This window comes from Euprymna scolopes, chromosome 19 (assembly GCF_053919585.1).
Source record: "Euprymna scolopes isolate OS-2025 chromosome 19, ASM5391958v1, whole genome shotgun sequence".
Lineage (NCBI taxonomy): Eukaryota > Metazoa > Mollusca > Cephalopoda > Sepiida > Sepiolidae > Euprymna > Euprymna scolopes.
In genome coordinates, this window is record NC_136500.1 from 19,810,568 (window position 1) to 19,882,656 (window position 72,089).

The 72,089-nt window shown below is 34.4% G+C and overlaps 2 protein-coding genes across 5 annotated transcripts in view; one reads left to right on the top strand and one right to left on the bottom strand.

Annotated features, from left to right (window-relative positions):
• Positions 1-3,206: 3,206 nt before the first annotated feature.
• Positions 3,207-32,339, bottom strand: LOC145303473 (peroxiredoxin-5, mitochondrial-like). Of its 2 annotated transcripts, none has more exons than XM_080144824.1 (6): positions 31,681-32,339; positions 19,019-19,153; positions 17,020-17,154; positions 14,621-14,659; positions 12,473-12,528; positions 3,207-3,505 (listed from the first exon to the last, which is right to left on the bottom strand). In XM_080144824.1, the coding sequence occupies exons 1-6, from the start codon at positions 31,696-31,698 to the stop codon at positions 3,400-3,402; spliced, it is 489 nt and encodes a 162-aa protein (XP_080000950.1). In that variant the 5' UTR covers positions 31,699-32,339; the 3' UTR covers positions 3,207-3,399. The 2 variants fall into 2 exon arrangements, with proteins under 2 accessions (XP_080000950.1, XP_080000949.1); XM_080144823.1 differs by lacking the exon at positions 31,681-32,339 and adding an exon at positions 22,383-22,499.
• A 33,016-nt stretch (positions 32,340-65,355) lies between these two features.
• Positions 65,356-72,089, top strand: part of LOC145303474 (uncharacterized) — a 266,228-nt gene continuing 259,494 nt past the window's right edge. For 2 of the 3 annotated variants that reach the window (XM_080144826.1, XM_080144827.1), the window contains exon 1: positions 65,368-65,507. In XM_080144826.1, the coding sequence (XP_080000952.1) occupies positions 65,456-65,507 (52 nt within the window). In that variant the 5' untranslated portion in view covers positions 65,368-65,455. Of the gene's footprint in view, positions 65,508-72,089 lie in introns of all 3 variants that reach the window. The other variant, XM_080144825.1, reaches the window with a different exon arrangement.

Sequence of the window (72,089 nt, forward strand, 5' to 3'; positions counted from 1 at the left end):
ACATATGTAGATTTATTCAATAAATACAGATTCAAAAATTTTGGTTTCTGGTTAACATCTTTGTCTACTTGGCATCAGACAGGTCACATACTTTATTTTATAGTCTCCCTCTCTTCTGGTGGTTGGCACTTGAAATGAAGGCATCTTCTTCCGAATGGAAACACTAAATTATAGTTTACAGATCTGTATTTCCATGATGTTCCATGTTTCGGAGTTTGCATGCTTTGCCTTTGGTTCCTAGGTTCTTCTACTAGTTGGTCCACTGGATGCTTCCGTAGACAGCAGAGACAGATCACCTTCCACTCGCTAGGTCACTCTGCTGACTGGCAAACTCAGAGCCTCTTGCAAAAACTGTTTATATGACTATATTGTCGCTCATTTCTTTGTTTTCTTACTACATAAGCCTTTTATCACATAAACAGGTCAATCATATGTTTTCTGGTGAACTGTAATCTTATTGTTTTGCTAACTAAAATTCAAATCTTCATTGTATAAATATTTAACATAAATATGTTATTGTTCTAAATACCTATTCCATTTCAATAACATTTTTCTCTTAGTGAAATATTTCATACTAGCAATGAGTGCCCGGCGTTGCCCGGGGGTTTGGAGGTGTATGCTGAGCAAAAAAAAAACACAAAAAAAAAAAGGGGTAATTTTTTTAAACTTTGACCCCTATTATGACCCTTTAACATTTATTGTTTTGGGCTAAAATGAAGTTATTAAGTTAGATCTATGTCCAAGGAACCAATATCTAAAATGTCAAGTGTTTAGATCAATAATTGTCGGAGGGGTTTGGTAGAGTTCTCAAAGGTCAATTCGTTGAACTTTGACCTCTTAACAGCAAAATTTCTGGCTGAAACCCAATCACATCGATTTTTCCAAATCTCAGTACCCTGTATATCAAATTTCGAGTCTGTAGATTAAAAATGGACAGAGTTATTGCGTAGGGAAATGTACACAGACACGTTCACTTTTATAGATATATAGATTTCATAACACTGAACAATCACAGTGCCATACCTCCTTCCCCAGCAATCCGTTGTCGCCCAGGAGTCATATTATTCAACAACATTACACTAGGAATGTTAGTATTTCACACGAGTTGAACAAGACCCAAACCAGAGAGTAGTATTATTTTGTTTAAGGGCTGAAGGTTGAACTAAGGTGGTCAATCAAAATGACTTAAGATTATGATGAAAAAATTCATCCAGGCAACATCAAGTGATCTTACCTAATTATATTAAGCAGTGTGCAGAATACGATTCTTATTGGCCCAACGTTTTGGTTAATGTGACCTTTGGCGTTCTTCAGGTGCATCTTGTCAAAGATACACCTGAAGAAGTTCAGTGATTACATCGACTGAAATGTACAAAGAACACTGAAGTTGAGAACAGTAGTCTGAATAATTCAAATAATACAAATTATCAATCCTCATCTCAAAAACTCAGAAACACAGAGAGAATGATTTTGAGAGAGTTTTAGTAAGTTGGTTTGAAGAAAGAAGACGAGTTGATTCTCACTCGTCCTTTTCATCATGTAGATACTTTTTCTAAGCCTGGATTGAAAGTTCTTTCATGTTCAACTGAAACTTTCGGGTCATGAATACATGAGTTCAGTCATCATAACAATGCAATCTGCAATCCTCTCTGATCCATTCGGGCGGAATAAAAATCAAGAGGCATTATTTTTTAAATGCCGCTAGTAGTTTATATCCATTTTTTGAGATATTTCTGAATTTTTGAGATGAGGATTGATTATTTGGACTCATTGGACTATTGTTCTCATCCTGAGTGTCATTTTCACAACGTTTCAGTCGATGTAACCTCCAATCTTCTTTAGGTATTTCTTGTCGAACTCGGGATTGTTTCTGTGAAATTCTGGAATCTGGACAGAATTTTAAACGGAGCCCTTTATTTACATCGCGGGAGTAGCATGCTCTCGTTCTGTTACCCATGACTGGATAGAGGTCCTAAGTAATTTGCAATTGTATTTTCCTGTCAGAGAATTAAACCTTCGACAGGAAAATATCACCTTTATGGTCATGACAGAACGAGAGCATGCTATCCTCATGGTGTAAATAATGGGTTCTGTTCAAAATTCTGTCCATATTCCTGAGTGCGACATGATACACCTGAAAAGGGTACGAGGTTACATCGACTGAAGCGTTGTGAAAATGGCACTCAAGATGAGAACAGTAGTCCAAAGTATCCAATTAATAATATGTATGATATAATACAAATATTTTGTTATGCTATTTCCTGGGCTGGTTCAAAATATTTCACTCAAAATAAAATTTAATTTTTAAAATATAAGAATGAGTCGGAAATTTTGACAAAGGTTAAAACATTGATTTAGACTTACTTTGAAGAAATTTTTCCTTAAAGGTATAGCTGATACGTTTGCCATGTACATCATTTAATTAATCTGACTGACTTTACTTGTTCTACTTGTCGGCTGCTTAGTGCCCTACTAGTGCTTTCTCATTGTTCCTTTGAATGAACTGAAAGTGGTGGGTTTGTAGACACATCTGTCTTCAATGCTTGGTAAAAGATGATTGGAGAGGCCTGACTTTGTAAATTATCGACATGCCGGCACATCTGAGCTTCAATCTAATTTTAGTCAATATTCAAGATAAATGGCAAGACGGGATAAGAAAAATAAAAACAATAAAATAAGGTGCAAGCCCAGAATTTAACCTAATTAAAAACTAAAAACACAGAAAAATCTTTATGATGTGCATACCCATCACAAAATGAAGATGTCATATTCCAAAAATTAAGTAATTTTTTTGAAGTAAGTAAATCAAATTTTATAAATAAACAAAAAAGACTGTCTCGTGTCGCCAACTTTAAAAAGAAAAATAAGGGTAGATAACTCCAAAATATTTCAAACTTGTGACATCACTCTTGTAATGATAACAATCACAATTTCACATTAATCGTTTAAAAATGATTTTCTTTATGACCCCCCCCCCCCGAAAAACTACTTAATCAATTTAAATGATTTTTGGAATATGACATTTTGTCCCATGACAGGTATGTACATCATAATGATTTTTCTTTATTTTTGTTTATTAATTAGGTTGAATTTTGGATAAGAACCCAAAAATAAATATGAACACTTTCACACTAATTAAAATATATAGAGCACAAACGAGATATATTATTTAAAAAAACAAAAACAAACACATACACAAGAGAAAGTAAACTTGTTTCAAAAGGTTTATTTCCCAAAAACAACCAAATAAAAATTTTTTATTGCATATCTGAAAATAATATCAAAAAGATATTTTAACAATCTATATTTTCACAAAATAAACAAAATTAGGTTTCAAAGAAAGATTTCCATTAAAACGTAAAGTCAAAACTGAAAGAAATTTGAGATCTTGACTTTTTCTCACAAATCTTCAAGAATGTTCGAAGCTAAACTGCAAGTGAGACCTGTGCCATCAGGTTCAACATGTAAGGATTTGACAACGCCATCCTCTACAACCATGGCATAACTGGAAAATAGAAATACAATATTCAATTAGATTAACAAATTGCTCAATTTTTGAGATGAGGATCAATAATTTGTACTCAAACTGTTGTTCTCATCTTGAGTATTATTTGCACGTTTCGGACGATGTAATCCTTCAACATTCTTCGGGTGTATCTTGTTGAACTCAGGAATTTTTCTGTCAAATCGAGAATCTTTCTGTCGAACTTGGGAAGCTGTATTGAATTTCGAATGGAACCTGTATTAAATTCATGAGGGTAGTATGCTCTCGTTCCATCAGGCATAACTGGGTAGGAGTCTTCAGTAATTCAAAATTATAAATTTAGTATTGCCTGCACTGAAGATTGAACCTTCAACCACCAGAATTAATGTCACAACTGAATATTACATAGCACATTATCCGTTATGCGACAGATTCAGAGATTGAAGGTTCAATCTTTAGTGCATAGGGTACTAAGAATATAATTGTGAATTACTTAATTACTAGTTAAAGCCAAAGGAATGAGAGCATGCTACCTTCATGGATTAAACAGATTCTATTCGAAATTCTGTGCACATTCCAGACATCGACAAGATACTCCTGAAGAAGGTGTACATCGATTACATCAGCCGAAACATTGTGCAAATAAAACTGAAGATGAGAACAGTAGTCTGAATACACATAATATAGATTTATTATTATTATTATTATAATAATACTACTACTACTACTACTACTAATAACACTACTACTACTAATAACACTACTACTACTAATAATAATACTACTACTAATAATACTACTAATAATAATAACACTACTACTACTAATAATAATACTAATACTACTACTAATAATACTACTACTAATAATACTACTACTACTACTACAACTAATAATAATAATACTACTACTACTAATACTACTACTACTAATACTACTACTAATAATAATAATACTAATAATAATACTTCTATATAAGGATAATATAGAAATAAGAAGACTTCAGTTGTTGAAAGAATGGTTGATATTTCTTGGGTAGTTAAAAGAGTTGAGGTAGCAGGGACAGTCAGCAGGGGTAGACAAAGGAAAACATGGCAGAAAGTAATGAAAATGGACTTAAGAAAAAGAGGGATAAATAAAGACCTGGTCAGAGTTAGGTTAGAAGTTGATTTCTAATAGGTTTTATTTAGTGTGAGTGTGTTCAGATCCAAAAAAAATTAGTCACCACTTCTTCTCACCAATGCCGCAATTTGTACTAACTCTTCTAAACTTTAACCGTAATTCCCTACCCCAACTCTCAGCATCTATGCTCTCTCGACTGTTAAAAACCTGTCCTCTCCAATTTGTCCTTCTTATAGCCGCTATTCCCCTCATATGCAAATTAATGCTACATCTATATAAAGAATCCATCAACAAAATTAAGTTTTTCTTTTCTTCTTTTTTTATTCTTCCAAGCCTGTCATTCGACAGACTTAACAGATATGTTGCTGTCTGTGTGAGTAGTACCTTCTATTACACTCCTGAGACTAAACAGAACCATACTATGCTCTCTCTCAGCTGTGAAAAACTCGACTCCCTGTCTCCTTCAATTCGTCCTTCTTATAGTTGCTATTCCTCTCATATGCAAATTAATGCTACATCTATATAAAGAATCCATAAACAAAATTAAGTTTTTCTTTTCTTCTTTTCCCTCCCCAATCCTCTCACCTGACAGGCTAAACAGAGGTGCTGCAGCTTGTGTGAGTAGTATCTTCTATTACAGTATGTTGATACATGAATTCTTTTGGCAATTGGCAAGCAAGATGTCCACCCAGTACTTCGCCACAATGTTTTATTTCTGCTTCTAAACCAAAGAATATGTTGAACTAAAGTATTAAAATGGCAAGTTTCATAATCACAAATTTTATCAAATTATTTCCTTTGGTCAGAGGTCTGACATTTTCTGACGGTCTGCAATTCTGGCAGTCAAGGGGATTGCCTTCTTCCAAATTCCACTATCTAAAATCTTTGTTGATGGCTTGTATCAAAGTATTAATAAAAATAACTGTTTTTTTTGTAAATCACCACTTTGAGCCTTTGAACTCAATGACAACTACCATCTTGTTTAAATCATTCAGCATAATTGCATTTCAATTCACAAAAAAAAAAAAAAAAAATTTTTTATTATTTATACAGACATAGGTAACAGTTAAACCTCTATCTTATGAAGAGAAGTCTAAAATTATTAGCCATATAAATTAAATCGAATTGTGAAAAACAAAATACACTATCTCTTCGAAGTCAATACGTGAATGATGACTGCTCCAGGGTACAATGTTGCATTGATAACCACTCTTATTTATCTATACTCCTATAATTTTTTTTTTGTGTATTAATATTCATATTAAAATCCCCTTTTTTTAAAATTTATTTAAAAAGAAAATACAACTTTCTTATATATGGGTCGTGGAATTGCATTCACTAGCAAAAGAGCTGCATATTCTTTTAAACATTCATTTTAATTAATTCCCTATTAATTTTTTCGGTTTCCTTATGAGATGATCATCTTTAGTTAACATTGCCCGGGTGTTTGGATGTGTCTGTTGAGCAAAGGAGGAAAAGAACAGGAAAAAAAACATGACGTCTTTGCTGTTACGATTACCGCCAAACCAGAAGTGACGTAGGTTTAAATTAAGGCTAGACAATCGAAAGGAGAGGATGACTTTCAAAAATATCGGCAAAAAAAGCGACCCCACCCCCTTGTAGAAAAATGCCCAGTTGAAGGTGAAGATATTAATGCTTTTAGCCAATTTTCCTTTATTTGTCGTCTGAAAGGTCGAACTTCAAAACGATACTGATCTTGGTAAAATCCGTCATCTCTGTCGAAAGTTTTAGGCAGACATACAAACATACATACATACATATATTGGTAACTAAAAATTTTCGACCCAAACCGATTAAAAAGCTTGCCCTATCTCTGAATATCCTTTATGTAAAATTTCAAATGTTTATACCAGAAATTGTCTGAGTAATTTGGTAGAAACCGCAGAGGTCAATTTTAAAAAAAACTTTGACCCCTATTATGACCCCTTAACATTTATTGTTTTGGGCTCAAATCAAGTTATTGAGTTAGATCCATGTCCAAGGAACCTATATCTAAAATTTCAAGTGTTTAGACCCAAAATTGGCGAGGAGTTTGGTAGAGTTCTCAAAGGTCAAATCGTTGAACTTTGACCCCTTAACAGCCAAATTTCTGGCCAAAATCCAATCACAAAGATTTTCCCAAATCTCTATACTCTGTATACCAAATTTCGAGTCTGTAGACTTAAAATTGACAGAGTTATTGCGTAAGGAAATGTACACAGACATGTTCACTTTTATAGATTACGTGTAATTATATTCATGCAGATATTCTACAGGATTTATACTTGTGTAATATTTGTGTAAAACGGTTAGAGTAAACACAAACCTCTTTCTATATATATTTACGTATGTGTATATATATTTGTTTAAAAAAATTTTGCCTTCCAAACTCCTCTGTCAGTTTTAAATCTAGAGACATGAAACTTAATATATAAAGTATTCAAACCCATGCAAAGCTTTATATTTTTAGTCAAGGAAAATCGGTGCAAAATGTGAAAATTAAAAAAATTGAATTTGCCAGGTAAAGGTCTGCTAATACATATATAAATAGACATAGCCATGAACCATTCGGCCACAACCATTGTCAATACTTGTTCTACTTGACTTCATTTGAAAGTTCATAAATTATGACATAAACCTTTAGGAAATTGATTTCCAAAGTAATCTCTGTTCAACCAGGTTTTTACTTACCCCTCAGATACATTTTTTCACCCCCACCCACCCATGTTTTTATTGGCCTACCCTTGCTGACTGACCCTGCTACCTCAACCGTTCTATATCTACCTACCCAAGAACTCTTGGCCATACCATTGAAGTCTTCTGTTCTTCACGTTTCTTTCTATACTTTCCAAATTTAATCTACCTATGAGGTCATCAGATCTGTCTGAAAATAATACTACACATCCATCATATCATTTTCATATCATTTCTTTTCATGCAAGACATGTCCTCAACCCTCGCTGATAGATAATGGCTTTTAGAAATTGACTTCCAAACTAACCTATTTATGACCAGGTCTTTATTTATCCATCTTTTTCTTAAGTCAATTTTCATTACTTCCTCCCATGTTTTCGTTGGTCTGCCCCTGCTGACTGCTCCTGCTACCTCAATTGTTCTATATCTAACTACCCAAGAACTTTCAACCATTCTTTCAACAACTGAAGTCTTGTATTATTATTATTATTATTATTATTATTATTATTATATAGAAGTTTTATTATTATTACTATTACTAGCAAATATTTTTTCCCCTCCAATTACATACTTTTGTTAAAATATGTCTTATATAAACTTAAGCTGTGTGAATAATAATGTCAACTAATTCTTAAAGAAAAAGAAATTTTGAAATTCTCTCTAATAAATAGAAGAAAGTTTTACACTGGAAGTTATTTTATTGGCATTCTTGTTACAGAAGTGGGTATTGCTTGGGAGTATGATCTCATAATAACAGAATAGATACTGCACTAAAAACCACTTTAACATATCTGGTTATCTCCCACTTTGCTGTAAGGGCTTAGACACATGTACAGGCTTGGAGTTTATATTCGTAACTTCCCCACTTGGCTAGAGAATTCAAACTAGAATCAGGCGAACAGACCTTCATGGGCTTTAGATTAAACTTGCAACATAGCATTAGTTACTCATATTTTCTCTACCATTCTCTTTCAACCCAGGACTTTATCCTAATCAACATGTGTCTGACAGCATAGATGCAGCACCCTTCCTAGATACTAGTCCCAAAGTACATGTATTTGGTGACTTTAATTGGCTTGATAACTCTAGTTACACAGACACAGCTGGTATCATTACTCATAGCTTTTCTATATCCAATTCCCTGACACAGACTGTCACGTTCCCGACCGGTCTCCCAGATCATCAGAATCAGCAAGCCTTACTTCTAGACCCATTTCTGATCACACCACCCAAGAATTGTGTAAAAAATGCCCATCATATTGTGTATGTTGGTAGGTATCAGTCTAAACTCTATACCCCAAGTTGCAGAGCCATTGCCCAAAAGGACAAGGTACTTCAAGAAGGCTAACCGAGAAGCCATCGGAGATCACATCACTCTCTCTCTCTGTGCAAATGAGGCTAATGGTTCAAAGTAGCAATTTAAGCACATGTTCCCACACTAAGAAAGAAGCTCTGTTCATGGAATCCACGTCTTGATTTTGGCACAGATAAGGAGTGGGGAAAAATTTTGACAGTGGTTTCATCTAGGCGGGTGTTCATCGTGAAAGATTGGCGAGGAGGGACCAGAGATTGGAGTTAAGACGAGATACTAGAAATAACTGTAAGAGTGAAATAGCTGCAGTCAAGAGAAAGCATACCGAAATCACCAGAAAATGCAGTCACTAAAGTTAGGAACATGCAATTCCTCGAAAATTAATAAGTGTAGTAAATAATGAACAATCAACAATTCCCATTCTAACAACAATCATGAGGGTGTTTGCACAGCAACCGAGAAAGCTAATCTGCTTGCCTAGCGGTTTGCCTGCAACTCCATTTTAGGCATATCAAACCACTTTTTCAAAAATTTCCCTTTGCAGACACAATAATCTGTAAATGACCTCTTCTCATGTTTGTGATGTCAGAAAAAACCTAGACACTTTAAAGGCATGTGGGCCTAATATCTCATCACTGCTATACTATTAAAAAAAAAAAAACCCCAAAAAACAAACTCTCCAACAAATACCTTTCCAAATCTTGCTTTCCTGGAAAATTGATTCTGTGATACCAATTTACAAGAATTCTGGCAAAAGAACTGAACCACTCAATTATTACTCCTTCCTATCTTTGCCAAAATCTTTGAGTCCTTAATCAATCAAGCACTAGTCTACCACATAGACAGGATTCAAAGAAGAGTCTCAAACCTAACAAGTCCTGCACTGTCAAACAAACTCTAACCTCTATCCCATCGTTGGAATTTTGCATCCTTATGCCTGTTTTACGAGTATTTTAATGGAATGTCCAACAAACTCAAAAAACTACAACATAAACACACCCAGCTAACCTGATAAGTAGCAAAATCCCACCCCTTCACTGTTGATAGTTCTAGATGCTGGAAAGTCTTCTACTCTAATAGTTTCTTCTCTTAAACTGGTAGACTTTGGAATTGCCTTTCAGGTCTTTGCTTCCCCAACTGTACTAACAAGCAGAAGTTCAAGTGTAATGTGACGAGACATCTTGCTACTCAACTCCCTAAAATATTATCCCTGTAGATTTAGTCCCACAAAGTAGTCCCTTACGTCCAAGTGGCACTGTGTCTTGTTTAAAATGAATAAACAGTAAAAAAGAAAATTAATGTCGTATAAAAAAAGTTGATATGCCAGACAATTGTGTTTCTGTTAACAAGATTCAAATTAAACATTAAAATATAGTGCAACTGTCTGAAGCCAGATTTTTTTTGTCAATACTTTACAGCAGTACATTTAGTTTTTCAATTCTTTCTTTCTAATAAATTTCTAGTTTGAGGTGAGATTAAGAAGCAGTTTCATTATATGGAAATCACAGAAATTATTTTATCATTTTTTGTCCTCTAGAAACGAATAAATGAAAGTTGAACTCACTACTAGTTAAGTCAATAATATAGACTTTTGAAATACTCTATATGTAGTAGTTGGTTGGTTGGTTGGTTGTGTTTAGCGGCCTATCGATTTCTAAAGGGTCATAAAGGCCAGAAACGTTTTAAAACTTCATCTTAAAACATAGTTTATAGGGAATCCTATTTTAGAATAATATTTTCTCTTCATCCTTTTATTCTTGTTTTCCAAAGTAAAATGTTGTCACTTTCTTGAAAATTTTGTCTTCAAAAGGAAAATGTCAATTTTTTGAAAAGTTCAATTTCAAAAGCAAAATGTTGTCAATTTCTCAGAAATGTTGTTTTCTAAAGTAAAATGTTTTAAGTTAGGAAACCAGTATCTCCAGACAGAGAAGTAGTGAAGAAAGAAAAAAGGAGAGGGACACGATTGTTGTTTTTGACTTTGCAGAACATGATTAAGTTTTGCAAAGAGTTAAAAAAAACAAGAAGAAAACTTTAATATACAATGTATTCGAGTCAGATATATATATAGTAGATAGCAAAATCCCAAACAGTCTAATTTACATAACTACTTTTTAAGCAGTTAGTGATAAATTAATATTTAGTATTATTTAAAAAAAATTTTTTTTAATTACAATTTGACCCCAATCAAGGCACATTGCTACTTTGACGTAGGGGGCTATTATCAGGGACATAAGATACAGGGGTACTATGTGGGGAGTTGGGCAGCAAGATGTTGGTTCACGTTACATTTGAACTTCTGCATGTCAATAAAGTTGGGGAAGCAGGAACTCGGAAGGGAATTCCAAAGTCCAGCGGTTCTAGGGAAGAAACGACTGGAGTAGAAGGCTTTCTTACATCTAGGGATCTCAACTGTGAAGGGGTGGGATTTTGCTGCTTGTCAGGGGTATTTACGTTGAGGGGGTACAAGTGCTTGTAGTTCGTCAGAGCATTCACCATTAAAATACTTTTAGAACAGGCAGAGGGGTGCCACATTTCGTCAATGGGACAGAGGCTGAAGCTTAGATAACAGTTCAGGCCCTATTAGGTTGGCGACTCTCTTTTGAACCATGTCTAGGAGCAGATGCACCAGCACAAATATGACAACAATAGTCCATACATGGGTGAATGGTGGCTTTTTAAAGGTACAGGATACTTTCGGGCGTTAGTCGCTTTCTAGCACGGTAGAGAGAACCTACCTTTTTCACAGCGGTCCCGGCAATGCTCTCAATGTAATTTTTCCAACTCCTGTTTCCTGTGAACGTTGGGCCGAGGAGTTTAAAAGCTGTACTTTCAGATAAAGATTCTTTGGCCATTGCTATTGGTGGTAGAAAAGGTTTCTTGTAGTTATTGAAGGAAACAAGTTTAGTCTTAGCAGCATTGAATGTGACCATCCATTTTTGTCTCCATTCCACTACAGATTGGAGGTTGTCCTCTAGTGTTTCTGCCATTTCTCTAGATATGTGTTCATTTGTTTTCCTGTCGTGTCGGTTACAGAGCGTGGTGTCATCAGCAGATATACCCATATCACAGACAATTTTGTCAGGGAGGTCATTTATGAATATCAGGAATAATAGAGATCCAAAGATAGACCCCTGAGGCACTCCCGCATTTATATCATATTGTTTAGATGTACGACCATAGATGACAACCTTGATTTTTCCTTATCTAAGAAGGATTTAATTATGTTAAGTATTCTTCCAGTGATACCGTATGATCTGATTTTCCTGAGAAGACCTTCATGCCATACCCTGTCAAAAGCATTAGATATATCTAGAGCTACTGCTCTACCCTCTCCTGCTTTGTCGAGTGAATGGTATATACATTCAGAGATTACAGTTAGGATGTCTGCCGTTGAACGGGCTTGCCTAAATCCGTATTGTTGGTCGGTCAGAAGTTTAGCATCTGTAAGGTGATGGACAAGAGCTTGGTTAATTATGGACTTAAATATTTTGGCGAAAAGTGGGAGGAGGTTAATGGGGCGGTAATTTACTGGGTCAGTTCTTTTGTCAGAATTCTTGAAAACTGGTATCACAGAAGCAGTTTATTAATTTTATTGCTTTATTTTCCTATATATTTTTTATAAAAATTAAAGCGATTTCATAAATAAAAAATAGGTAAATTAGCAAAATCTTTCTTATTACTTTTTAATTTTCAAGGGAGGTAATTTACAGGGAAACTATTGGAATAGATTTATATGGAAGAAGATATGTAATATAAGATATGCATTTAAAAAAAATATATATTGAGAGCTAAATTAATAGCTGCCAGATGGTGTGTAGTTTTTTGCTCATAGTTTATAACTGATAATTCAAAATACTAACCGTTTAGATCGGTGATTCCCAAGAACGGCTGTCAAGTCAATGATGAGACCAATTGCCTGAAAAGTGAAGATATTTTTAAATTATCCAGAAATATAATTTTTGAGTGAAAGAAAAAAGAATGGATAATCTTAAAGATTTGTCCGTTCAATCTGAGCATTTATCATTGAAAATTCTTTATGGAGATCATATATGAATGCCTGTGAAGTTCCTCAATGGATTACGAATGCGGTTGCAAAGCTAACCTTTTTATCACAGATGACATATTACCCAAGACTGAAAAAAAAAAAACAACAAAAAAAAACCCCTCTTAATTGAAGAGAATTTTCCTAGGATTTCCTAAATCTTTTTCTTATACTCACTCCCATTTCCGTTATTTCTACATATTTCTACTACTGTTTTTTTTTCCTTTTTCTTTATTTCTTAATTATAATATTTTGTTTACTAAATTGCCTTACAGACCACTTTCATTCCAGCATAAACAACAAGGCATGTTACCACGAATTTGCAGGTTTCACCTACCAGGAAGCAAATATATGCAGAGATACATACATATGCATAGTGAGGGATATATACATTATATATATATATGTATGTATATATACATATATATATATATATATATATATATATATATATATATATAGAGAGAGAGAGAGAGAGAGAGAGAGAGAGAGACAGAGATAGATTAAATCATCATAATGGCAGAGAGAGAGAGATTAAAACATTGTAACGGATTGACCTCATTTCATATCGCGTCCTGTTATTTGGTTTGAATAAAAAAAAGAGAAGACCTTATTTCAATGCCGTCATCATGGACCACTGGATATCAGAGCCATGTTATAAACTATGAGTTGCACGATGGCGCCCATGCAAAGAATTATTTTTTTTTTAAAGTTTTAACATTTAAACAGGGTTACGACTTGCGATAAACACACATAACATTTCATGTTTTTTTTTCTCCATTTTTCTCAGTTATTTTTATTATCAAATTAAAACAGTTTCATAGTTTTTTTTTCTTTTTATTTATTTTCGAAATAAAAAAAACGTCATTTGTTTTTTAGGTGTTTTCTTTTTTGTTTTTTTTGGGTTTATTTTTATTTTAGTTTTATTTATTTTTTGTTACCTGATATGCGAAATAATTAAAACAAAGTCTTCCAGTAATTTATAAAAAAAATAATAAATGATAAATACATAAAAGAAGTTTCATTTCATTTCCTTAGGATAGGATTCCATGTTTTCATTCTTAAATAAATTTCTGCTTCTTAATAAAACTTTGAGACAAACTATTTTTAGTTAGAGAGGCTGGTAAGTAACCAGTTAACATTACGACAGCTTCGATGGCTAAATGGATGTTTTTTTTTTTCACCTTTCATCACCTAGGCTGCTTACTGCCTCTAATTCCCCCTGCCCCTGCTCACTGCTACTTTTTTTTATTTTTTACGGCTGGTGGTTGCTCAATACTCTTATTACACCACCTCTCTCCACTCGACCTGGACATTCTGATAGCCGTTCTTACCATGAGGAATTGGGGATGTCTATTCCAAAAGCCGTTTGTAACATGAGGAGGTTAGGGGTTGGGTGGCACCAGCAACAACAACCATACTTTATTTTTTTCAAGGGGGGGTGGGGCACGCTTTCACTGGGCAACGTCGGTTAGCGGATACTGCTAGTAAAAATATATTTATGAAACAAGATGTTATATTTTCTTTTTTAATCAAACATCTAATACAGAATATTTCCAAAATAGCTTTCTTTGATTCGCCACTGCAATAGGAAGCGATATTTTACGGTTATCAATGTCCAGCCAACAAAGCCTTTGTCAACACAGGGATGCTGAAGTTAAAGATAACCTATTCTTCATCATTCAACTGACAATCTATCCATCCCATTAATCCTTGCCATTAAGAGATTTTTGGCCTTCATAAGTGGTGACTTGGTGAAAAAAATGTCATACCAAAATGAATTTTCAGTATGCACAATTTTGACATTTTTTCTTACTACTGAGTTATCACATATCAAGGCCAAAAACTACTCAAGGATAAGGGTTAACATGATATATAGACTGTAAGTTGACTCATGAAGAAAATTATAAGACAATGGTAAATTTAGACTTTAGACAAAACAATTTTGGAGAAAAGGAATATTTACCTTTGTAAACTCGCCTTCAATATCTGCCAACATTCGGATCTAAAAAAAAAAAAAAAATGGTTAATAATTAGTGAGAGTTGAGGACATGCGTTGCATGGAGAGAAATGATATGAGAATGATATAATGTATGTGTAATGCGGGTCTTAAAGATAGGCTTAGTTTTTATGATATTAAGAGAAGAAGAAATCTGAACAGTATGGGAAGATATGTACAAAAGAGTAGATATATGTGGTATGGCCACATCAAAAGAATGGATAGAGAGTGCTTAGGTTGTTAGATGTAGAACAGTTGAGGTAGAAAGTTCAGTTAACATACAAAGGTCAAAGAAAATATTGTATGAGTTATGTAAGGATTTTTTCTCATGAAGTGTATAAAAATAATTCAAAGTTATAAAATATTCCAGTAAGTCACAGTTACTAAAATAAAGTCTCATTTAAGAAATAACAATAGAACAAAATCAAGAATAGAGGAATCTAGAACATTTCAGAAAGATTGAGAAATATGCAAATTAGATAGTACTGGAACCCATATAAGCTGCTTAAAAGCAGCTACCAGTTGCTAAGATGCTGTTAAAATACGGACTAAACGAAATTTCCTTTAGTCAACTCTGGCCCGTTCTAGGATAAATATCCAACTGTAAGGAACTACCTAAAAATCTACCAACTGTAACATAGAAGAAACTGGAACACTCAGTAAATAAGATTTTTTTGAATATTATTCACTGACCAAAAACAATTTTAATAATCATATTTTGATGATTTTTTTTTCCCTTGCAGAAAATATTTGACTTTGTATACATTTTTAGAACTAGTAGTAGTATTCATAATTTTAAAGTGTATCTTCTTGGATATTATTTGAACGTTTTCCATGTAAAAATAAATATTTTTGTGTTTTAGTTCATGTTTTTTTTTTTTTCTTTCTGATTTGTTGTGCGCTTCTAATCTCTAGATTAGCCCATAACAATAGGAAGTGATAAAAAATGGACCGATAGGAAATAGAGATGAATAAAGACTTTGTTAAAGACAGGTCACCTTGGAAAAAGTTTTCCGACACATACCAACATGTGAATCGGATGTTAAACCCAATATATTGATAATGTTGATGATAATTTGACTATAAAATCAAAAGATTGTCTATCTTAAACAAAAAAAAAAACAAAAAATGTTTTTTTACAATGGCCCACAAAACAAAAAAAAAAGATTAAAAAAAAAAAAAAAACAAATATATAACAAATAAAAGTTACCAAAAGCAAAATAAGTTACTCTTCTACTTATCTGGATAAGTTTTTTTGTGCTTTAACTTATATTTACTCTGAAACAAAAGTAGCGTCAAGTCTGTAGAACAAAACAAAAAAAAAAGATGGTGGTTTTGTTAGTCTTTGAACCCTTGATGCTCGCTTAAAAAAATAAAAAATTAAACAAAATAATGGTAGACACCTTTCCAATAAATGTCACCAATTGTACAAAAATATTATTTTCTTTAACCACAATACACGAACATGTGAGTCAGTTATTGCTATGATGGATAGAAATCTGAAGTATTTTAAAAGTCTTTTCTAAGTGATGCATATATGCCTTTGGATTTAAACATCTGAAGAGAACGATATAATCCACCCACCATCCCAGAAAATATACTTTATAAGTTGACAATAATGATGTCAAAGAGTATTTTCTGCCAATCCCTTGTGTTTGATTTTTTTAAGAAACAGTTTTTAATAGTAAATAGAGATAGTCTTTCTTTCTCATCAGATATTTCTTGGGGTTCATATATTAAATCCATTGTTCTTTCTGCTTCTCATTAAATCGGTTCTGTCTATCGCTTTACACATTTTCTCACACCTGAGGCTATTTTCTACCTCTACAAATCTACTATCAAACCATGTATGGAGTATTGTTGTTATATTTGGCCTCGTGAATTTCTGTCTCATTTGAAGGTTTTTGATAAACTGCAGAAATACCTGTAATTTGATTGGCCTCACCCTTTCTTCTACTCTGCAACCCCTCTCTGACGTGATGCTGCTAGTCTCAGTCTTTTTTTTAGAAATACTATTATAGCATGTTCTTCAAAATAGTCTGATCTATTCCCCCGCTTCCTTTACTTCTGCTTGTTTGACTTGTTGGTCTAGTGGTCTCCATCAATTCACTGCTTTAAGATCTCATTGTAATACAACTTCTTATTCCAGTAGCTTCTTTCCAAGGACTCTCTCCCTGCTTACTGTTTTCCTTTTACTTAGTCTTGATTGTTACAAGATTAAGGTCAATACACATCTACTACTTTTACAATACTCATCTTTTGTTCTTGTTAGCTCCTTAAATCAAGTGGCTTCATGTCTTGTCTTGATTGATTTCCAGAAAAAAAAAGAAAAAAGATTTAAGGAATTTCTTAGAAATTGAATTTACCTTTCCGTCAGCATCATGAGCCTTTCCCCACGCGTCCATCACAAATGGGTCATTGACAGAGATGCAGGCGATGGACTGAATACCTTTGCTTTTGGTAAGTGAACCATGTTCTTGAACGTAACCAGGCAAATGGGTCTGAGAAAAAAAAGAAAAACAAAAGAAAAATTCCAAATTAACAAAATCTCCAACCTTTTTTTATAATGAAGTAAGATGGCCCATGGAATGTGTTAGTTGATCTAGAATTTAAATTTCCATTTTGAAATTAGATTATATAAGGTGGAAATTTCCACTTAGAAATTAAGATTAGAAATTTAACAATGCAGTTGTGTAGAAAAACAGGTAGGAGAAAAAGACGTTAACAATTTTAATGTACACTACAAAGAAACAAAGAATGTAATGTTACCTTTATAAAAAGTTATACCAGAATGAAACATTATTATCTCTGAATTTTTAAGATGACTGATTATTGACATTAAATGGGCTGGTAAACAACAAAACAACAAAATAAACCAAATACAATACGCAAAAGTCCAGCTAGAATTCGTCACTGACAACTTTCTCAACTTCCAGCATGTCTCTCCCCACTGCCTCTGCCAACAGACATTTTATCAGAAAACTGACCCCATTCCATTTGTATACGTGTGCAGTGGAAGATGAGATTTCGTGAGATTCCACAAGACTACACCTTATAAATCCATGGCTGCCATCTTTAATTTCTTTCTCTCAAATCCCATCCGAAGGTAAGTTGTATGATCGCACAAAACACACACACGAGGGCGCTTTCCTCTTTGATTATTACATTCAACTCTACACTACCCCCCTGATCTCCAGACCACACATTTGGCATGGTGGACGCGGTCGTTTGTTGCGTGCACTCCTACGAAGGGGGATTGGCTGGACTACTTCAGCTTCGTTGGAGCTCTCAGAAGATGTGTCAGAACCATTAGCATCTGCATTAGGTCATACAGTCATACCATCAGGCTGGACTTCTTCATCTTCATCAGAGCTCTCAGAAGGGGTGCTGGAACTATCAGCGTCAGTGTTGGGGTTCACAGTTGTACCATCGTGGGGAATAGGACGGAGCCACAGGTCATCGTTGGACGATTCACCATCACTGCTACTCACAAACTGGTTCGTATTCAGTGCAGGCCGGATATCCTTCACATGGCGTGGAGTACCATAGATTAGCATGGCTTGCTCATTGATAATGCCTGTGATTTACCCTCTTTGAAAGCTGCTGGTGTATCGATTATTGGAAGGCTTCACCCAAACAGTGTCCCCTAACTAATACGGTCCTCGGGTTTCCTGCCGATCAGACAGACGGGCATCAATGTCCTTGATGCGCACTCGATAGAAATGGATCGCATTGGTGAGTGCGCTTGCAGCAGTCACGCCATCCTTTGGAGTTGCATTATATCTATAGATTGCCTCTGTGATCGTGCATTGTTTTCTTGCTGCGATCCTCTTCACGCTTCGATGGCACTGCTCTGCTATCCCGTTGCCACTTGGTACATATGCACATCTGTGTCTGAGCTGGATCCCCCACTCGTCTACGAAACGTCTGAGCTCCTCACAATCTACAATTATTCCCATTATTTGGATTATTCAGACTACAGTTTTCATCTTGAGTGTTATTTTCACAATGCTTTGGCTCATGTAACCGCTTCCGAACTTCTCCAGGTGTACCTTGTTAAACTCAATGAGGGCGATTCTCAGAATACAATTTTCGTTTTAAAATAAGTCCATTCTCTATACTTATTTGATTTATAATTAAATTATTATAAATATAAATATTTTTTTTTCTTTTAAAAGAGGAATAATTATTTTACATTTGTTTTGATTATTTTGACCCAAATTTTCTCTTCTCTCAAATCCTGATTAAGAATTTAGTCTCAGTTTGGGGTATGATCATGTGTATGTAGTTAAAAAAGGATAGTCATTGAAAAGTGGTTGACAATCATTGCATGCTGCGATGTTTTAGGTGAGAAAATATATTTACCTTTGAGCAGCCAGGTGTAAAAGCCCCTGGCACTCCAAAAATAACGTGTTTCCCTTTGCCAAACAATTCTGTTGTGACTACTTTTTCACCAGGATTGTGTTCAAACAACACTGTGCTTGGAAGTTTATCACCAACCTAAAACAAAAGAGGTTTTGCAGGATATTTGTTTTTATTCATATGAAAAAATAAATAAATAACAGTTTCAATTATTTTAAAAGCACTTCTGCAGAATACCAACTTTCACCTAACAATTTAATAAAAACATATCGTAAACAATAAATTTATTCCAAGGTGCTCACTCCAGTGTATAACCATCACATTTTTGTACCAACAGAGAGTGCTACCCCACAAAGAAAACAAAAAATTTTATTCAAAAGAATTTTATTTTTATTTATATTAAAAAACATTAGTAGTTTCAATTATTTTAAAGGGTACTTATGCAGAACACGGATTGGACTTTTCTGAACTATTCTGTAATATACATATATTTACAATTTAATATTGTTATAAACGCTTCAGACTGTATTTTGCATATGTATTTTTAAGATAAACAAAACTGCTAATGTTTTTGTTTTTTTTAAATATGTATGAACAAAAAAATTTTCAGCTTATTGAGTAGTGTGCTGGTTTCATATTTCATTTTATTTTCAGTCATTTCCGTTTTTACATAAAACTCCATTTTGTCCATATTATTTATGTAGCCGGAAAATGTCAGCATTACCATCTATAATATAAATCTCACCTGTCTGTTTAAATGAATATATGTATGTCTGTCTGCCTAAAACTTTCAACAGAGGCGACAGATTTTCATGAGATTGGTATCATTTTGAAGCTCGACCCTTCGGACAACAAATATCGAAAAATTGACCAAAACATTAATTCCTTTGCCCTCAAATGGGCACTTTTCTACAAGGAGGGGGTCGCTTTTTTCGCAGATATTTTCAAAAAGCATCCCCTCTTTTCGATTGTCTAGCCTTAATTTAAACCTATGTCACTTCCGGTTTGGTGATAGGCACAACAGCAAATTGTCACGTTTTTTTTTTGTTTTTTTTTCACATTCTTTTCCTCCTTCGCGGTACAGGTTCGAACCCACCTGCCTACTACCACTTTTTTGTTTTTTTGCTCCACACACACCTCAAAACACCTGGGCAATGCCAGGCACCCAGGCTAGTATAAATATAAGAACAACATTATAAATAATATGATTATTTCATCACAGACAATTAACAGAAAATTATTTACTGAGCCATTCTTAACAATTGTCAAACCATAAGGTAGTTTGAAGTTATTCCGTTATACATTGTTATCATCATCATCGTTATTATTTTTGTTGTTGTTATTGGTGAATTTAGTACTGTTATTATTTTTGTTGTTGTTATTGGTGAATTTAGTACTGTTATTATTTTTGTTGTTGTTATTGGTGAATTTAGTACTGTTATTATTTTTGTTGTTGTTATTGGTGAATTTAGTACTGTTATTATTTTTGTTGTTGTTATTGGTGAATTTAGTACTGTTATTATTTTTGTTGTTGTTATTGGTGAATTTAGTACTGTTATTATTTTTGTTGTTGTTATTGGTGAATTTAGTACTGTTATTATTTTTGTTGTTGTTATTGGTGAATTTAGTACTGTTATTATTGCTAATATTGTTACTAATAGTACTATTTTGATTTTCTACATTCTTCATATATTTATTATTTTGATTTATTATTAGTTGTAGTAGCATTCTTATTATTGATAATTTTTTTTTCTATTATTACTATTCTTATTATTGTCAATATTACTATTATAATTATTCCAATGATTAATATTTGTATCATTGTTATTAATATTATTATTGTTGTTGTTTCATTTATTAGCATTCTAATTAGTATGTTATTGTTTAATAAAGGTTATTATTTTACCGCTATAGTTAGTTATATTAGTATCATTATGAATATTGTTATCAATAGTATCATCATTATATTTTTCTCAGTATTAATATTATCATTAACATTACTCTTTTATTCTTACTATTATCAATAATATCAGTACTATTAATAATAATAATAATAATAATATTATCATTAAAAGTTTGTCGCTTAATTTCTCGGGCAACAGCAGGACATGGGTAGTCTAGTCTAGTGTGTGTGTATGTGTGTATATATATATATATATATATATATATATAACTACTTAATTTACTCACAGAAAATTAATATACGAAAGTATAAATTTATGCGTAAACTTTAAGTATTTACTTCAAAAGTGCTCAATACGTAGGTAGAGCTAGTTAGTAAGTTATAAAATATATATGGCGATTAAGCTACACTGAATATTCCGCGTTCCATCCACTCTAGGACGCTTCAGGCTTATGCGCAAAAGCCTGAAGAGTCCTAGAGTGGATGAAACGCGGAATATTCAGTGTAGCTTAATCGCCATATATATTTTATAACTTTATATATATATATATATATATATATATATATATATATATATATATATATATTAATTTATGTGGATAAATGAAAAAACCACCGAATATATATCAAGTTATGTCACGGTAACATATATTGAGCGAATTTCTAACAGTATTTTGTCTAGTTTATTATTTATAACACCTTTTCCCGAACTTGGCGCCATTTTGAATTTTCCAACACATCGGTAAACACTGTATGCTTTTCGAGCTGAATAAACATGTTAAATTGAATAAAAACACGAAAATTATATCCAGTTTGGTAGAAAAGTAACTTATCTTGCCTTTGATAACATTTATTTGTTATATATTTGTTTTTTTGACAACTTTTTCGAATCTATGTGTACAGTAATACAAACCCAATATTTCTGTTTAGTTTACATTAACTTGGTTAGTCATACATTTTGTCCAAAATATTTTTTTTTTCAATTTTTTTTTTTTTTTTGAATCTGCAAGTTACGTTTGTAATCGATGAGATTAATGTGAAAAAAAAAATGTGTAAATTGTATAATTTAGAGTTAGAGTTTAAATTCCGAAAAGTCCGCCAAATGCAGTTTTATCCAATTTTCCATAAAAGTTAACTTTAACTATGTTCAATGAAGTTTCATAATTTTGGGATATATTTTCGACATAACAATTAAGTACCTAATATTGATTTTGATTAAAACGACATATTTGTTTTCAAAAAATCGACCTGTTAACTTTATCTTGCACCTGTTATTTTAAATAATAATTTTTATGTGAAATAAATATTTCCATTTTTTTAATGTCGTCACTAAACTGTATAAGTACCAAATATTTTTTATTATTCGATGTGACATTGGGCAGATTAGTTGTGTTGTCGGAGATGTTCTTCAAAACACCAAAAGTTGTAAATAATTGCAACGCTAAAATAGAACATGAAACAAACCTGAACTGATGCACGAAAAGCCGAAGATGCTGAAAATAATCTTGTTATTTGAGGCCGCATTAAAATTTTCGTGCAGAGGGAAAAAGATGAGCTAAGAACAGAATTCGCCATGTTGGGCTAGAATAATAATAATAATAATAATAATAATAAAAAAAAAAAAAAAAAAAAAAAAACGACCTTTTCTTTATTTCAACGTCCTCCCCGCCCCTCTTCCCAGATCCTTTAAAAAAATAAAATATAAAGTAAATTATTATTTGATAAAAAAAAAAGGCAACAAAATATTAAATAAATAAATTATAAAATATTTTTTGAGATGATAAAACGGGTTTTCTAATCAGAGAACGTATAATGGAAATTTTTAATCAGCCATGAAGGACAAAAACAAATAAAATACGGTTTGAAAAAAAAAAAACAAAAAAAAACACAAACAAACAATACACGCTTTTTTATTTTATTTGTGTGTGGAGGGAGTACAAAAGTACATACCAAGAAAATAATATTTCGTTTCAAACACCTAAAAGAGGTTTGTAGTTAAGCAGTACAAGGTCGTCGGTTGCCTTTCGCCGGTGACGTGATAAAAAAATCGCCGCACAAAAATAAATAAAATACAAATATCGTAATTTTCGTTTTCTTTCACGAAGGCCACAACAAATATGAACAAATATCTTTATTGTTTTCCTCACGAAGGCAAATTCGGTTTTAATGTGGAAGATATCCACCAGTCCACCACAATCATCCCTTCCAGTTGGAAATAAAACAGAAATTGCTCCAGTCGAGAAAGATTAATATTTCTCAACTGGGACAATTAGATTATTAATTACTATTTCATTTTAATCACTTAGAGTGAGACATTACTCTGAAACAACTTATTGTTCTCAAATCAGTAAAAATAGAATTTAACACAAAACACTAAATTATAACAAGTACACGTGAAATTTGAACTAGACCGGGAAAATATAGTCGCCATCTTTATACTGTAGGGGTGCAGAAGTTTAAGTAAAATTAAATTTCCTTGCCCAAACAAAATAATAAAAAAGGGAATGAGGCAAAACGACACCTCCTTCTGATTAAAACGCACTGCATTTATTTTTTAACAAAAACAATAAGGTGAATAAGCAAAGGTCCAATTGGTGACAGTTCTTTCGAAGTCATTATGAATAAAATGTTAGATGAAAGTCCTTTGTGGAATCAAGGAGTTTAGAAGGTTAAAGTACTGTGGGAAAATAATGAGATTATTTTAAAGTTTGTTTATCTGACGAAGTTCGCCTTACTTAAAAATTTGTATGAGGAAAGTAATTCATGAGGAAAGTGATTTGTTGCTATTAATTTAGAAAATGTGCGGAATGAATGCGTGTGTGCATAAGTGATTTTTGAGTGTCCATGTGGCGTCTGTATCATGGTGTTGGTGGTGACGATATTGTGAACACGAGAACTTCCTATTGTGTCATCGAAGCAAGAAGAAAGGAAAAAAACTGAACTCTCTGCGTAGAAGACCGTTTGATGCGTTTTATAGATTTTGGCATTTTGGATTACTCCTGCTGATATTTTGGCTTTTGGAAAAGCGTTAAAAAGACAATCTTCTTAATTTTCTCATTGGTTACTTGTGTCACATGATGATGTCTTGAACTATGTCCGCCAAAAATATGTTCATTTTACTTTTGTTGTTTTGAGAAAAGTGTGGGCGTATTTGAAATTGTGCCGTTGCTGACAAAACCTATTTTTTGTGCAAAATGTGCGGGGAAAATTGAAATGTATAAAGGTTTGTTTATTTGCACGCGAGTGTGTGTGTGTGTGTATGTGTGTGTGTGCGTGTGTGTGTGTGCGCGCGTGTGTGTGACTGACTGCACAATACACATGTTGAGAAATAGCCAAGGAAAGTCAACATCTTATGCTACGCTCATAATTTAAAAGATATTGTTATGAATATGTTATCTTTCTTCTTTAGCTAGTCTCTTCTAGAAAATTCGCAGTTTAAGGACATGTCTATGAAATATTGAACTAAAGGAATCTGTGCTTAGTGTTGGCCAGGAAAACTGAAAAACCAAGAAACTCACATAGTCTATTGTAGCGATACGCTAGACATTAAAATGGACGGATAAAGATCATGTTATACATTTGCCATATCCACCCACGCGCTTTCTGTAGAAGTAAGAAGTAAATCTATGCCTCTTCGCGTGGACGTAGTTCAAAACTATATACCACATGACAGGGTGTCCATTTTTTATCCAATCAGCGCTCCAAGAAAACAACTTTTATAAAATCTTTTCCTGACTGCCTTTGATGGAGCTGGTCAAAAGCGTACATAAAGACATTGCGTGCTAAATCAAAACCTATTTGGCTCAGCCCAGTTCACGATGCATTTTCTTCCATAAGCAACTCGCAGCTCGACTCCATTGAGGTTCAACGTAAAACCACTAACATAACTACGCGCACATCATACATCTAAATTCTCCACATTGATGTGCCATATCAACGAGAATTAATATTTTCCATTTTGCCTCTTTTGTATTAACGTTCAAATCTCACTGGATGAATTTCCTCACAAAATGACCTTGTGTCACATCAGACATGTACGGAGTAAAATCATCACATTACTGGAACTCACTAATATAACAAATTTTATTTCCTTTTGATTACAAAAGAGAAACGTTTTTCTCTAAAGAAAAACATTATTGCCTCAATCGAAGAAGGATTTCTTTTTTTTCCTTTTGCTACAGTTCTTTTAACCCAGTTCTATCAGACTCTAATAAGAGAAAAATATATAAAATCCTTACAACTATACATAGTTAAAAAAGTACTAACATTTATTTCCAGGACACTCTTTACAAGAACATTCAACATCTCGTTAAACATTGAACGATATAATGTTTTTCTCACATTTTGAATCGGCACACGCATATCAAAATACAACAGCACAAAAATGATTTGATTTATTTTTATTGTTAAATAAAACCCCTACCTATATCAACAACATACACTGCTGATCAAAAATTTTCTTTATAAATTAGCATTTTTATTAAATTAGACTTTTTACCCTTCGGACGACAAATATCAAAAAATTTGCCAAAAACATTAATTCTTTCACTCTCAACTGGACACTTTTCTACAGGGAGGGGTCACTTTTTTCGCTGATATTTTCGAAAGTCATCGCCTCTTTTCGATTTGTCTAGCCTTAATTTAAACTCACGTCGTTAATGCATCGTTTTACTTTTTTTTCCTTCTCCACAAGTACGGGTTCGAGCCTGCTTGCCCATTATCACTTTTCCTTTTTTTTTTTTTTTTTTTTGCGTTCGCAATTTTCTTTTTCTTTTGCTCAACCAACACCCTTATACACACCTCCACTTTGCGTCATAGGTTCGAGTCTGCTTGCCTACTACAAGTTTTTTTTTTTGCTCAACACACACCTACAAACACCTGGGCAACGCCAGGCTATGAAAAAGATGTGTGCATATTTAGCATAACAGCTTTTAGAGTTACATATAAATATATTTATATTGAACTAGTATGGCTAATCAGCATTCTTTTGAATTTTTGAGACAAGAGGACACCTCACAGTTGGTAGTCAGCTAGGAGTGGCTGAGACGGAGAGTTATTTTCTGTTTATCAGTCACTTTGTTGTGTTTAGGACTTCTGGTCAACAGAATTCTTTGCGGCAGTTTTGCGTTTTGGGGAGGAGAAAATTGGGCCGAGCAAATGATGAAATCAGCTGATCAACCTAATGACGTGATACCTCAACAATTATTTCAGTTGTATCTTAGCTGATATACTGCAACTTAACTGAGATATGAACGTTAGCGTTTGAGGGGTCCTTTTTTGTGATGGTATCATACGATTAGAAATAAACATAGAGAAAACAATGTATGTCTACAGCTAAATCACAGTTTAACCTAAATATGACTATTCATAGTAAACCCATCAAACAGGTCACCCAAGTTTAGGGCATAAACTGACTTTCTTCAGTGAGCTCGAGACGACATTGAAACACAGAATTGGTCTGGGTTGGGTGGCTTTCCAAAAACACAGCACCACTCTAAAATCCAAAAAGGTGCCAATAACTGTTAAAATAAAAGTTCATTTAAATTATGTCCTTCTATTAGTTTTATATGGCCTTGATTGTATCACATGGATTAAACAACTAGCTAATCACATTGAGGTGTTTCAAAATCACATAATGCGTTTCATTACAAGACATCACCTGATGGAAAAAAAAAAAACATATCCACCCTCCATCAAACTACTTCCCTATCCCCTCTATTTGATAAAATCAAAAGTAAAACCCTTAAAATTTCTGGCCATGTCAAACATTCAACCACTGGCCTGTCAAATTTATGCTTTGAAGGTATGAAGTAAAAGAGACAGAGGGACGCCAAGGAGAAGGTGGAGCAAAAATGTTTTTGATTGGACATCTCTCAACAGTCCATCAACAAACTTGCTCTGGATCAGAGGGAATGGCAAAAAATAAGTCACATGGGTTTGCAATCCGCACCAAGCAGAAGATACGACTCATGATGATCACGATCGATCGATCACACACACACACACACACACACACACACACACACACACACACACACACACACACACACACACAGAGTATGAAAAGATTTATAAATAATGTATCAGAGTGTGTGTTTTCTGAGTTTTCATAGTTTCGTTTTACTATACTTGTAAACTCATGTTTGCATCATTGGCAATCACCAATATAAGAGCGAAAGATGACATGGCCAGAATGAATAACAAAAGCAAATTTACGTATGCATGAGGAGGAAAAGAAAAGATAGAGTCTGCTTATTTTGAGTCAATGTTCATATTTATGGCAGCCCTTCTGGGGAGTTTATAAAATAAAAGCAGAACGTACCTTTTTATATCTTCTTCACATCTGCCTGGAACAAAAGCTCATAACAATGCAAGTCTCATTCTCTGGACAATTAGACTTTATTTGTTTCACAATTGAATGTCGCATCCCTGTTCTTTGCCTATTCTTAGAAGGAGGGTGAGAATTTCTCTATCGATTAATTTTCCACACATAGCTACCTGTCATTGCTCCACGAGAATCTTCATCTTCTGATGACTGTGTTTGCCAACTTGTAAACTCAAACTTAAATCTCGAACTACAAACTGTAGACTAATTCTCTCCTTTTTATAATAAGGTGTGTGTGTGGAGCTGTAATTTCCGTTAGCTGGATTGCACCCAAAATACACTCACGGACCTGTCTCGTGACCCTTTGCTGCATGGGTGTACGTGTTGTCAAGGGAAGTCAATGGGTTTGATCTATGTCACCAGTAACCTTTGTTGACTCCTTTGCACTAAACTTAGCACAAACAAGTTGCATTCAACTCAGTACTACATTAAACACATTATTGACGCACAGCACAAACAGAAAACTATGGCACACAAGTGTTAGGGTCTTTTTTTTTTAATTCCATTTTCACCTCAAACAAGGCACAGTGCCACTTTGATGTAGGGGCTACTATTGGGGATATAAGTTGCAGGGATACTATGTAGGGAGATGAGTAACAAGATGTCTGTTGAATTCAGGAAACCTTTGATGATAATCTCCCCTCCCATATTAATGGGTGGAAGTTTGTCGTTATCTATCTCGAGTTTGAATCATTGGAGCTTCACCTTATAATTAAAATCCAATAATTAACTTTCATCAATTTGTAAAGTTGGCTTAATATTAATTTATATTCGAGTTTAGATAATTATTCAAGGTTCTAATTTAGGAGGTTCGTTTTCATAGATGACTTTTTCTTTGCTAATGTCACTGTTTTATATTTCGAATATAATTGAAAATAAGACTAACTATATTAGATGGTTTGATTGACTAGCCAGGAAGCAAGCATTTTCAATATAGGCAAGCTTACAGTAATAGTATATATTAAGTATATTACTTAAATAAAGTCCTAACTTTATCTACTCTAATAGAGAAAAATAATTCCCGGCATTTTGTTTTTGTTTTTTGTTTTTTTATCGCTAGTTTACTTTGTAGCATGGCTAAACTGTTTTGTCTGTTTCAATAGTCACAAAGGGAGGGGGGGGGTGACGAATAAGACAGGAAAGTAGAGACAAATAAATACATATACATAAATAAAACAAGAAAAACAAGTTTAAACAAGGTAACATGAAAAACATTTAGGATGAATTTTAAAAATACTTAACGTCTGTTTGCCATAATGGTCCGGCGTCTTTTTGCCAACTGGCATATTGTCGTGTCTTTCTAGAGCGTAAGAAGATTTCTATTAAAATTACACTTGATCTTTTGCATGTCAGTACAGTTGGGAAAGCAGAATCTTGGAAGGGAGTTCCAAAGTCTAGCAGTTCTGGGGGAAGAAACTATTGGAGTAGAAGGCTTTCTTTCATCTAGGGATCTCTACTGTGTGGAGATGGGATTTAGCTGCTTGTCGGGTCTGTCGGGGGGGGGGTATTTATGTCGAAGGGGATACAATGACTTGTAGTTCATTGGAGCATTCACCATTAAAATACTTGTAAAATAGGCAGAGGGATGCAACATTTTGTCGATGGGACAGAGGTTGAAGCTTAGATAACAGTTCAGGACCTATCAGGTTGGCGACTCTTTTGAACCCTGTTCAGGAGTGAGAGACTAGTAGCAGATGGACCCGCACAAATGTGAAAACAATACTCCATACATAGGCGAATAGTAACCTTATAAAGGTACAGGATACTTTCAGGCATAAGTAGCTTTCTAGCATGGTAGAGAGAGCCTACCTTTCTTGCAGCAGCTCTGGTAATGTTCTCAATGTATCTATTCCAACTCATGTTCCCTGTGAATGTTAGGCCAAGGAGTTTAAAAGAAGTACTTTCAGGTAATATATCTTTAGCCATTGCTATTAATGGTTGAGAAGGTTTCTTGGAATTAATGAGGAAAACAATTTTATTTGTCACAACGTTTCGGCCGTTTTGCCCTCCGGCCTTCGTCAGGTGTTTTGTATCGAACTGGGGAACCGTTTGTTAGAGTCTCGAACCCAACCCTTTATTATTATTACGGGGGTACCGTGTTCGGACTCCAGCTAGGCTTTGGGACATAGTTGCTGATTCTCTGTTTTGAAGGTTCCTCAGTTCGATACAAAACACCTGACGAAGGCCGGAGGGCAAAACGGCCGAAACGTTGTGACAATAACAACCAAGATGAGGAAGTCAGTCCGACAATCTCAATCAATAAACATACAGCTACTTTTTATATAATAGATAACGTTTCAAATCACAATTTATTGTTGATTCTTCCTAGCAATTACACATTTCTGAAACCAATCTGCAATCACCTACCAGTATCTAATTAACACAGATCACAACTAGCAATCAAGAACCATTTTAGTCACAAGACTGCTAGACAATGATAGTACTAGGAAGTAAGTTAGACAGAAAAAAAAAAAAATGGTAATATTATTGCAGCAAATACAAAAAACGACCACTGGAATATTCTGCTTGTTTTTACCCAAATTTTTGATAAATTTTGTATAGTAAATTGTATTTCTTATTCAGCAATAAAATTCTATTAGAACTTTTTAAAGGATTTTCGGGTATGCTGAGAATGAATATCGCATTTATTTTTTGCACAAACAAGTAGTTATCCATATTTGAAGACATTCAGTATCCAACGTAATCACTTTTTTTATTTTTTATTGGACTAAATGAATGACATTCGAAGCCGTTGACGCTGTAAAATTTGACCTTTCTAAGGTTTGACAGATTGGCCTTTTCAAGGCCAAATTCGGCCTTTTTGTACGCTTTTTCATTAAAACAAAAATATGATGGCCAAAAACAGTATGAAAGCGCGTAAAAAGGTCAAATTTGGCCATATTTTAAAAACAATACGGCGGTCTCGATTGTCGTACATTTAGTCTAATAAAAAATGTTGAAAAAATAATAAAAATGAAATTTTTTCGGGTTTTATTTCCGCCTTAGGGTATAATAATGTGTTGTTATATTTTCATTTAAATTTTGTTCTTACTAAAAAAAAAAAAAAAGATGTGCACATTCAGTTTCTTGCCACGTTTTTATAATTTTTTGTCTGTCAAATAATTTACGCCGCTAAACTACACGTTTACCAATTTATTACTATAATTATTTAAGATAAAGTATTTAAACCAAGGATCCATTTTTAGTTTACCGACCCGTCGGCATTCCTTTAATTCGTCGACCTCTTACGTTTTCAGGTATACTGAGAACGAATATCGCATTTATTTTTTGTGCAAACAAAACGCGTTCCTTTTTCTTTAAAAGACTGAGTTCTTTCTCTCTTGCTTTAGTAGCTATGATTTTTGTTCAATAAAGTCTTGGAAAGAGGTTTGTTTACGTTTTCGGCACTACATGTGTTTTATATAAAAATAAAGTTTTTATAATTTTTTTTGTCTGTCAAATAATTTACGCCGCTAAGCTACACATTTATCACACATTATTAGACCCAAAGGCTGAAATGAAATCAGAAAAAATTTCATTTTTATTATTTTTTTATCATTTTTTATTGAACGACATTCGAGACCGCCGCACGCCGCATTGCTTTTAAAATTTAGCCTTTCAAAGTTTGACAGATTGGTCTTTTTACGGCCAAATTTGGCCTTTTTTACGCTCTTTCATTATAAAAAATATGGCGGCCCAAAACATGGTTTCAATAAACAGAAACGGAATTTAGTATAGTTTAAAACAAGTTAAAAAAAAAAAAAAAAAAAAAACAATCGATCGGTAATAATTGTCCAACAGGAAATTGTTGCAATAAGTAACAATTAGGAATAAAAGTTCAAATCTATATACATTAAAAATAATGATTGTGTGGAATAACTCCCTTTTGAAATCGGATATTTTTATCATTTTATGCAGAATATGGGCCGTGTTGAAATAATAGCATAACATGGGGAGGGAGGATATGTTTTTGTAAATATTTTGTACTTTCACCTAACAATTTATTTAACAAACAAAACATACGGTAAAATTGAATTTAACTTGAAAATCCTTCGTCTTCTTCCTAAGTACCGTTTTTGTAGAGGAGGAATATGGGTTTTACGGCCTTTACGGATGCGGGTGCTCTAAGAACGATTCCTAAAAACACCAAGTATACTAGAATTTTATTTCAGAACTAAACGTATAATCTCATGAGTCTAAGAACTGATTTTATTTAAAATTTCCAAGCGAAACAGGCGAGATCTTCGAACCAAAAGGATTACAGTTAGCATAAATCTAACAAATGTATATATTTACGTGGTTAGTTGATGTTCGTAAAATTTGTGCCAAACTTCAATATAAAAATTACGTTTTTTTTCAACAAAACCAAAAACTCACCTTGATTTCAGTAGACATTGTTGTTATTTTTAAGAAATGACGAGAAACGTAGAACAAAAAAGTAATGAACAATATTTTTTTCTTTTCGCACGGTGAATATGTCGTGGCGGCTCGTGGCCCTCTTGATACGCACGCTTTTTGCTCAGGTCGAGTAAATTACGTAATGTGTCGTCATGACAATGTGTGTTCTTTTCATTAGAAAATGTTATGATAATGCATGCATATTTGAGAAGAAAAAAAAAATCGTAAATTCATAGATTAACACTGTTCCATACACCCCCCATCTCCAAGAAAGTATCTACCTTTTGTTAGGAAATTCTGTGTGAATACGTTGAAAATTTTGGAGAAACACACACGCGCATACATACACACGCACACACATACACACGCACACACATGTAGGAGGACCCACGGAGGAGTTATCAAATTGTAGGTGGATGTGTGTTGCTTTTGTAGTCGGGGTTACCAATTTGTAGGACCTGACCGTATAGTCACTAACTTGTAAGGGTCTGAGTCGGCGCTCATTAATTCATAATCGGGATCTATCAATTTTTAGGACCGAGGCGCAGAAATCTCTTGAAGCCGAAAGGTAAATTTAGAGATCGCCGATTCGTAGAAGAGTGTCAACCAGCACATCATCATAAAAATATAGAAATAACACTGGAAAACAATGATACCTGACAAAGAACGCGAAATCACTATATTAATCTTCTATAATATAAATCTCACCAGTCTGTTTAAATGTGTGTGTGTGTGTGTGTGTGTGTGTGTGTGTGTGTGTGTGTGTGTGTGCCTAAAACTTTTGACAGAGGCGATGGGGGTTTCCACGAGATCGGTATCGTTTTGAAGCTCGAACCTTCGGACGACAAATATCGAAAAATTGGCTAAAAACATTAATTCCTTCACTGGCCACTTTTCTACAAGGAGATGTCGCTTTTTTTGCCAATATTTTTAAAAGTTATCTCCTCTTTTCAATTGACTAGCTTTAATTTAAACCTTTGTCACTTCTGGTTTGGTGATGGAGTCAACGCCAAAGACACCACGTTTGTTTTTTTTTCACATTCTTTTCCTCCTTTGTGGTATGGTTCGAGTCTGCCTGCCTACTACCAATTTTTTTTTTTTTTTTTTGCTCAACACACACCTTCAAACACCCAGGCAACTCTGGGCACTCAGGCTAGTATGAAATAAACAATATTTATTTATGTGTTACAAATATTAGTTCGAATCGTTCCAACATATGTTTATTATGCAGGATTAGCAAGATGTGCACTCTCTCACTCACACACATGCTCGTGCACAAATAAACGAACCTTTATTAATTTCAATTTCCCCGCGCATTTGCACAAAATTAGTTCTTCCAGCAACGACATAATTTCAAATATACCCACATGCTTTTCTCACAACAACAAAAGTAAAATGGACATATTTCTGGCGGACGTAGTTCAAGACAGTACCATGTGACAGAAGCGACCAATGAGAACATTTAGAAGATTGTCTTTTTAACGCTTTTCCAAAAAAATGAATACCAGCAGCAGCAGCAATCTTGTGCTGGAGCCGGTTCAAAAAGTATTTAAATGCAACAAAACATTCTTCTTCCCTTCTTTTTCCCTTCTTTCTTCTTCTCTTCTCACTTTGACAGGATATGAGAACATGCCTCTTGTTTTCACTTTATTGTCATTTTCAAATCTGTCAAAATCATAATTACACATGCCACGCGGGCACCTAAAAATCACACTTATGCACAGATGCACCCATTTCCATACATTTTCTATAAGAATTAATAACAACAGACTACTTTCCTCATGGGGCTTTTAAATAAGGCGAACTTTGCCATTTAAAACACAAACCTTGAAATAAGGACATTATTTTCACACAAGACTTTCACCTTCTAATCTTATTAATTTAACGAAGGACTTAAATCTAACATAAGCTTTTAATATTAGGAATTCCACAAAGGATTTTTCACCTACTTTGAACATTCTAATCATAATGATTTCTCAAGAACTTTTACCGATCGGACTTTGCTTGTTCATCTGGTTATTTTTGTTGAAAAATAAATGCGGTGCATTTTAAACAAGAAGGTTTCATTTTGTTTTATTCCATTTTTTTTAATTTTGTTTGGGGCAGAGAAATTTAATTCCACTTAAACTTCTTTTCTCCTACAAAGGTGCGGATTTTGTGAAAATAGCATGGAGTTTAAAATTACTGATTTTTCTGCGTCCAGAGTGTCGTACATGGCTTGGAATAAATTTTATGAGAGAAAAATGAACAGTCGATAAGCATGGGGGCAAAAGTGTACGTGTGTTCATCACATAAAAAAACAGTAGTTCGAAATAACATTGTTTAAAAAGGAAGAATTAAATTCCCAATCAGTATGGTAATTTTCCATGATGAGGATTAAGGTGCATGTGTATGACACACAACTTCAAGACAGGGGATTTTGATGCCTCCTGATAGCGGAGTTATTCTGATATCCAGTCTTGGGGAAACAAGAGAAACACTGGTTTGATTTTCACGGCAAATCTTTATATAGGGATATTTTTGAAGATTCCAGCCTGTTTGCTGTATCTCTACATGCGGGAACATAACATAGTTCCTTAATTTCATGCGTGTGAATGCCTTCATCACAACGTGTCTTTGCACATTCTAATACATGTGGGTGTTGAAAACGGTGATTGCTATGAAAATATTTCTGCTATGGATTTGTTCCGGCCATATGTAGTGGTCACTACACACACATAAAAACAATTATTTTAGAATTTAGAATGGCGGATCAGTTTTGCATATAAATTTAACATAAAATGGAAGATCATTTTATGTTAATTTTATGTGCAAAACTGATCCTCTATTCTAAATTCGAGAATATGTGTTTTTATGTGTGTGTGTAGCGACTACTATATATATATATATATATATATATATATATATATATATATATATATATATATATATATATATCATTCATACACAGTAGTGTTTGAATATATGGTTAAGTGTCAGTTTTTGTTATTTAGAACTGCTTTAAAGCTTCACCGCTAACTAATTTCTCGACCAAATTTCAAACAATTATTACAGTTTATAGATCAACTTCACAGCTATATTGTGAAAAAATCTTTTCAATTTTCGTTCAGTAAAACAAAAGTTATGATGAATTTACTGGTGTTCAAAATCATAAAAAACGTAAGGAGGTGAGTGACGATTTTTATGACTGGTTTCCATAGCACCCATGTTGCTTCAGCGACTACTGTTGCTACCAATTCATTGCTGTTGCAAAATATAGTGCTCTTTTAAGAGTGTCCATGAAGCGTTCCGCTTACCCATTCTATCAGGGATGGTATTGGGGAGTGGTGATATGATTAATTTGGAACGTATCACAAAAACTTTTAAACTCAGCAGACGTAAACTGGGTTCCATTATCACTTACGATGCAATCGACTACACTGAAACATGCGAACAGTTCATGTAAGAAACTTATAGCCGTTCCAGTTGTCGGTCTTCTGCACCTCAATACCTCAGGCCACTTGGTGAAACTATCGACTACGATTAAGTAATAATTGTCCTCACAGTGAAAATTGGGTCAACATTTTTCTCTTTTTTTTCTTTCTTCTTTCAATAGGCAGCCAAATTAATTTTTAAACATTACAGAAATGCGTTTCGTACAGTTCTTTTCAATTTAAATATAGAGACAAAAAGATTACTTACAATTGCGTTGTTAACTTTGCTTTGTGTTGGTTTCTTGACAGAGTACAAAATAGACTTCGTGGCTTAGTGGGGATGCCCTTTTCTCTACCCTGCAACCTCTCTCCCACAGAAGAGACGTTGCGAGCCTATCCTTGTTTTATCGTTATTTCCATGGCAGGTGCTCGTCTGAACCCCAATCTCTGGTCCCCCCTCGCCAATCTTTCACGAAAAACACCCATCTAGCTGAATCCACTGTGAAAAATTTCCCCCACTCTATATCTGTGCCTAAATCAAAACGCGGATTCCATGAACAAAGCTTCTTTCTTAGAACTGCACGCCTGTGGAACTCTGTTCCTTCTGCCTGCTTCCCACCGGACTACAACTTGGATGTCTTCAAGTCCAACGTTAACAAATTCCTAATGAACCGCCCCCTTAAGTAAACACTTCATCAAATATCCACACTTACGTAATGTACTTGCAATAACCCTTATCCCTGAGTAGCTTCCGGGCCTTGATAAGTGGTGATCACTGTGTAAAAAAAAAAGTTACACTCCTCAAAGTTATTGTTACTAGAAGAGGGGATCAGTAAAAATTCATACAGCAGGTTGGTTTGAGAGAGAGGAGTTAATATAGTGTTAAAATATTTTTCATATGTTAGTTTACGAACATGTTAAAGTATGAGTAACTTGATATGATAAATGAAAAAAAAAAAAATTTGGTGCCCAAACTCTGAATATTTAAGACGGCAGGAGGGTTAATAAAATGTATATTAACTATAGATTTGGAGTACAGTTCAGTACAGGTATAACTGCAAATAAAGTATAAGCTATGGCGTATTCTGTATGTATAAAAGCATACATAGATATATGGGCATATTTTCAGTAGATACGAACATATGGAAATTGTAAATGTTAAGTATGTTTCTTATGTTTTGACGTTTAATGAAGGAAGACAACTTCACCTTTCATTTAAAATCCGGAAATTGTATTTTGCATAAGAAAGAGTATCGGTTCAGTTTTGTATTAATTATTGTAATACTATCTTCTATTTCAGGGAAAGAGAGATAAAGAATTGCTATTTAATATAGATCACTTTGAATCTAAACACAAGACTATGGTTAGTAAGTATCTATTTTATAGCTTAGCTGTAGGATAAGAATATACTCTAATGCATGCCTTAGCAGTAGAAATGCTTAGATGTTTAGTGTTAATGGATTTCTAAAAGGTCAGCCTGCCAAGGTTAAAGGTTGAAAGCTAAAGCTCCTCCCCACAATGTGCAATGTATGAGATTTAATGGCAGCTTGGGAAATGGAGCAATTGGCTAGTTTTCAGGAGAGAGGATTTTACCTTACAGAATAAAGTATAATTACACATTAGAATATAGAGTTTCGGGTAGAGTTTAGTAGTAAAAAAAAAAAAAAATTGGAATTATATTTTACATGCAAAACAGACAAAAACAGACATTTTGGAGGTAAAGTATCTCTTGGATGTAATTGGATAAACGTAGCATGCTAGCAGCAGTATTTGTGCAGTTTTGAGAGAAACAATTAGTACATGACAAGTCATGGCTCGTTGTTCTAGTCAGGAATTTAGGCCAGGCACAAAGCATCTCGAGTGAGTCACTGATGTTGTAACACTGCGCCTGGCTAATTTCGTTTTAAAAATAGTTTAATAGAGTATTATTAAGTGTTGTTCATATTATTAGCTCAAGAATAGGATAAAACAGTAAGGTAACATTCAAAATGATATTAGGAATTAAAATAAGAATTTGATGTATGATCACTGGATATTTGAGTTGATGCGGGAAAAATTTTGTAGCTATTCAGAAAAGATCTTAGTAGTGATATAACTGAGATTAAAGCCCATTTCAGTACAAATATAACTGAAAGTAAGATATCCAGTATAAGTGATTATATATAGATAGCAAGATGGCCATATTTTTAGTAGATATGAGCATATAGAAATTGTAGATATTAAGTATACTTTTTAAATAAAATTATTCTACCCTCTATCGTAGAAAGAATAGATCGTTGTTTTTGTTAAAGATAGAAATGCATTTTGCGTAAGCGTTTTTAACAATAGTTTTTTTGTCTTGACCTAAGGTTAAAAATAAATAGTAGTTCAGAAGGGGTAATTTAGGGTATTGGATTAGTTCAGAGCATTTGCAGTCAATTGTATGTCAGTTGAAATATGGAAAATTATTTTGGCAATGATTTTTCCCCATTTGGAGAGGGGGGGGTAACAACATTCAGTTTCAGACAAGACAAAACAGTTAGCAAGACAAAATAAAAAAATTTTTAAAATAAAGACAAAAAAGTAAGAATAAGAAAAGATAGAAAACAGGGCGTCAACATGTTCACAATTGTTTAGGAATAAAATGACTTTCAGAAAATATTTTAAAAAATATAACAAAAACGTATCGTCAGATTTAGTTTCCATGCATTCACCAAGGTTGTTGATGCCGAAGAGGTCGTAGCTCTCTCTTCCTCTTAAAAATTTGACTATATTTAGAGGAGAGAGGGTAATGCTTTACCTAGATATTGTGTGTGTGCTTTTATCTATCTAGCACCCGAGTCATATGAGGTGCCTTAAATAAGTTTCCAGACTTTTTCATATAGGCACTTTTATTGATAGAACAAACATTAAACTCTAGTCCCCTTCGAAGTAATCTCCTCCAGTTGCAATGCACTTGTTGTACCATTCTGACAACTTCTGGAAAGTCCCATGAAAGTATTCTTGTGTGAGTGTGTCATTGACCCTCATCACGACGTCTTTCATCTCCTCAATCGTCATAACGACAGCCTCTAAGGTTAGGGAATAACCAAAAGTCACAGAAAACAAGGTCTGGACTGTAGGGAGGTTGAGAAACTGTCTTGAAGCCCATCTTAGTCAAATAGTCTGTGACAAAGATGGAGTTGTGGAGTGGTGCATTATCCTGGTGGAAATGCCACTGACCCGATTTGAGAGATGCTGACCTTTTCTGACAGAATCTTTTCCTGAACTCCCTTAAAACCTTAATATAGTATTCCTTGTTGACAATCTGTTTAGTGAGAAACCAGTGCATGTAGATCATGCCTGTACTATCAAAAAATGGATGATCATAAGTTTCTGGGTGGATTGGCTCTGTCTGGCCTTCTTGGGTCTGGGAGAGCCAGCATCCTTCCACTGGAAACTCTGTCTCTTGGTCCCTGGGTCATAGCAGTAGATCCGTTTTTCATTGCAGGTCACCAAAGCATCAAGAACTGTGGGATCTGAATTGATCAGCTCAACAATCTCCCTGCTGTCATGATGTCTTTTTTTCTGATCTTCTGAGCACCCTTGGGATAAACTTTGTGCAAATCTTCCACGTCTTCAGTTCCTCAGGAATAATTGTGTGTACAGTTCCCACACTGACATCAAACTGTGCACTTATTGCCTCTATAGACACACAATGGTCTTTATCCATGAAAATTCTTTATTTAGCCAATCAACTCTGGTGTTCTGATTTCCTTACTCCTCCCACAACTCCTATCATCCCTCACAGACGCCCTGCTTTTCTTGAATCTCAAAACTGATGTTTGATTGATCTCGTGGCTGAAGATTTTAAATCTATCTTCTTCCTGGCTTGTCCAATTACAAGCCAGCTCTCAGTCACATGGCCAAGTGTATAAAACATGAAACTGGCAACACTCTCTCTTTCTCCCTGGCAACAGACAACATGGTTATCCTCATACATGGCCTTTTTTCTCATGCTACGGGACTCTTTAATCCTTTGTTAACATGTGTTACACACGTGAACTTCCTTTATCATGCTACAGGACTGCTCACATCGATACATAGACAGACACTCCTAATACCACTACAACGCAAAAACACATTGAATACTTATTTCTTATTCTTTCTCCGTTAACCTGCCTATCTAATCTACATCTCAGAACTGTCTAATCCTTTGTCCCCACTATTAGTGCCTACAACATGTGTACCCTGAACTATTCTCTCCTTCAACAAGCCTGTATAAAATTCAATCTATCCTTACACACAAGAACATTTTAAGATACTAACCCGTTTCTCTTATATACATGCTACTAACGAAGATGGCAAATGAAGTTGCTTTTAAATCTTAGAATGAGTCTTCTTTTCTTGTCTTTATTCTATAAATGGTTCAAAAGCAGTCTGGATCATTTCATATGTTTCTGTGGCATTTTGTCCCAGTTTAAAACAGAATTTTATTGCATATCGTTCTTCTAAAGTGTCATCACGTTCAGATTGCAGTTTTGAAATTCACCAGCTGTGACAAGCAGGCTTTAGTAGGATGTATTCGAATTCCTGCTGTAGCTGTCCATTTGCACCTGAAATCATAAAAATTGGTCAGTCATCTCATAATGTATAACAATAACATACTAAATTTTCAAGAGTCTATAACAATTTTAAATGCCTGTACAAGAGTCTGGAAACTTATTAAAAGCAACTGGTATTTTTTTTAACTTTTGAAACCACTACTATATATTGGGTATGTAAAAATCTCTACTATTATATGAAAGAAACTTTGTATGTGTGTGTGTGTGTATGTGTGTGAGAGAGAGAGAGAGAGAGAGAGAGAGAGAGAGAAAGAGAGAGAGAGAGAGAGAGAGAGAGAGAGAGAGAGAGAGAGCGAGTTCCCTATGGACTCCTAAACGGCCTGGCCGATTTTTTTTTTAATTTCACACAAATGTATTTTATGTGTCTGGCAGTGTTCTTAGATAGATTTTGTATCAGAATGTCTTTGATAAGTATTGAAAATAAAAAAATCCGATAGAAGAAGGATTTTTACTTCAGTTAACGCTTTATGCAGCTTTACATCACAAGTGCATTTGAGAAGTTTTATTAGCACACAAGCAGTGAGACTCATCATATAAAATCAACAGTAGGTTTTTTGATATGACAGAGGCGCGTTGGAAATGAATATTTCTTTTTAGAGCACAATTGAAGCATGATACTGGACTTTTGCAGTTTAAACTTTAATTCAAGCCATTATATCTAAAAATAATTTGATAAAATTAACAGTAGCTTCTCTCCAGTGTAATTTAAACTACAATGTATTTTCTTTTTTTTTTTTACACAGGAGTCACTACTTATCAAGGCCCGGAGGCCACTTGAGGATAAGGATTAATGGGTATACATTAGTCAATGTGATTATAGCGTAGTAAACATAAGTAGTGGGAATTTTGTAAATTGTATTACTTAGAGGGACGGTTCATCAAGAACTTGTTTATGTTGGACTTGAAGACAATCAGATTGTAGTCAGCTGGAGAACAGGCAAACAGAATAGAGTTCCACAGGCGTGCAGTTCTAAGAAAGAATCTTTGTTCATGGAATCTACATTTAGGTTTAGACACAGATAAAGAGTGTGGGAAAATTATTGATAGTGGTTTTAGCTAGACGAGTGTTTTTCGTGAAAGTTTGGCGAGGGGGGCATAGATTGAAGCTCAAATGAGCACTTGCCATAAAAATAACGATAAAGCAGAGACAGGCTCGCAACGACTCTTCTGTGGGAAAGAGGTTGCAGGGAAGAGAAAAGGGCATCCTCCCCCCCCATGCTCTGCTCACAGTTCCAGTTATTGAGGCTGAAGGCAGCTACATTGAATAGCTGTTAGCTCTACTACATAATCAAGCTACCTGATTTGATTTTTTTCAATAAAAGTTTTAAAATAAAGCTGTAGGGTTGTTTTCTTTAGGACGACAAACTTATCGTTCCATCCTGTATTTTGTCTGTATTTCATCTGTTGTATTATGTTAATTAAAATAAAAAATGTCAACATTCGCAGGATGTTGACCAGATGCCTTGTGTTGATTCTCAAAGGACCATCTGTAAATCATAACATTCTGATTTTTTTTTTAGAAGCCCACTATTTTTCATTGGTTTTGTGTCATTTATTCATGGTTGTTTTAGTGTATGTAGCAACACCAGACCCAAGCTTCTTTTATCAATAATCGTATCACAGAGATAATGTTTATCGATCCTGTATATAGAAATAACAGAGCACTATTAAATGTATTGTACATGTTTAAGATGCTTACAATAAAGAATGTAGATTAGTATTTGTTTAGTAGCTTGTAACAAGCAAACCAAGCATTTTCGAACCTATGTTTATTCACACATATCGAACATAAGTGATAGGTTATGTCATCGATTTTCCAACCACACCATTACTAGTCCAATTTTCTTTTCGGTTCATCGATTCCTCAACATGGTCTTTGATTTATACTTATCATATTTATTTACCTGCATTTGGTTTGATGTATTCTTTTACCAAAAATAAATAGAGTCAACGTTCACAAAAAAAAAACAAAAACAAAAAAAACAACAATAACATCATTGTTTGGTGCATTTTGTTCAGAAAGCCAGTATCTTCAGACAGCCTGATCTGGTACAACCAGATGCCCTAACAGGTATTACCACTCCAGGTCAAAGTGAACCAGGGTGCAATGGGAACTAAGGAGCAACTTCACATATATAGGAGTTGATTTTGTAATAGCATTCCATTACTAATCTTATTTCCTTTGTGGTCCATCTGTTGTATTCTATTCCCGGAAATAAGAAGGATCAACAGTCTCACGATGCAAACTGGGTCCCTTGTGTTGGTTATCAAAAATGTGGACAGCTGGGAGAATGCAATGGTGTTTCATTCTATATTAATAAACAAACTTTATTTGTCATTTTCGTTAGTAGCTTTGGTAGAAGAGAGAAACGTATTAGTCAGAGAGTTCATTGAAAGAGAGAGAGAAAAGTGTTCAATGTGTTTAAAGATAGATTTGATATCATGCCGGCTGATTGAAGAAGAGAATAGTTCAGTGTTCGTGCATGTACGTGTTTATAGCTAGTAGTTGCCAGGGCAAAAGCGAAAGAAAGGACAAAGTCTACAGTGTATTAATGTGTTGGCATGTATGAGTATGAGTTGTATATAGAATGATGAATAACGTTTGTGTGGGTACCGCACATTGAAATAAATGGTAGTTTGAAGAGAGTTATAGCTAGCTTGTTGTACTCACATCCTGCCTGTGGCCGCAGCCCCAGGCGAAGTCTGCCGTTGGTCAGACCAGCAAGAAAGAGAATTAAAGGTTTGTGATTTCACCTTTTATATACTTGGTCACGTGATTGAGAGCTGGCTTGTGATTGGACAAGCCAGGAGGAAATGGATTTCAAATTTCGAAGTTGTGAGAAGTAGCTTCTGCCTGTTTGTAGCGGTTGCTACAAAAGTCTCTGCTGAATATAATACCCAGATTTTTCTTCTGAACTCCATGACTTTTATATTTGTTATTATTTCATGGTTTTATTATTGTGTGTGGCAATACCAGGCTCTGTAATTCTGTAACAAGGATAATGGTGTGTATATAGTATTAATCACAAATGAAAATTGCATTCCAAGTAAAAACTATTGGTGCTTGTATAAAGACAAGCGACAGATCGATTTTTTAAAAATATGTCCTTTTAAGCAAAAACTATATTACTTAATTGTGCGCGAGCCTTTTCTAGTCTCACACAAAAACATGCGTTCACATCTCAAGCTATATAACTTGTCATATACATACGCGCACACAAACATAAGCGCGCACGTCCACACACTTACATATATTCACGTTCACGTATATACACTCACATTCACGTGTATACACACACACGCTAACATACACACATGTACTCACATACATGCACACGTACGCACACATGGGCAACGTCACTTCCCCTTTCAAAGGAAATCCACACATGTGCAAAAGACCACCGGAAACAACTATAAAAGCAAAAGCAATAAGCAGCTTCTTCCTTTTTCAATTCGGCTTCAGTGGCCTCTGTTTCGGGAGGCGCGTGCGCCCACGCACGTCACGTCCCCTGCTACTGTATGTCGGGCAAAGGCTAATAGACAGTACGTACACTTTATACGCTTTCTCTCTCCATGAACTGGATTAACATTCTCACTCTTTCTCTCTCTATATATACAACTTGTGCCTGAGAATACCTTCGCGTAGCTGACTGCTAACATGACGCACAGCTTTACTGATGTCAACCCTCTATCTTTTTCTTTGTCTACATGCTGAACTATCATTCCCATTTCCACTACATTACTCACGCCTCTTTCCACGTGCGAACAAACGATGGTGACTCAAACATGAGATGAACACACATTTTCTTTTCCTTCTATACTACCAGTCCGGCAACAAACAATGGTGCCACCCGCGCGGACATGAACACGTGTTATACCAAAAACATTTATTTTTCAACAGGAAATAAACGACACGTTTATTTTATCAAGCAATTGAGTTTTTGTTTCCTTCATTCCATTCGTTTCTTTATTTTCTTTTGTAACGGGATTAGGATTTATATATCCTAGTTCTCTACAATTGTCATGTCGAAAATAGTAATATATCCAATAGTATCCAATCCAATCCAATCCAAATAGTAATTCATCAAATAGAACAACTGCTATTGTATTTTTAGTAAAATTATGGCTGTCATTAATTGTGAAAAAAAGGGAGATAAATCGTGAAAAAAGAGAGATAAATCAGTTTGACAAAAATATAGTAATAAAAAAAAAATCAGTTCTAAAATATTAATTTTTTTTAAACAACAGCAAAACCTGTAATTTAATTAATTAAATTAATTAAAATTTAAATAATTTCCAGTTCTGTTTTCGTAAATTTATATAAAAAATTTTTTTTTTTAAATTAAAAATGTAATTTAATAAAATAATGAACAATAAGCAACATGTATGTGCAAATATTTTCCGATTCTGATGCCTAAAATATCATTCAAACATTTCAGAAATTATTTGGAAAATATTTTCAGTTCTGTTTTCCTTGATTTCTGCCACCATATACTCAGCAAGGTAAGAATCTACCATCTGAGAGTAGGTTCCATACTCAATCTCAATTCATTCCATTTTCATACTACATACTTTTCACATGGTTGATTGTTACCCCAGGTTTGGGATCTACAAAATTGGACTGGTGGTTTACTCGGAGATGTGTAAATCTTTTTGAATGAAGGGTGTCATATGCTTTCTAGCAATCTGACACTTGGAGGGATCCTTCTACCGCTCCAGAAGATATCTTACTACTGATGTAATTCTCTATCTGTATAAAAGCCAAGTACGTCCAAGGATGGAGTACTGCTGCCACATCCAGGAGCTGCTAAAAACAGTCTATCCTGCCTTGACAGAGTACAAAATAGACTTTGTGGCTTGGTGGGGGATGACCTTTTCTCTTCCCTGCAAACTCTCTCCCACAGAAGAGACGTTCCAAGCCTGTCTTTGTTTTATCGCTATTTCCATGGCAGGTGTTCGTCTGAACTCCATTCTCTGCCCCCCCCCCTGCCAATCTTTCACGAAAAACACCCGACTAGCTAAAACCACTGTCAATAATTTTCCCCACTCTTTATCCGTGCCTAAATCAAAACGTAGATTCCATGAACAAAGCTTCTTTCTTAGAACTGAACGGCTGTGGAACTCTCTGCCGCTTGCCTGTCCCCCCCCCCGAATTCAACTTGGCTGTCTTCAAGTCCAACACAAACAAATTCCTGATGAACCGCCCCCTTAAGTAATGATGCCTATCAAATCCCCAATACTAACTATAACTACGATACTATTCCACTGATTAGTGTACACACAATAACCCTTATCCCCGAGTGGCTCCTGAGCCTTGATAAGTGGTGACCCCCATGCGAAAAAAAAAAAAAAAAAAAAAGGCCACACATATCTAGGAAAGACCTTCCTAATAAAATATATTTAAAGAACACAGCACAAAAGAACAACAAAAATCTCTTTAACAATTTGAAATATTTATTTGTAGCAGGAACTGGCAGGTCGGACTGTGAAAAAGGAAGAAGGAACAGAAAGTTCTTTTTGAGGTTGTCGTCGGTCAGTCAGTACTGTGTCGTCCCCAGCTAATAGCAGTTGTCTCCAGTGGAGGCCGTCGATGCTAGAGCAGGATGTCCAGTGGACAGGGGACGAGAGAAGAGGTGTTGCTTGGTTGAAGGTCCAGTTCTGACTGACTGACGTTCCCTCAAGACGTTTTAGAGAGCAAATGAATCAATGCGCCCTGTTAGCTGATAGGTCAGCCTGTGGCCGAAGAACTCAAAGGGGGGCATTGATTCACCAGAGAAAATAGTTCTCTGTAACTGCTTTAATTTGTATTAATGTTATGGCGTCTCTGGAGGTCACTCTTTCCATGAATCCTGATTTGGTGGCCTTCTCATAGCCACTAAATACCCCAATTTGATGCTGCATATGAACCGTATGATATTTCCTATAACAAAACAAACTTCTGTCAACCTCTGCCACCTGGAATGTGTGGATGTCGCAGGAAATGTTCCACTCATAATTTGCGCATAAACATGCACCAATCTGCAATGGTGCCATTTTATGAAATTCACCATTCCTTATGTACGATGGTGTTGTCTGCACTTTATTTGTCTACAAATAAATTTTATTATGTCTTTGAGAGGAATTCTGCCAACTCTAATCAATTTGGACATCCTCCAGGTCCACATGAAACTATCAGCTAGTTGCTTCCTTTGTAACATTCCTATATCACAAGAACAAGTAATTTCACCAGCCAATAAGTTTTGCGATTGCAGAAACTCAAGCAATTTGGCTGGAGCTTTTTTTTTTTTTTTTTTTTTTTTTTTTTTACAAAGGCATCACCACATTATCAAGGCCCAGAGGCCACTCAAGGATAAGGGTTAAAGAGTGTACAGTAGAAGTTGGTCAATATAGTAATCATTAGTAATGAAAATTTGGTAAATTTAATAACTTATATGGAACGGCTCATCAAGAACTTATTTACCTTAGACTTGAACACAACCATATTGTAGTCAGCTGGAAAGCAGGAAAACGGAAGACAATTCCACAGGCGTGCAGTTCTAAGAAAGAAGCTTTGTTCATGGAATCTATGTTTAGGTTTAGGCACAGATAAAGAGTGGGGGAAATTATTGATAGTGTTTACAGCTAGACGAGTGTTTCTTGTGAAAGTTTGGCGAGGGGGGACCATAGATTGAAGCTCAGTTGAACACTTTCCATGAAAATAACGATACATCAGAGACAAACTCGCAACATCTCTTCTGTGAGATAGAGGTTGTAAGGAGGAGAAAAGGACATCTCCTACGAGGCTACGAAGTCTATTTTGAACTCTATCAAGGCAGGACAAGTCCTTTCTAGCAGCTCCTGCCCAGATGTGGCAACAGTATTCCATCCTTGGACGTACCTGGCTCTTATATAGATAGAGAATAGCATCAGCAGTGAGATATCTACTGGATCGATAGAAAGATCCCACCATTTTTCCAGCGGCCTTGGCAACAGATTTGATATACGTGTTCCATTTAAGATCAGGAGTAATGGTCAAGCCCAGAAGCTTGTCAAAACTTGAGGCCTCCTGAAGACGAGAGCCATTCATTTCAATTGATGACAAATGTGGATTAAAATGTTGATGATGTAAAGAGAGAAGCTTGGTTTTAGATGCTATTGAAAAAATAAAATAAATCTTTGAGGTTTAATATATTAGCATTCATATTGTGCTTCTCTGAAATTGGAGGTAATCTAAAATGTTGTTTCTAAGATAAGCAACATGAGTTATCAATCTTTACGGTCTAAAACATCTATGAAAAATGCAATTTTCCCAATTTTCTGTAAAAATTACTTTTAACTATAAATAACTTTTTCATAATTTTTAGATATATTACTATTTTCGACATGACAATTAAGTAAGTAATACTGTTTTTGCTTAAAAAACATTTTTTTCAAGTGAGGGCCACATCATGCTACCTCACATCTTTGAAGTCGGTTTCAAAGTCAACACCAAAGTGTACCTGTGCTGAAAAGTGTGGTGTTATCCTGGTGCAATCAGGTGGCCACTGGTAGACCATGATCATGGTAGTAGGACTCGGTACTGGCCCACAAGTTCAAAGAGACTCAGAGTTGGCTTCAAAAGGAGTGCTACGATTTCGTAGCCTTCTTTCACTGCCCCCCCTCCTCCTCCTCCTTCGACCTGAACCTGCTGGACTACTTCATTTGATCATACGTCGAGAACATCACCAACATGACCTCCCACAACACTAAAGCCAGCCTGATTGCCACGCTCCTGCTAGTGCTTGCGGAAAAGACATGCTCCCAGTTCCGGAACCGTATCAAGGCCGTGATTCTATAGCTGTCAGTCTACTACATTCAAGTTACTTGAATTGATTTTTGGAATAAAAGTTTTAAAATAAAGCTGGAGTGTTATTTTCCTTAGGTGGACAATTTTATTGTTTCATCCTGTACTCCCTGATTTAAGATTTTGAATATGTTTACTTTATGATATTTCATTGCTGACCTTTTTTTTTTTTTTTTTACATAGGCATCACCACTTATCAAGGCCAAGAGGCCACACGAGGATAAGGGTTAAAGAGTGTATAGTAGAAATTGGACAATATAGTAATCGTTAGTAATGGAAATTTGGTAAATTTGTTAACTTACATGGAACGGCTCATCAAAAACTTGTTTACATTAGGCTTGAAGACAACCATATCGTAGTCAGCTGGAAAGCAGGAAAACGGAAGACAATTCCATAGGCGTGCAGTTCTAAGAAAGAAGCTTTGTTCATGGAATCTATGTTTAGGTCTAGGCACAGATAAAGAGTGGGGGAAATTATTGATAGTGTTTTCTGCTAGATGGGTATTTCTTGTGAAATTTTGGCGAGTGGGGGGGGATCATAGATTGGAGCTCAGTCGAGCACTTGCCATGAAAATAACGATAAAGCAGAGACAAACTCGCAACATCTCTTCTGTGAGAAAGAGGTTGCAGGGAAGAGAAAAGGACAACTGTAGTTTTCAATCCGCAATTGAAAAGTATAAATATGTATTTTTTTCTTTTGAATTAAACGTGAATATTAAACCTGATTTACTAGTTTTGGAATGCAAATTTGAAGAGAAAGAAAAATTATTTCTAAAAAAAAAAAACTCAGACCAAATTCAGAACACTGACTCAGGAAAATAATTATTTTGTTTTCAGTTCTGTAAAAATAAAAACAAACCTGCCTGCGTTTTTCCTTTTGAAGTTGGAGATGGAAAGTTGGGAAGTAATAGGCCTGCATTATTCCCATTATAGACTGACAACAATACCGCGTGGAACAAACCTGGGAAGAAAGAGAGTGTCTTGTTGGTTTAACGTTTTATAAACTCGGTCACGTGACTGAGAGCTGGCTTCTGATTGGATAAGCCAGGAAGGAAGTGTATTCAAAATCACCATCCGCAAGAATTCTCTCCTACTCGTGTTAATTGCAATTTCATCTGCTACATAAGCAAATATCACACTCTTAAGTTGCAGTCATAAGTAAGAACTTATTTTCCCTCATGGAGAAATGTCCCTGCTAGGTGATTTGGTCACATACTGACCAATTAAGATACATTAATTTGATCTGCCTGCTGAGAAATTTCTTCAGCCCATTTGGGAATCACAATCAGTCAGCAGAGAAAACCCTAGAGGCAATGTGGTAATACATCTCTTTCCCTTCTCTCTCTTTCTCTCCTGTCCTTATCGACTGGACTCTTCGGCATTAATGATCTTCAACTGAGGATAACAGTTGACCGACCTTCAACAGCCTTACCTTTCTTTCACTGTCCGACTCTCTTCAACTTATATAAATCCTTTCATTGTGTCAAAAGAGGTTTTGTTTTTCCTTCCATGCAATATTTTCATTGCACAGAACTAATATATCGATGTATCTCACAAATCTACATGTCCACTGTAGTTTCATATTATCTAGATTTTTTAGACAACTGTTCTGATCTTGAGTGCTATTTTCACAACGTTTTGGTCAGTGTAACATTCGACCTTCTTCAGGTGTATCCTGTCGAATTTGAGAATCTTTCTATTGAACTCAGGAATCTCTACAGAATTTTGAACATAACCTCTTTAATTTAATAATTAAGTATGCTCTTTTTCCATTACACTGGTAGAAATCCTTGTCTGCAAAGACTTGTGGCGTAAAAGTTGTAAAAGTTACACTCTTCTGGAAGTTGAAGATTCAATCCTCAGTGCGGGTTACAGCGGGATGACACTAAAAATGGTAATGGATTTGGGAGTGTGTAATTTACTCAATAAATATCATCATGGATCATTTCGAAATCAAATTGTATCATATCTTTTGTATCATTTATATACTAACTAGTGATGGGACGATTCCAATATTTTTCCCGATTCTGATACAATTACCGATTCCGATTCTTTAAAAATCACTAATTATTTAACTATAAGATTGTTATTTCCTCTGATTTTCATAAAAAACATGTTAAATATGCAGATATTTTCCTAAACGTATATATATATATATATATATATATATATATATATATATATATATATATATATATATACTTACACTTGTGGAGGATGATCTATCGATTTTAGCTTGACTGGTAATTGAAAATCAATAAATATTTATTATTTTATCATTATTACCAGTAATGGAAGATTTTGGTTTAAACAAAATCAAATAAAAAAGACAATTCAAAGAATCGTTTTGCCATCGGAAAATAGGCATCAGTTTTTCCGATTTCGCTAGCGATTCCAATACTCCCAAATCTCCTGATTTTTCCGATTCCTGATTCCAATTAATCGTCCCAACACTAATACTAACACTACTTAGAGATGGGATGAGTCTGCATTTTCCAAAGCTTTTATATCCCAATTTTCAGAGTTTATTGACTGTAACCGGAATAGTATTTAACGATTGTTTTGCTTTACAGCTTTACATCATATCAACCCTTTTCAGGTTATTTAAATTCAGTCATTTTGGTAATAGATTTTATGCTTCGAGTTTTTATATTTTCAAATATTTATTTGTGATGTTTGGTTTGGTTGTTTTCGAACATAACCATTTATTTAGTTTAATAATCAAGCATGCTCTTGTTCAGCTACACTGGTAGAAATCCTAGTCCGCAAAAACTTGTGGCGCAGTGGATAAAGTATTCGTTAAAATTCAGTTGTAAAAGGTACACTCTTCTGAAAGTTGAAGATTCAATCCTCAGTGCATGCGATACTCAAAATACAACTGCGAGTTACTTAGGACTTCTACCCCATCATGACTGAGTAAAAGCGAGCATGATACCTATGTAGGGGAATATAGGCAAAGAACACCGATTAAGATACACCGGTTTTTAGTTTCAGTGAATCAATCAACTATGAGACTCCTAATACTTACAACAGCTATGTTGATTAAATAAAGAATTCTATTCAAACTTGCACGAGCCTTTTTCAAGTCTCACACAAAAACACACATTCATATTTCAAGCTATGTCATATACATACGCGCCCACGTCCACACATGTACACATATTCACGTTCGCATACATACACTCACATGCACGTGTATATATGCACACATATGTACTCACACATGCGTACACGAATGCATACATGGACGACGTCACTTCCGCTTTCTAAGGAAATATACACATGCGCAAAACACCACCGGAAACGAGTATAAAACAAAGAGACAAGCTGTTTCTAAGCCTTTTAGGACTAGCTCTCAACCAGAGAGGTTGGGCTAACCAGTCGCCTCCCTTTCGGGAGGTGCACGCTCGCGCGCGTCAACACCCCTACTACTATGTATGGGGCACAAGCTAAAGACCGTCTGTACTATTCACACTCTTTCTCTCTCTATCTACTACTGGTCCCTGAGAACACCTTCGCGTAGCTGACTACTAACTGATGTCAACTCTCCTATCCACTCTTTTGTCTACACGCTGGACTATCATTCTCATTTTTCACTACAACACTTATTTCTCTTCCCACGCGCGAACAAACGATAGTGACCCGAACTTGAGATGAAAACACATTTCCTTTTCTTGCTACAACACCAGTCGTGCAACGAACATTGGTTACATACGCATGGACATGTTATAACTAAAACGTTCATTTCTTTCAACAGCAAATAAACAACGTTTATCTTATCCATTAATTGAGTCTTTGTTTCCTTCAGTTCCATTCGTTTCATTATTCATTTGTAACGGGATTGGGGTATTTATATATCCTGGTCCCCTACAAATTTGCATGCAGATTTCCGAGTTCAACAGAATCCAAATAATCAATCCTCATCCACTGTAGTTTGTTGAATCATTCATTGTTGAATCATTCATTGTTGAATCATTCATTGTTGAATCATTCATTGTTGAATCATTCATTGTTGGATGCTTGGAAGTAAATCTTTTATGAAATTGGATCAAATAAAGGAAGCCACAAAGCAGAGCGTTACTAATAATGTATGTTAAATTGAGGCACAACAAATATACGACACAACAATTGCTCCTGATGATTCTCTATTCTTGTGATATTTATGTACGTCATTCGAGCAACCTGGGATTCTTATGGCAAGAACAAGAAGCAACCGATTTTAATTTAAACAAATTGGCATACTGTTTTTTCTTTTCACTAAACATCTTTTGTAAAAAATAAACAAGTTTTTTTTTTTTTTTTTTTTTTTTTTCCCAGACTGATGAGCTGAGATTTGAAGGAATTACATAATTTGTTGATAATTTCACTTTTCATTCTCATTTTTCTTTTTTTTTTTTTGGTAAACATTTTCCATTAAAAAACTTACTATAAAAAACCATTTACGATTTAAAAAAGTAAACAAATAATTTTTCTTTTAACTTAAGGGAATTTTTTCTTCCTTTTTTGAATTATATTTCTAAAAAAAAAATCGTTATCTTTAAAAGTCTGAAGAAAAAAAACTTGTTTATGTTTTTACAAAATTAAAAAAAAAAAAAAACAGTAGGAGCACTTTTTCGTGCTTTAATTTGTTGCGTCTTAATTTATCATACCTAAATTTATTGTGTCTATATATATCACACGAATAAGGAATCAGCAGCAGCAATTGTTCTACCTTGTACATTTATTGTGTCTTAATTTGGCCTACATAATTAGTAAAACCACTCAAAATGCTTACGAAATGATCCAAATTTATTATGAAACTGAATAGAAAACGTTCATTTCATAACTAGCAAGGCGCCCGGCGCTGCCCGGTCATAAAATACACTTATATATGATATTTTAATTTATGCAGATTTCGTATTTATTATTATAAAGCCAATTCTATATTGAATATTGTATTGTATCCAATATATCGTAGTGATTTCAAAAGCAAAAAAAAAAAAAAAAAAAAAAAAATGACTTGGGTGTCATCAACTAAAATTGAAACCCAAACCAAAACATACAGCACTCAAGCCTTAGTTGTTACCATTTGCACTATCGTGAGTTGCATATGAAATAACTAAAAATGAACTAGCATTAACATATAAATGTATATATATTTGCACATAGATACAAGGGTAACTTTAAGCCGACTTATACCTGTCAGGTTCCAATTTCTTTCAATTTTGACCCTTAGTAGCTATTTTTACTGGCTAATGACTCATAAAAAAATGGACCACAAAAAATGCAATTATTTAACTTGCCTTGATCCAATCTGCGACCTCATGTCTTAGAGGAGATGCAGTTGGAAAAAATGGGGATAAACGGACAGACATAGTGAGTTTATATATGATTACAAAATATACATAAAATATTAACAGCAGTAATAATAACAATGGTTACAGACAGCAGCAGCAGCTGGGAGGTGATGGTGGGTCAGTGGTTAACGATGCAGACTGATAATGTGCATGTGCCAAGTTCAAACACCTCAGAAACACTTTCACTTAGGAACGTTGAAAATGAAAAAAAAATAACAGACATTTAGCTGGTTCTCTGTGATCTAACTCTGGATTCAGTGACTGTTCTGTATTAGGTATCAATAAAAGTCTCTATCAGCATTTTACTAATAATGGATATTTTCAATTAATTTTTTATTTAATAAATGAGTCACTGCTTATCAAGACGAAAAGTAGCTTGAGGAAATTATTAATGAGATATATGAATTCTGAGTTGAACAATGAAAAACAGTATGAGGTGATTGAAAATGATAAATGAGTGAACTCGTAACTCTCGCTTCCTGTAGTCCTCACATTCCATGAGCAATAGTTCTTCAAAGAAGAAGAATTGTTGTTTTCAGGGTCAGAATTGACATTGCGAAGTTAAAAATCTGATTAAGAGCAAAATAGAATGTATTAAAATAAATAAATCAATGACTATAATATACTAGCATGTTGCCCATCGTTGCCTGGTCATAAAATATGCTTACATGTATTTTAATTTTTGCAGATTTCATATTTATTATTATAGAGCCGATCTTCTATCGATTGTCATATTATACCTAATATATAGTAGTGATTTCAAAAGCTAAAAAAATTACTTGGATTCCATCAACTTGCAATAGACAGAAGCACCCTAGCTAATTAGGGAATACAGTAGAACCCAGGGATACAGCATTAATCCGTTCCGCAGTTAGGATTTTAAAGTGAAATCACAGAATGGCAGGACATAAGCAAACTTTTATACGGTACATATTAAAAATTAGTGGCAAAATACAGTATATAATACACATGTATATAATCAGGGTCTGGAAAAACATCATATTCCACATCGTAACATGAAAAAAATATATTCTAAGGCCACCGTATCCTGGGGTTCTATGGTACATAAAACTTAAGAGCATCGTAAATTTTGAAAATTTGACAGTGATATATGCTCATTCATGCAGCATTGAGGCAGCACATTTAATACAATCCAAAAGGAGATCGTCAGTAAATCTCTGAGCAAACACCAGTGTGATTATACAGTAGATCAATTTTTTTTTTACATAGGAGTTAATACTTATCAAGGCCTGGAAGCCACTCGACGATAAGGGTCAATAAGTGTACAGTAGTCAATGGGATAATATCGTAGTAATTTTTAGTAGTGGAAATTTGGTAAATTGGCTTACTTAAGGGAACGGTTCAACAAGAATTTGTTTACATTGAACTTGAAGACGACCAAATTGTAGTCAACTGGAAAGCAGGCAAACGGAAGAGAGTTCCACAGACACTCAGTTCTAAAAAAAGAAGCTTTGTTCATGGAATTTACATTTAGGTTTAGGCACAGATAAAGAGTGGGAGAAATTATATATAGTGGTTTCAAAGTGTTTTTTGCGAAAGTTTGGTGATGGTAGATCATAGATTGGAGCTCAGACGAGCACTTGCCATGAAAAAAGCGATAAAGCAGAAACAGGCTTGCAGCATCTCTTCTGTGGGAAAGAGGTTGTAGGGAAGAGAAAAGAGCATCCCCCACTAGGCTATGAAGTCTATTTTGAACTCTGCTTCTAGCAGCTCCAGCCCAGATGTGGCAACAGTACTCGATCCTTGGACATAACTGGCTTTTATATAGGTAGAGAATTGCATCAGCAGTGAGATATCTCATGGATTGATAGAAGGATCCCACCATTTTTCCAACGATCTTGGCAGCAGATTTGATGTATGTTTTCCATCTCAGATCAGGAGTAAAGGTAGATTCCATGAATAAAGCTTCTTTCTTAAAAGTGCACGCTTGTGGAACTCTCTTCCGTTTGTCTGTTTCCCACCTGACTATAACTTGGATGCCTTCAAGTCCAACATAAACAAGTTCCTGTTGAAAAAAAAAAAAAAAAAAAATTAATCCCAAAGTTTTCATTTAGTACTTTCTGGTGGTTTATGTAACTTAACCAGAATATGCTGACAATAACGCAGTTTGTAATCTGCATAGGTTCACAATTTTCATAGGAAAAAAAAAAAATAGAATTCAATTATCAGTAAAAAAAATAAAATATATTAAATAATCGGATTTCTATTCTCATCTTGGTTAATTCATAACATTTCGACCGATGTAAACTCGGGCCTTCTTTAAATGCATCATTATGAACTTGTGAATTTTTTATGCTGATTCAGGAAGTTATATGGAATATGGAATTGTGAACTCAAAATAAGATTGTTTTTGTCTCATCAGGCAATAAGTATTAAGTATTAAATATTATATATATATATATATATATATATATATAGAATAAATGACAAAAATTTATATTCAAAATTCATGATGTTGACAATCTTATAGTTTATTCCTTTAAATCAGTTGATTTATACAATTCTTGATAGTATCTGTTTCATAGCACAAAATCAATCACTTAATTATTATATCAATCAGTGAATCTATTATGCCCTTAACTCATCAGAAGAAATAGCAACAATCAATCCGTCAATATATATATATATATATATATATATATATATATATATATATATATATATATATATATATTATTATTATTATTATTATTGTTATGTTATCAAAGGGTAACTCTTTAACAAAGGAAAACTTATCAAGATATGAAAAGACAAACAAACAATAATATTAAATATTAAAATTAAATGAAAGATGAGGAATAAAAGTTATATATAACTTTATATCATCAAAAGAATAAAGAAAGGTTAAAGAGAAAATTAAGAATAAACTTCCTTAGGCCATGGAATTTCGAAGCTAAATGTTTCTCATCAGAGGAGAAGAAGGGCCAGAATTATACAAAATGCAAAAAAACTGGCTTAATGACATTTAGATATGAAATGGGAGCAAAAGAATGGAATATTTTTTGTACTATTACCTAGATATATACTATTCCTTCTATTTACTCTTATATGTCGTCCATACTTTTTAATTACTATTATCGTATTCCTTCATTCTCATTTCATATCTAAATGCTATTAAGCCAGTTTTTTCTATATTGGCATTTTTGTATAATTCTGGCCTGTCTCCTCTTCTGATGAGAAGTATTTAGCTTCCAAATGCCATGGCCTAAAGAGTTTTTTTTCTTAATTTTACCCATTAACTTTTCCTTATTGTTCTCTCTCTCTCTCTCTCTCTCTCTCTCTCTCTCTCTCTCTCTATATATATATATATATATATATATATATATATATATATATATATATATATATATATATATAATAAAAATCTTAATATTGAAAATATTCAAATTTTCAAAACCTTTATAAACCGGTAAGGAAGGTATACAAAATTTTAAATATTCAACAAGGCGTACAAATAAAACAAGATAAACCATTATTCCATAGAGTTTCGAAGAGAGCAATCCTTCTCATCAGAGGGAAGAGGTTTGCAAAATATACAATAAATTAATGCATCATAGGAAACAAGCAATATGAAATTTTTCATATTTGCATAAAAAAAGTCATTTAACAGTTTTTAGACAGTTTGTAGGGATTCAAAAGAATGGGAAAAAGAGAGAAAAAAGATATGATATGATAAAGATCCAATATATATATATATATATATATATATATATATATATATATATATATATATATATATATATATATATATATAGCCAGTAGAGTTTAGTTTCCTAGAAGTACATCCAATGAAACAACATGTGTCTACCAAAGTAGTGCTCAATGAGTGAACAGAGCAAGTATATTAATTTTATTTATACAAACATTAATGGCTACATATGTGCATACATGTTTCTGTAATCACCCACGTTGGGGGATTACGTCTTCAGGCCAAGAATTACCGTCACGGTAATTCTTGGCCTGAAGACGATACCAAACTTTTACCAACTTTTCTTGGAATTTATTGTTATTGGATATTCTACTCTTCACCCGACCATCCATTCACGTGAAATCTTTATTTATTTTTTTATTTATTCCCTCTGCTTCACTATTGTTTCACCAAGTAAGCTCTATGGCTTACTTGTAGTTTCACTAAATACTTTGCAAGCAAAATCCGATTCCGCATTTTGCTAATTCCTACCCTCTGATGAGAAGGAAAGTATTTCTTTCGAAACTCTGTGGATTAAGGACAATCCACTTAATTTATGTTCCCTTTTTGAAAATTAAATGTTCTTAACTCTTCTTAAAGTGTTTTTAACATGTTTTATTAATTCTTTGTTCTTATTATAAGCTCTGTTTCCTATTTGGTTTTATTGAGCTTTTACATCTGGTTAGGATTACTTATTAAATATTAAGTCTTTAATATTTATAATATACTTTAAGTTTGCTATTTTGGATTATCTTGATAAACTTAATTGTAATTCTTATATATATATATATATATATATATATATATATATATATATATATATATATATATATACTAGCAAAAGTACCCGTCGTTGACTGGGTTCAAAAACAGCCTACAGAAAATGGACTCTGATTTATTAAAGTACTAGCGAGGGGTACCCGGCGTTGCCCGGGTGTTTGGAGGTGTGTGTGGAAACTCTGGGTGTGGAGTGGGGGGGGGGGTTTAAAAAAAAATGTAAGTATGAGGATCGAACTCGAACCCTTGAGGCAAAGTTGTAAATTAAAGTGTGAAAAAAAAATGGGCAACGTTAACCATTGCCCCACTGTGACATACTAACAGAAGCACGTTTGAATTTATTTAATTACTTGGATTTAGCAGGTGCCCGTTTTAATGAGTTAATGAGGTCAAGTTTAACTGCGGGATAGTATTTCATTTACTGCTGAACGCTTCCCCCCCCCCCAAGATGTTATAGGAAAAAGACTAACCAACATGCGGCGAGCGACAAATGTTGAATATTTATCTTCCCGAAATCGAACAAATTAAATAGACAGGCGAGCTTCGTTGTTAACTGTGAGATATTACGATTTATATGTGATATAAATGTTTTAAAAAGTTGTGAAGCGAGCGAACGCTTCTCTGAAAGAAGCCTTTAGTAGACACACAGAAAAAGCGAACACACATGCATACATACATACATACATACATACATACATACATACATACATACATTTTCGCTTTTATATTTATAGATGATAGCTTATGAAAAGGAAGGGTTGTAAAGAGATAGCTTCGAATTCGGGGGTATCAAAAGCAAAGCAAAATATGATGAAAGTAAAAATAAAATAGATAAACCCCATAATTTATTATACCATACCTGTTCACACTGAAACACTTATCACAATATTCTGTGGATTTATTTAAAAAAAAACCTTGTTAAACTTTGTGACATATTTCCATTCTATGGAGGTCAGGTGCGAACGAACATCCCGTAATTTTATTTTATTATACCATATTTCTTCAAACTGAAACATAATTATCAAAGTATACAAAGCAGATAGATATAAAACGTCTTTATTAAAGTTTGTGCCTATTTCCATTCTATGGAGGTGTTGTGAAGGAACATAACTGGCTATACACCGGTTACAAACTGTATATATATATTGGACTGTTTGGCAGACAGCGGCAGACAGCGGCAGACAAGCAGTCGCAGTAAGACGGATAGTCTTACGTGTTGATTATCAGACTTTCTTCCCCATACTTGTTACTATGTACTTCTATTTACCTTAGGCGAGCAGCCTTACGTTTCTGTATTATAAATAAACCCCATTACACATACCACTCGGTGTAACTCACGTTTGTCTTTATTTCCTAAGTATTTAGGAATATAACAATGGCGACGAAAGGATGTTCTTTCTCTTAACAGAGATAAATTACCGTACCAAGGACTGTGTACAATGCAAGGATTTTTTGTTTTACGAAAAAAACAAACTACACAAGGATTTTTGACCACGTGCGTCAATGAATTTAAAAAATTTTCCTACCTAAAGTAGCGAAAAGTACGGATTTTTCTTCGTAAAGAACTCACAAGAAATTATAGAAACATGTTCAAGGTAAAGTGGAATTTATATTTATTTTGACAAGTAAAAAAAAAAAAAAAAAAAAAAAAAAAAAGAATTATTTTACAAAGCCTGTTGAATTACTATGGATGAACTTTGTTGAAACGTGTTGTGTCTGCATATTGCTACTAATTTACGATATACGTAAATTTACGATTTTTCTTTGGAATTATTGTGTAGAATTCGAAAAGACATTTTTGTACTAGAAGCTAACATGGAACAATTAGCAGAGTTAACTAAGGCTCTAGCCCTTAGCACAAAAACTGGGTACTGATGAAAACACCAAGTATGCAAATCTAATTCTACCAAAAAAACCGGAGGAGGTTTTGTTCGAGGAAACAATTAGTACCTTGTCGAAAATATTTGATAAAAGGGATAGCCTATTTCACTCTAGATACAAATGTTTGAACATTCAGAAGGCAGAAGCTGAAGACTATCTAGAATATGCTTGCACTGTGAACTGTTTATGCGAATCATTTAAATTGAATGAAATTTCCGCAGACCAATTTAAATGTTTAATCTTTGTACAAGGTCTCACAGCACCAAGGGACAAAGATATACGTTCACGGATCCTAACAATTATGGAGGCGGATCCTAACATAACATTGCAAAAAGTCACTGAAGAGTGTCAACGTCTGATTAACATAAAGAAAGACAACACTTGCATTGAAGAGAAAAATATTTTTAAGGTGCAGCAAGTAAAAAGGCAAGGGACCACAAGAAAGTCCAGGTTCCAAGAACACAGGATCCTTAAAGGATACAAAGACCCAAAGCTAAAGTGTAAATGTTGTGGTAGTTTAAGACACAACAATAAGACCTGCTGGTTTAGGAACAAAATATGTTATGAATGTGGTCTCAGAGGTCACAAGGGAACATACTGTGCCCAGAAGAAAAGACAAGGGACCGATAATGTAAATACGCTTCGCATGAATAAAGAAAAAAGCTGCGAAAGACGGAAATATGTTGATGTTCGGATAAATGGACATCTGGTTACATTGCTTCTGGATAGCGGTGCAGATATTAGTATTATAAATGAAGATATATGGAAAAGGATAGGTCGACCTGAATTAACGAAAACCAGAAAGACGGCGAGAAGTGTGTGCGGCAAAAGATTAGAGTTCAAGGGAGAATTAAAATGCAAAGTGACATTCGCTAACCAGACTCATAAATCCAAAGTGTACGTCGTACCAGGAAAGAATACATGCCTGTTTGGGGTAGATTGGATTGTCCTGTTTAATTTATGGGAGAAACCCATAAATTCGTTTTGTAACGTTTTAACTGCAGAAAAAGCAAACCAAAGGGAAGACTTCCTGAAGGATTTGAAAACTGAATTTCCCAATGTTTTTGCCGAAGGACTAGGACTCTGTATTAAGACAGAGGCAAAATTTGAATTAAAGAAAAATGCCACTCCAGTATTCAAACCTAAAAGGAATGTGCCTTTTTCAGCGATGGACGCAATCGAAAAAGAGTTGGATAGACTTCAACAACTGGAAGTCATTGAAAAAGTTAACCACACAGATTGGGCAAGTCCAACCGTGTATGTAAAGAAAAAAAATAACAGAATAAGGGTCTGTGGAGATTTTTCAACGGGTTTAAATGACTGTCTATTGGACCATAATTATCCCCTTCCGTCCGCAGAAGATCTGTTCTCTAAGCTTAACGGAGGAAAAATTTTTTCTAAGATAGACCTCTCAGATGCTTACTTGCAAATTAAGATCAGCGATGAATGCTCCAAATACTTAGGCATAAATACTCATAAGGGCATTTTTAAGCTAAAGAGGCTTCCTTTTGGATTAAAGGTTGCTCCTGCTATTTTCCAGCAAATTATGGACACGATGCTGGCAGGGTTGGAATTTTCAATGGCCTACCTTGACGATATCCTAATTAAAAGTGAAAATTTGCAAGATCATAAGAAGCATGTAAAAGAAGTATTCAAAAGAATACAGGAATTTGGTTTTAAATTGAGCCCAGAAAAATACGATTTTTTTATAAAAAAAATTAAATATCTAGGTCAAATAATCGACAAAGAGGGTCGAAGACCGGATCCACAAAGGACTGAAGCAATTGAAAAGATGCCTGCTCCAGATTCAGTGACAAAATTAAAATCGTTTTTGGGATTAGTTCAATACTATGCAATTTACATCCCTAACATACATAATTTAAGAGCTCCTCTTAACGAGTTACTGAAAAAGGGTGTTAAATGGAACTGGAATAAGGAATGTGAATCTGCTTTCCAAAATATCAAAAGATGTCTACTGTCAGACTTAGCATTGGCACATTTCAATCCAGAAAAGGAACTAATACTAGCAACGGACGCCAGTGATTACGGTGTTGGCGCTGTATTACTTCACAAGTATGAGGATGGTAGGACAAAAGCTATCGCCCATGCTTCAAGAACGTTGGTTGCAGCGGAGAAAAATTACAGCCAAATTGAAAAAGAGGCGCTGTCGATAATATTTGGAATTACAAAGTACAATCGATTTCTCCATGGACGATCTTTTATTTTGCAAACCGACCATAAACCCCTACTTACCATATTTGGATCAAAGAAAGGCATTCCCACACATACTGCGAATCGATTACAGCGATGGGCTGTAACCCTCTTAAACTATCAGTTTAAGATGGAACATGTATCCTCAAAAAAGTTAGGACACGCAGATGCATTATCACGGTTGATCCCTAAAAGAAGCGAAAGTTTCGAAGAAACGGTAATTGCTGCGCTTAAAGACGAAAGTGAATGTACAAGTTCAATGTGTAATATGATACGTGAACTTCCGGTAACTTTCGAAAAAATAAAAAAAGAGGCAGTAAATGACATTTTCATTAAGAAAATGAAAAATCAATTGGGATGGATAAAAAAAAATAAAAAGGTAGATCAAACAACGCCTTTTTCCATCTGTGAAGATGTGCTCATGTATGGTGAGAGGATCGTAATTCCACTAACGTTACAGAGGAAAATTCTGAAGGAATTTCATACAGGTCATCCGGGCATTTCGAGAATGAAATCCCTTATGAGAGGATATGTGTACTGGCCTGGTATGGACAAGGAAGTTGAAAAATGTGTCAAGACATGCAGAGGATGTCAATTAGCAGCTCGAGATCCTCCAGTAAAAACGACGCCATGGCCAAAGACGGACCTACCCTGGTCACGTCTGCATATTGATTATGCGGGACCTATAAATGGTTATTTTTACTTGATTATTGTAGATTCTTTTTCAAAATGGCCAGAAATATTTAAGTTTAGACATCCAACAGCAAAAAACACTGTGAGTGCGCTTAATGAAATTTTTAGCCGTTTTGGAGTGCCAAAAACCTTAGTGAGCGATAATGGAACAGCATTTACTGCTCATGAATTCAAAGAATTCTGTGACTCACTAAATATTCTACATATGACAACACCTGTGTACCATCCACGATCGAATGGGTTGGCCGAAAAATTTGTAGATACGTTTAAAAGGGCACTTAAGAAAAATCTTACTACGGACACAGACGAACAATGTATTCAAACATTTTTAGCAATTTACAGGGTGACACCAAATCCTAATAATAATGTCAATTCTTCCCCGGCTGAGCTAATGTTTGCAAGAAAGATAAGATCTGTCTTCGATAGGCTGCTACCAGAGAAAAAGAAAGTTTTCAAAAAAGAAAACCTTAATACCAAGTGCTTCTCCCCAGGTGAAAATGTATATTTCAAAAATTTTCAAAATGGACGAAATCAGTGGGTTGAAGGTATTATCAAAAAAAGGATTGGGAGCATGGTCTATACCATCCAAGGATTAAGTTTTGTCTGCAAAAGACACAGAAATCAAATACGTCCCAGACTGTCTCCAAATGTGGAAGAGACACCAATGGAAACATTGTGCGATATTTTTGATATACCAAAACCAGCGTGTGTACCGCAAACAATGAATATTTCGCCTGAACCGACCATACGGGCTGGACAGAAACCTTTACCCCGGGTAACGCTGACCAGAAGGAAAAGCGCAAGAAAGAGAAAAGTTACCAGGAGATTAAGCCCTGACCCTAAAAGGAAGAGGTATTTAAGCTAAAATCAGGAAGATTTCAGCTTCAGGGGGAGGTGTTGTGAAGGAACATAACTGGCTATACACCGGTTACAAACTGTATATATATATTGGACTGTTTGGCAGACAGCGGCAGACAGCGGCAGACAAGCAGTCGCAGTAAGACGGATAGTCTTACGTGTTGATTATCAGACTTTCTTCCCCATACTTGTTACTATGTACTTCTATTTACCTTAGGCGAGCAGCCTTACGTTTCTGTATTATAAATAAACCCCATTACACATACCACTCGGTGTAACTCACGTTTGTCTTTATTTCCTAAGTATTTAGGAATATAACAGGAGGCCAGTCGCGAACGCAGACTCCACAATTTTATTATACCATCCCTGTTTAAGTTAAAACATACTTATCAAAGTATTCTTATGTACATCTATATCAAAAACACTTGTAAACGTTTTTTTTTAATTTTCAAATTTTTCATTTCCATACTTTGTGGACCAGGCGCGAATGCAGACCCCACAATTTTAATGAACCACCGTTCTGCCAGATCAAACATACCCATTCCTGTGTCTCAATACATCTTCTATCATTATATGTAATCAGTTTTTTAAAATAATCAACCATATAGGAGCTTATTCGTGACCACACACACACACACACACACACACACACACACACACACACACACACACACACACACACACACACACACATTCAGCTTTATATTACATATAGTTGTTATAACCCATAGTAAGAATTGAACCTTTAACCCCAAGAAAACGCATTTATAATTGACTGAACATCAACACCTTTATCTGTTGCTCCATGGGTCCATGTCCGTAGAAATGCTGTGAAAATGGCAACCAGCATGAGACTTGTAATCTGAATCATCTACATTATGAATCCTCATCTAAAAAAACTCAAAACATCTATAATATAAATCTCACCTGTCTGTTTAAATGTATGTATGTCTGCCTAAAACTTTTGACAGAGGCGACGGATTTTTATGAGATTAGTATCGTTTTGAAGCTCGGCCCTTCAGACGACAAATATCGAAAAATTGGCTATCCTTCACCCTCAACCGGGCACTTTTCTACAAAGAGGGGTCGCTTTTTTCGCCAATATTTTCGAAAGTCATCCCCTCTTTGCAATTGAGTAGCCTTAATTTAAACCTTCTGCACTTCTGGTTTGGCGGCAAAGATGCCACGTTTTTTTTTCACATTCTTTTCCTCCTTCATGGTACGGGTTCGAGCCTGCCTGCCTACTACCACTTTTTATTTTTCCGCTCAACACACACTTCCACACACCCGCGCAACGCCAGGCACCCAGGCTAGTAAAACAATAAAATATTCTTGTTTTCTATTTTTCATTTCAGGGACCCAAGTTTCATTTTGTGTTGACATCTTTAGGTTGCTGTTGTAACCAGATTTGGTTCTTATTTAAAATTCAACCAAATTAAAAATACTAAACTACAGAAAATACAAATAAATCTTTACAGAACAAAAGTGTGATTTAATTCACTTTAAAACGTTTACTCGGTTCATAAAACATACAGAGTCTAGCGTTATGCGAGAACAAGAAAAATGGCCACAAATTACTTCCTAAAATTCCAAGTTTTGAAAATTAGTTAAATCTAAAAAAAATTAAACAACATACTGTTAAAAACCCACCTAATACCGTGCCATATATTTGGGTGAGTTTCTACCAATATTTTGTATAATTTTTTTAGTTTTAACTCATTTTAAAAACTTTGAATTTTAAGAGCTAATTCGCGGCCATTTTTCCTGTTCTCACGTAACTCTAAACCACAGGGTCAAACCGATTAAACGTTTTTCAGATAGATAGAAGAGTAACTTATCTTGCCTTCGTTAACATTTATTTGTTATATATTTTAATTTTTTTACCACTTTTTCGAATCTCCGAGGATTAAAACAAACACGAAGGTGTCATATTCCAAAAATTACGTAAATTTTATTTTTAACTTAGAAAATCAAATTTTATGGGTATTTAAAACGGGACTGTTTTACGTCGCCATCTTGAAAAAAAAAAAAAGAGCAGATAAGTCCACAATAAGTTAATTCTACAAGATCAGCCTGGTAATAACCGCTCTAAATCGTTTAAAAATGATTTTCTTCATAAAAGTAAAACTACTTGATCAATTTACGTAATTTTTGGAATATGACATTTACGTTCTGTAACGGGCAATGTACAATATAAAGATTTTGTGTGTGTGTGTGTGTGTGTGTGTGTGTGTAGGTTGAATTCTAAATAAGATTCCTAGATTTTATCGAGCCAATATTGGTAGTCATGGGAGCGAATATACATCGCACCGGAATAGGAAGGGAACGTCGCCATCTTGGCAACACCGTGTCTCCATGGTTACCGAAATCCCAGAATGCATTGCGAGCCAAATATTAAAATGGCGCTGAAATTCAGAATGTTATGATATTGACACTGCAATTACAAATTTTCCGTTCTTCCTCCGCAACAGGATGGACTTATCCGAGTATCCACGTTGCCGAAGAAGATGTCATTCCAATCAAGGTAGAAATTTCCTGATTTCAGTTATAATTCAAGTTTGAATTATTGGAAGATGACTTTTATTATTTGCGACGAACAGATTTTGGTGTTTTGTTTTGAATTTTATTTGAAAATTTCTTGACACTCCCTACAAAAGAAAGACGGATATTGAAGGATGGTTTGAACCAGTTGAATATATTTTTGTGTTCATAATTATATTCCTGATTTCTTTTATACCGATTTAAGTTCTCTTTGCATTATCACTACTTCAATATTTTTCAATATTTTTATTGTTGTTCAAGTTTTATGTGTAGTTAATGGATCGGAAAATTCGTGGTCTCAAGTGCAGTCTGAAATTAACAACTAAATAAAAACAACGAATTATTTGTATTTCTTAGGTTTCCGTAATTACTCGTACTTTTGATATAACCTTGAGGTTAATTATTTTAATTAATCTAAATTATTTAGAATGAAAAAAAAAAAAAAAAAAAAGACAACATTACTCTTATTCCCAAGCAATTTATATATATATATATATATTTATTTTTTTTTTTTAATTTACAACCATGTTTTAGAAAAAAAATAAATTTTAAAACTTTATTTGAACTATTCGCATCTTGATTCATAATGTTTCGGTCGATGTAAATTTCGACCGTCAGGTGCATTTTGCTAAACTTTAGTCCGATATAGGAATTTTGTTGACAAACTAAGAACCCTTTTATGCAATTTTAAACTGAAAACTTTCTTTAATCCGCGGGGGTAGATTGTTCTTGTTTCTTCAGTCATGATCGAGTAGAAATGTTAACACTATTTCAGTTATTATCGCCTGTAGTTTCTGTAGTTGAACCTTCAACGTGCAAAGAAGTTACGCCTGGCTGTTAATCAACGCTAAAAATGTGCATTATTTATTATCGTCACGTTTTATTATTATACTACTACTACTACTCCTGGGTGTAGAATCCCTCCGTTTTTCTCCCACTTTTTATTTTTTATTTTTGGTCCCTAGCTAGACGTGAGCATGTACGATCCAGTTGGCTGATCACTGGGTTTTGGTATTTTTCAAAAATTATTTTTGAAAGATAAACACAAAAGGAAAACTACACCCCCCCTTTTTTATACTAGTGCAAGTGCATCTATGCTACCGTACTGGAATAATAGCATTGTTATTTAGAAATAATTTCTTAACATGTGTAAGAAATTATTTCTCACATCCCAATTTACTCCATGCAGAGGTAAAAGAATCCACAAATACAAAAGTCATACCTTTCAAACTCCAAATTTATTCGAAAGTAACAGCAATGAAAGTTTATTGGTTCTGGTATTGTCCATTTGCAAAACGGTGGCTAGTTTTGCCTCTATTGCATAGAGCCAGTAGTATGAACCCCTATTGACGGAGTGGTAGTTCGTTGTTCTTCGAAAGGATCCATATATGTTCATGGAGGATTCGGCAGGAATGTTGGCGCCTATAATTAGGCATAATGCGAATCACTTCGGACTAGTTGAATTGAGATAAGATCCAATATTTGGTAAATAAAACGTGAAGAAATCTTCATGAATGTCATCCTGTAATTAGGATAATTTCAGCAATATAAAAGTGTCTCTGCTTGTAGAGATATGATCCTTTGTTCACCAACAGTTTGGTGTTACAACATGAAGGAATTGATGTAGCTCTCTTCTTGTGTGGGAGCCGCTGATTTGGAGTCCATCCCTTTGCCGAGTTCTTGCGTGAACTGAAAAATAAAAGCATGATACAAAAAAGTGTGCCAAGCAAATCACCTGACTCATTCAAAATTAACCAATGACGGTCAACCACCATAACTGTGTGGGCGGCCTAAACAAGAAAGATGGCGAATGTATATGGAATTTTTCACATACTGCCAAGGAGGGAGGAAAAAAGTAATGGATAATCATTACTTTTTCCCAATACAAATTAATTAATACGGTCGGATAAATGACAAATAGCAAGTTAATCCAATAAGCATAAGTCTTAACTCAGACAAATTTATAATTTCAATATGTTTTAGTTTATTTAAACTTCTTAACTTTAATATGTGTTTGCTTGTTGACAATTCAAATTGAGATTCAGTAATTATAACTTCAATATAGTTTTTTGTGACATAACAGAAACATTTCTATGAAAGTATATTGAAATGAAAAAAGAATATAGATAGATTTCTATGAGTTATTCTGTTTATAATTGTGTATTTTTGAAAAAAAAAAAAAATTTACAGCCATTGAATTATAAGTGGTTTGCCATACTTATAGGTAAATGTGCACTGAACAGATACCATAATACTTAAAGTTAAATTTATTTTTTGATACATCTTTTAATTTAAACGTGAAAAAAATAAAAATAATTGGGACGCTAAAAATGTACACAGTAAAACAATACGTTTTATTGTCGCATTGATTATTTATTTGTAACGCAAGTTAAAAAAAACATTTTCAGGGTTATTTATTTATGCTGGGACCAGGACGGAGTAGTGATGACAGATTTCCTGACAAAGGGTACCACAATTACAGGAGCCTATTATGCTTCACTTTTGAGGACATTAAGGGAAACTATCAAAATCAAGAGGCAGGGCAAGATCAGTAAAGGTACTCTCCTCCTGCAGGACAACGCTCCGGTCCACAACTCGCATGTCGCCAGATCAGAAGCACGGGCGTGTGGTTATGAAATCCTTCCCCATCCTCCCTACTCTCCTGACCTTGCACCCTCTGACTTTCACCTCTTCCCAGCCATGAAATTGTTTTTGAAAGGAAAGCATTTCCCAGATGATGCAGCCTTGATTTCTGAAGTCACGTCGTGGTTGGAGGACCAAGCTGGGGTGTTCTACAAAAACGGTCTCCAGAGTTGCATCAAATGATGGGAGAAATGCATAACTCTGGGTGGTTCCTATGTAGAGAAAGACTAATAACTGTGTCAAGTTTTGTTGCTCTACTGCTATGGGAAGTGGGTCAGGGGCATTATTTATTGCACACCCCTCGTACATAAGAAAAACACACTCATTTCATTTCAGTTTATTTTTTTTTTTTTGCACAGGAATCGCCACTTATCAAGTCTCGGAGGCCACTCGAGGATTAGGGCTAATGGGTATACATTAGTCAATGTGATTATAGCGTAGGATACATAAGTAGTGGAAATTTTGTAAATTGGATTACTCAGGGAGGACAGTTCATCAAGAACTTGTTTGTGTTGGACTTGAAGAAAATTAGATTGTAGTCAGCTGGAAAGCAGGCAATTGGAAGAGTTCCACAGGCATGCAGTTCTAAGAAAGAAGCTTTGTTCATGGAATCTACATTTAGGTTTAGGCACAGATAAAGAGTGTGGTGAAATTCATTTAATATGTTTCAGATTAGCATAAGAAAAAATATTTTGATTATTAGTTTTGGCTGAAGAGAGCTTGATATGGGTATCTAAAACGACCCTAATTATTGGGTTTGAAACCGACAGTATCAATGACTTATCTAAAACTTTCTGTAAACAAAATATATATATATATATATACTAGCTGTACATTGCCACGCATTGCTGTGGTTCAAATTGGCGCAATGGAAAATGTTCCAAAATGAGAAAAAGCATGTTTCTTATAGGTTTAATTTTCCATTTCGTATGGGTACATAGTTTTTGTTGTTCCATTTTCTTAGCTGATATAGAGATTTTCTGGTTTGGTGACTCTTGAATACGTAACATAAATTGTCCATGTGAAAAAACAGTCAGTGTGTAACTGTAAGCCACACAATTGTAAAGATTGTTCCTTGTGCTTTGTTGATGGTTATTGCAAATGACAATAAAATTGGAAAGTGCAATTTCCTAAAGTGTAATGATGTATCTGGTGGAATCCTAGGAATGCATGGAATGAAGATATGCAGGGTGACTAAAAAAAAAACGGGCCCAACTCTAATTAGGCCCCGTTTCTTAGTGTTTTGTCCTATTGAAATGAAACTTTGGTCATAACTAGTTTATTATATTCAAAACATCACATCAAAACACTAGGGTTTTTGGCCTTTTTATCTTATTTTCTCTGTTCTACAGCATATGTTCTAGATAGCCTCTTTTGTTTTTTTTGTTTTTTTTTTGGGCCACCCTGTATTTATCTGTAAAAAAGTCCTGTTATGATTGTTGTTTCTGTGATATTGTTTGTTAATTTTTTTTTTTTTACTGTAAGCCATGTGCCTTTGCAAAGCTTGGAGTGGTTTATATTTCACAACATGATAATTAGTACGCCAAATTTCAGTTGCAATACATGCGGTGGCATCCCTGGCAAATATAGCTGTTGGATAATTAACCACTTTATCTGCTTTCACAACAGTGTCGATGGAGTTGTATTTGACTACCTCACTTGGAATTTTACATTGAATAATAGCGTAGACGTCTTTGTATTGACCTGCAAGAATAGCTCGTTTACTCAGTCAAGTGGAATTCTTATAATTTGAATATCTGCAAAAACCTTTTAAACTAACTCTTCTTTTGATGAAATTACAGAAGTTAAAAGTCAAAGAATTTTGCCCTTATCTCTGATCAGCTGGCACTTTTCCGTACCCAATTTCCCACAAGTGATGCAAAAATTTATGTGCGGATTGAACAGTCTGCAACTGGCATGCATATTTTGAGTTAAGTTTAATGTCTTCACATGGCACACAAAGTAGAGTATTTGAGGCAAGCATTTATTTCAACTGCTGGTGTTGATTGAAGAATAACAGGTAACATTTGTCTGAAATCTCCTGCAAGCAATATTACTGCATTCCCAAATGGTCTGACATTACCACGCAACCTTGCAAGGATCGACCAAGAGCCTCAAGTGAATTTTTGCGTACCATTGTACATTCATCCTAAACAATAAGTTTGCATTTCTGCAATATTTTTCCCCATATTGGATGTTTTGGAGATGTCAAACATGAGATTTTTGAAAAATTGAATGTTTCAAAGTAGAATAAATAATTCTTCTACTTGGCAGCAAGGTCGCAGGTATTCCTCATGCAGCAAGGGCTAAGGCTATGTCATTTTGTTACCGAATGGCTGCCAAAATCAATTTAATTGGAAAGGTTTTACCAGTTACTTCTGGTGTTGTTTAAGGTAGCAGTAATTTCCAAATAACTTCTATTCTCACAATCAGTAAATTAGGTGACTAAAATAGGATTTATCCATGTTTTGACAATGCCTTATTCACTGTAATTAATTTAGGAAACTAAAATAGGATGAGGAATTAGAGATGGACAGATAGAGAGGAAGATATATAGATAGAAAAGAGAAAGTGAGAGGAAAATAGAGAAAGAGGAGATAGAGAGAGATAAAGGGATTGATAGATAGACAGAGAGAGGGGGAGAGTTAGAAACAGAGAGGGGCGAGACAGGAAAGGAGAGAGAGATAGAGGGAGTTAGAGAAAGGGGCTCAAAGAGAGATGGACAGGGTGATATAGAGAGAAAGATAGATTGAGAGATGGATAGAGAGAGATATTAAGAGAGGAAGAGAGAGGGGGAGAGAAACAGAAGGTGAACTACACTTCACCGTTTTTTTTCCTCGTTCAGTAGAGAAGAAATCTTTCGAGACTAAGGCAATTTTAATTTTTTGTTACTATCCAGAGTACCCATTTATTTTTTTTTTTTTCAGGAGCTAGATTTTCCACACATTAGAAACCGGCCGGGTTATCTGTATTTTCAACTAACAAATTAATAAAAGAAAAAGATATTGTAAAATTTGAATTTAGCGTGAAAATACTATTATACTTTAGGTACTCCTTGGGCGTTAAGTTCCATAGCGACCAGCATAATTATTTAATGGTCGCTCCCTTAGCCCCCTCCCCCTTAGTCAAGGCTAATGCATGCACATGTAACATTTTTTTATTTACTGACATTGGCTTCGTAACTAAACAATTTATTGATAATTTCGTAACCCTTAAACGCATGCTGGAAGATTTAAATTGGTTCATTATTGTTGTAATGAAAAAAAAAAAAGTTTCATTCAACACAAAACCAAAAACACATATTAATGATAAATGATTTATTATTCTATTCATTGAAATTTACTAATTTTTAAATAAAAAAAGTAAAAAAAAGTTAATAAAAAAAGTAGTTGCTTATGTGCTTATGTAAAAAATGTTTGTAAAAGTAAAAAATTATTTTAATCATTTTAAAAACTTGGTATTTTTTTTTTTTTTTTTTTTTTTTTTTAGATTAGGTCCACCTTATAATCACCCCCAACCTCCCCATCTTAAGAACAGCTTCCGGAATAAACACCATTTTTGGAGGGGGGTGGTGAAAAAATATTTACAAAATTTAACTGATATTTGTTGTTAGCATACCCACCCGAAAATACTATTAAAAAAAAAAAAAAGAGGGGTCAGTGCCCATTGTAGAGAAGTAGATTTATTTATCAATAAAAGTCGTCATTTAAAAAAGAAAATTATGGAGGTGAACCTAAATGTAAATATTTACCCAAAAAATTATCCACTCATGTAAATTAAAAATGTCTGAAAGTGAGAAATTATCAATACATGGTTTAGTTATTTTTTTTTTTTTAATATTCATGAAAAGAGTTAAGCCCACATAAGTAAATACATGAATTTTGTCTTTGTAAAAGTGAGAAATTATTAATAAATGTTTAGT

What these genes read in the sequence shown, in the direction of transcription:
- LOC145303473 (XM_080144823.1), bottom strand. Translation starts at nt 22,493, where the DNA reads ATGGCGAATTCTGTTCTTAGCTCATCTTTTTCCCTCTGCACGAAAATT. An exon ending in CTTTTCGTGCATCAGTTCAG is followed by an intron (nt 19,154 to 22,382) that starts GTTTGTTTCATG and finishes CTTTTGTTTTAG; the next exon opens with GTTGGTGATAAACTTCCAAG. An exon ending in GGGAATCACCGATCTAAACG is followed by an intron (nt 3,506 to 12,472) that starts GTTAGTATTTTG and finishes TCTATTTTCCAG; the next exon opens with TTATGCCATGGTTGTAGAGG.